At 36.8% G+C, this 72,089-nt stretch overlaps 4 protein-coding genes and 1 non-coding gene across 6 annotated transcripts; 3 read left to right on the forward strand and 2 right to left on the reverse strand.

Annotated features, from left to right (window-relative positions):
* The first annotated feature begins 6,427 nt into the window (after window positions 1-6,427).
* LOC113288773 (UPF0183 protein At3g51130-like) lies at window positions 6,428-11,852 on the forward strand. Of its 2 annotated transcripts, XM_026537892.1 has the most exons (15): window positions 6,428-6,735; window positions 7,018-7,100; window positions 7,185-7,259; window positions 7,903-7,970; window positions 8,051-8,156; window positions 8,248-8,308; window positions 8,414-8,580; window positions 8,800-8,862; window positions 9,153-9,200; window positions 10,071-10,184; window positions 10,279-10,378; window positions 10,476-10,555; window positions 11,288-11,392; window positions 11,487-11,548; window positions 11,671-11,852. In XM_026537892.1, the coding sequence occupies exons 1-14, from the start codon at window positions 6,639-6,641 to the stop codon at window positions 11,532-11,534; spliced, it is 1,215 nt and encodes a 404-aa protein (XP_026393677.1). In that variant the 5' UTR covers window positions 6,428-6,638; the 3' UTR covers window positions 11,535-11,548; window positions 11,671-11,852. The 2 variants fall into 2 exon arrangements, with proteins under 2 accessions (XP_026393677.1, XP_026393676.1); XM_026537891.1 differs by having other exon boundaries at window positions 6,431-6,735; window positions 11,487-11,852.
* Window positions 11,853-13,670: 1,818 nt separating this feature from the next.
* On the forward strand, window positions 13,671-16,491 carry LOC113288775 (endoglucanase 24-like). The gene is made up of 5 exons (XM_026537893.1): window positions 13,671-14,236; window positions 14,825-15,124; window positions 15,231-15,392; window positions 15,478-15,753; window positions 15,861-16,491. The coding sequence occupies exons 1-5, from the start codon at window positions 13,754-13,756 to the stop codon at window positions 16,185-16,187; spliced, it is 1,548 nt and encodes a 515-aa protein (XP_026393678.1). The 5' UTR covers window positions 13,671-13,753; the 3' UTR covers window positions 16,188-16,491.
* Window positions 16,492-24,966: 8,475 nt separating this feature from the next.
* On the forward strand, window positions 24,967-33,670 carry LOC113288776 (protein LTV1 homolog). Its single transcript, XM_026537894.1, has 4 exons — window positions 24,967-25,474; window positions 26,247-26,678; window positions 32,505-33,140; window positions 33,357-33,670. The coding sequence occupies exons 1-4, from the start codon at window positions 25,094-25,096 to the stop codon at window positions 33,486-33,488; spliced, it is 1,581 nt and encodes a 526-aa protein (XP_026393679.1). The 5' UTR covers window positions 24,967-25,093; the 3' UTR covers window positions 33,489-33,670.
* A 1,280-nt stretch (window positions 33,671-34,950) lies between these two features.
* On the reverse strand, window positions 34,951-35,023 carry TRNAE-CUC. The gene has a single exon. It is a non-coding gene; the product is annotated as a tRNA-Glu (tRNA).
* A 943-nt stretch (window positions 35,024-35,966) lies between these two features.
* Window positions 35,967-38,914, reverse strand: LOC113288777 (uncharacterized TPR repeat-containing protein At1g05150-like). Its single transcript, XM_026537895.1, has one exon. It carries the CDS (start codon window positions 38,618-38,620, stop codon window positions 36,194-36,196), a length of 2,427 nt encoding a protein of 808 aa, XP_026393680.1. The 5' UTR covers window positions 38,621-38,914; the 3' UTR covers window positions 35,967-36,193.
* Window positions 38,915-72,089: the final 33,175 nt, after the last annotated feature.

Below are 72,089 nucleotides of genomic sequence, written 5' to 3' on the forward strand. Positions count from 1 at the left end.
AGTTGTACTCCCTTGACCCAACCAAGAACACACAATATTTAGTTTCTGATGATGCTTAGAGAGAAAATAAATCATAGATTTTATTATGTTTTCCATACTTGAATGGAAATAAATCATCACTACTTATAGGGGACTCATGCCTATTGGAGATGCCTCTTCATTTTCAAAAGACACCAAAAGTGTCTATTGGGAATGGATGTGTCTCTTGTGAACCATCACACCCTTTGGAGATGTCTTTTCATCTCCAACAAAATTTCATTGCATCTATTAGGCGCAGGATGCTCCCCATCGTAGTGGCAAACCAAAAATGAAAACCATTTTATTTTCTATATTATTGAAAATATCCAACAATCTCCCATATTTTCAATAACCAAAAAACATGAAAATAAAACAAAGTAAAACTTACAAAAATGGAGTGGCTGCATCACTCAAGTGACTACCTACGTACCCGAGTGGGATCAAGCCAACGTAGTTCAAGCTCAATTGAAAATAAGCATCATCCTTGAAATCAATACATAAATGATAGGTATCTTTTGGATTTGAACCTTCACTTAGTGTGAGAAACTCAAAGCCTTATCGGGGTTCAGTGGTGAAGCCAGTCTTGAACCAAGTACCCCATGTGATAAAACCGGAATCTCCACACAAACTGATTTCATAGATTGTGTGTTCTGTAGCTCAACACATTAATGGCCCCGTCCTTATCCTGGATTCATGAGTCTTCTTTAGAGAACGGTCTTATTCTCTTAGAAAACGACCTGATTTCCATACTCATATAGGTAAGTCTCGAAGGTGTTTCTGCGATACACCTTGTGATAAAAGTTAGACTTATTAAGGATTTTCATCCATCCTGTTTTCTTGCAGAATCACTACACTAAACAGAAATGAGAAGTTTTTACTTAGTGCACCATAATCACATCCATAATTTGTTGGTACCACATTGAACCTTGTTTATCTTTTTCAAAACATAGTTGGGTTTCTGATATGGGTGATCGAACTTTCATTCACATACCTTAGTCCCATTTCTGTATACTTCGTTGAAAACATTTCCTTCGGAGACTCTTCATAAATAGTCTTCCAAATTTTTCTCGTTTCAATGGTTAACTGCAATTAATAGACTTACCGTTCAATTTATAAGACTTACATGCCTTGACTTTTCATTATAAGTCTCGTAAGAGACGTTATAGATCATAGCCTGATTCACAATTAATCAAGAATGCTTGAGATGACTTCTTCCAGAAATGGGATCTCTACACGTTATGTTCTAAGCCATTCTTCCTCATTAACAGCATCTACTCATGCAATCAATTCTGAAAACATTATTAAAAATGTTTCTATTTGATTTTACAAAATAATTGTAACTTCTCTAGTGATCCTAATTAACATTTACGTTAATTCACAAGAAGTCATTACAGACTTGCATACACTAGAGGCATAGAAAATTTGTAGGAAACTTACTTGCTATTTTGACAATTATTATCACGATGAGTAACTCCTCTACTCATGCACAACCATCTACAAATTCTTACTAAAATACATAGAAACATAGACAATGTCTATTTAACATTTGACACCATGCAATTTAAGAGTCAAAATTTATGCGTCGGTAATATCGTAACACCTCAACGTTGGATATTTGGTCGGGCGCCCAATCTTCCAATACGTTACATATTAATCGGGATTCCACTTTTCTCTTGTTGTCATTTAAGACATGCCAATTTCCAAATTTTGAAAATATTATAACCTTATCGCAAGGATTATGCTCATAACTTGCAATTGTTATATCGACAATTATGACGATCTTGGTTGTAATAACCAGAAAATTTTATGATATTGTCATATAATTTATCCCACCGTTCGCGACAATTCTTAAATGCTGAAAAGAACTAACTGTCGTGAAACACAATTGCTAGTGGATTTGCATACATGTTTCATTTGTATCAAACATGTGCCCCCACTATTGATTTGTGTCAAGCACATGGCTCACATAGTTTCCGAGTAGAAATCCTCAAACCCATACCAGTACGAATACTATCTTTATGGATTTGGATTTCCTTTCCAAACATTCCAATCGATGCCTGCACATAATTCCTAATGAAGGAAAACTTCAAACCCTATGTCATTTCTATTACTACTCTCTGGGTCTGGCTCTCTTTTGACAACTTTTCTATCAATGCCAGCATGCATCTAATATTACGTTTGTTTTTCAATGCCTGGAACATCACAATTTACGGTCCTAGAATATCATTCTCTTCCGTAATTCCCACTAGGAATGACCATACAGATATCTCGTCAAAATTTAGTTTTAAACTAAAACTTTGAAGACCGTTTTGATCAATTTTATATCCATCTCGCATGGATAAAAAATAAACCAACTTGCATACAATCCCATAGGAAACCATCATCGCATGAACCTCACTGTTCAAACTCAATTCATGTAAGAAGGAAATCTTCAAATCGAACTATATAGTAATACAAGTTATTAACTCTTCGGATTTGGCTCAATGGTGGAGAACTTGGAGTTCCACCATACTCAACCAAAATCATATACTTGAATCAAAATATATGAACCATAAGGACTACTAATATACCGCCCCACAACCCTATATAGTATATCCTTAATAGACTCAGTTAGATCACCAAATATGGCATAGACACATGAATCTCACTGTAGTATCCATGCCCTCACATAGTTCTTAAAATCAAGAAAAACATCAAATCCCATAAAGTCATACAGACACAGTTACGATTTTTCGGATTTGGCACTCAGCCTCTAATGGTGTAAATAGATTTTGTATTCAGTTATGATGCATAATCATGGCGATAAATGATCGTTTATCACATGATTCAGAACTATATGTCAAGTTCAAGACTATAACATTTTCTAGGAATAACTTCCACAGATCAGTAGAAAACGATATAAAAAAATTAAAAGCTATCAACAGATAAAACCTTATTGATACTGAACTTTCTTCGCAGTTACAGTTCAATTTAATGATTCTGATCCACATAAGAATAATTCTTGTAATCGTTTGCGGCAGAGAGGAGTCAGAACGGTTTTCTTCTCCTCTTGTTAGGGTCATAGATGAAGATCGCAACCATGTCAAGGTTTCCATTACAAGCAGTGCACATTGTTCTTTCCTGGTGTTCAAACTTTTGATGTCTCTTTCCAAACGGTATATCCGGATTTGCGAAGTCATACCATATATTTGGATTAACATCGATACTCAATGAAAACCCCAGTACATAATTCCTAAATTGATGAATCCAACCAATCATAACCTTTCAAGGTTTATTTGCTTCCAAAATGTTCGCTCTTGTAGGATCGAGCAAGAGAGAGGAGAGCACAAGCAGAAGCAAATAAACGACTACATTGATAATCAAATTTGGTGTACAATTCTTATGGATCAATAGCCTACTTATAGTCTTACAAACTTGACGATCACTCAAAGTACTTTCCTAACAAAAACAAAACTCTAAGCAAAGACACTTTCCTAACATAAACCAAACTCTAAATATAACTCTTCTAGAACTCTCTAGACTCAAACATCTTTCTTCTCAAGTAAGCTCGTCTTCCAAATATAACACGCTGTGTCAACTGTTCCTGTTGACCCAACTTGACTGCGTCAACTGCAGTAGTCGATCCATGTTCTTCTTCATACTGTGTCAACAATACTTGTTGATCCACTCAGACTGTGTCAACTCTCATAGTTGATTCACAAACCAAATCACCATATCTTGGTTTAACTTCCAACATCTTCCCTTAAACCAAGATATCATTTAACGAGAATTCCGTAACCCTCTTCTACTCCTCAGCTTCTTTCACCATGTTTGAGCTTAACATGATACCATGATACCATCCTCCCTTAAGCTTAACATGATACCATGATACTACTCTTCAATCACCATGTTTGAGCTTAACATGATACCATCCTCCCTTAAGCTCAAACATAACTACCCAACATTCCTTGTCATTCTAAGTTTCTGAATTCGATCACCTTAATCAAACCGTACCAGTCCTTCTTGACTGCAGTACCCAACTTTGATCTTCTGTTGTGTTTATTTCTAATCCATAACTTAACCCTTTGAATAATCCTCTCACCCGAAGCTTCTTCACCTTCTAAAGTCAAATCTGTTATCTGCAACGCCTCTGCCAGAAAACTGTCACACTTCTCCACTGTTATAACACTTTTGTTAGGGTTATCACCTGTGACACTTTATTCTGTTACGCTTCGATAAATTTTATCCTACAACAGTGACATTAACCTTTGTAACACCCATACAGTTACTATCTCCCACAAACTTCATCTTCTGTTCATCCAACAGGTTCCTTCTTGTCGTTCTGTCAAGAAACAACAACTAGCATCGTCTCTTCGCAACTTGTTGAACCTTAAACAGATTGGAAATCAGATTCTTACAAACCCAAGTCTCCCAAGCTTCATCAATCAACCACTGCTAGTATCGCAGACTCCAGGTTTTCTTACTCTTAACCTAGCTTTGACCTAGTTTCATTGTTTTCTAGCGCCGAACCAAAAACTCTACGAAATGAAACTTTGGCACAAAACAAATTCGAAACTGAAACTTGTGACAATCTAGGATGCGGGTTCTTCTCACTAGTCTATGTTGTACCTTGTGAGCCTTGGCTTCAAAAATCGAACACACACACGAAACCTAGGGCAGCAACGTCAGCATCCATATCTCTACGTACATAGCCCCAGATAGGGTATCATCACCAAAAATTTGCGCAACCTTCTTTCTTTTTAATTCTCGAGCCTTGCTTCAAGTCTTTATTTTCCTTCAACACCTTCACGAACACTGCTCAACATCCAACAAGCACATTCCTTCCTCTGAAAACAACAACAACTCTTCTTCTTTCTCTTTTTTTTTTTATAACTCTCAAAACCTAATGAAAAAACGCACACCAACACAACTTTTCAGACCTTCAAAAAATTATCTAGCTCTTTCTGATTCTCCTCTCCCTTCCTCTCACCTTGCTCTGATACCAAGGTAGGATCGAGCAAGAGAGAGGATAGCACACGTGCGGAAGCAAATAAACGACTACATTGATAATCAAATTTGGTGTATAATTCTTATGGCTCAGTAGCCTACTTATGGTCTCACAAACTTGACGATCACTCAAAGTACTTTCCTAACAAAGACAAAACTCTAAGCAAAGAAACTTTCCTAACATAAACCAAACTCTAAATAGAACTCTTCTAGAACTCTCTAGACTCAAACATCTTTCTTCTCAAGTAAGCTCGTCTTCCAAATATAACACGCTGTGTCAACTATTCATGTTGATCCAACTTGACTGCGTCAACTGCAGCAGTTGATCCATACTCTTCTTCATACTATGTCAACAACACTTGTTGATCCACTAAGACTGTGTCAACTCTCGTAGTTGATCCACAAACCAAATCACAATATCTTGGTTTAACTTCCAACATCTCTTGTCTTATTCACGTCCATACATGTATCCAATCTTGACGTCTCTACAAGATTTTGGAGTTGTTTCCTTTCCATTAAAAGACTAATGGTCCACCAACGCATCAAACAGAATAATACAGAAGCGAATATGATTTCGTCTAAATCGCCAACATGTTGTCGTTGTACTTCAAACGTACTCTAGAAGATTACAATGGTGTCGAGATTCTTTTGTTCCAAAATAATTAAACATTCTTTAAATTCGCCACATTTCCACCCTCCATTGTCGGAAACTAATTGCTGAAAACTGTTGGAAAATTAGGCTAAAATAGAGGATGAAAAATCTAAGAACGAAAAGAATGTTGTATCACTTGAGCTTCAAGGCCTTGCGATTCTTTTCAGCAATACCATTCCCAAATAATTGGCGAGTACAATCGGTCAGCGAAATATTGCTTTCAGGATACAATGAAGCCTTAACAACGTTGTTGGGTTCAAGAGTTGTACTCCCTTGACCCAACCAAGAACACACAATATTTAGTTTCTGATGATGCTTAGAGAAAAAATAAATCATAGATTTTATTATGTTTTCCATACTTGAATGGAAATAAATCATCACTACTTATAGGGGACTCATGCCTATTGGAGATGCCTCTTCATTTTCAAAAGACACCAATAGTGTCTATTGGGAATGGATGTTCTCTTGTGAACCATCACACCCTTTGAAGATGTCTTTTCATCTCCAATAAAATTCCATTACATCTATTAGGCGCAGGATGCTCCCCATCGTAGTGGCAAACCAAAAATGAAAACCATTTTTTTTCTTCTATATTATTGAAAATATCCAACATTCAAAACTCTCCGAAAGTCATTGAAAATCTCATTTGAATAACCCATGTAAAGCTTTACAAGAGGCATATATCACCGAGAATTTAACTTCAAATTCGGCCGTAAATGTAAGCTAATGGGAAAATAATGACTCCATTATGTCAGGGAATGCGTACAATTTTAGTTCTTATCTGATATTCCGAATCCGAACACAAGAGCTTTCGTACATAAGAGTGTCACTCGGAAAAAATACAGTACACGCTACGATTCACAAAATCCCGCATAAAACCACCACATAATCCTGCACCGTTGACGCGCGTATCATCAGAGGAAACGAAAACATCAAATAACACGAAATCCAAAATCAAGAGTCCATTCGAGAGAAAAGAGAGATGATCCAGAGATCCGTGAGAAGGTGTGAAGGTACGGCGATGGGAGCCATCGTGATTGATCTTCGTCCAGGCGCTGGAATTGGTCCTTTTAATCTAGGTAAATATTGCATACTTTACTAATTTCAGTTTTCATTTTCTTTTAACTATTTTTAGTTTCTTTTTTAATGATTTTTTCAAACAAAATTGATCATTTTTAGAAATGAATTGAGTTATCCATGATGCAAATTCATTTTTTTTTTAGTTTTGTTTTTTTACCTAATTTGAATTTTGGGGACTTTATAGGTAAATAGAATCGTACCTAAATAATTGATAGGGAATTGATTTTGGGCAAGAATCATGTGTTCTTGATCTGTTTTGCTAAAAGCTCTTTCTATTACAGGGATGCCAATTTCAGAAGCATTTGCACAGATTGAGCAGCGGCCGAATATATATGATGTAGTTCATGTGAAGTATCTTGAGGAGGTTTGTGGCACTAATTTGTTTATTAGTTAGTTTACTTTTAGGGATCAGTGAAATGCTTGTTGATCATTTCTTATCGTATTGCAGGAACCGCTGAAGTTGGATATTGTTATTAGCTTTCCTGATCACGGTTTTCATCTACGATTTGATCCATGGTCACAGGTATGTCCTAAGGACTGTTTTTGACCCGTTCTCTCTCTTTTGTTAGTTGAAAAACTTAGTATTAGTGTAAACTGTAAAGAACAGAACTGGTATAGTATATTCATGGTTAGGGGAGGAGTTTGAATTTGCCTTGCTATTATGGTGAGTGATGTGAAAGATAGACAACTAAAAACACTAGCAGGGAATTTACCAATTACTAGTTCTCCCATATCTGTTTCCTGGAGTTGTAAAGAATGTTAAAACATGGTTTAGATTCCACTTCTGACCGTCAGGAATTTTCTTATGTTTTTCGGACGTAAACTCTACTTTTACATGTCTTAATAACCCTATGTGGTCAATTCACTCCCTAACGTGTTTGCCACACTATCGCTCTTATTTCTTTAGCTTTACGTATTGAAAGTCTTTGCCATAGCTATGTCCTGCAGCCCAATCTGTGCATATTTAACTCGTTTGTGAAATCAGGGTGTTTCATTTACTATTTTCAGGATTTGTTAGTACTAGTAAGATCTGCTGCAAGTATTACTGCCTCTTGTTCATCGAGATATCGAGAATATGAACACCTGATCGCTTGATGCTTTAATTGCATTGTAATGATTCATAATGTCTACAATTCCCCCATTTTCTAACCTTGGTTCTTCTCCAGAGGCTGCGGCTGATTGAAGTTTTTGATGTCAAAAGGCTTCAAATGCGATATGCTAAATCTCTTATTGGGTAGGTTAATTGAAATTACTTTAAATTTTCATCTTCCTATCCCCTTCCTGTGTTTTTATGCTAGTTATTTTTACTTCCAGTGGACCTTCCACTTTGGCTACTTTCGTAGCTGTATATGCACTGTTTGGGCCAACATTTCCTGGAACTTATGACAAAGATAGAGGAGTTTACTCTCTATTCTATCCGGTATGTGACATGAATCCTTTACCAGCGTTAAAACTTTCACTTTACTTCTATTATTTTGTTGCCATATATTAATTGGTATCTGCAATTTTAGGGACTATCCTTTGCCTTTCCTATACCGTTGCAGTATACAGATTGTTGCCATGATGGAGAAGGTAGGTACTGTTTTTTTGTATTATCTTCTTTGCTTCTGCTTTCTCTCTCTTCCTCATCTTCCTTTTTTATTTACTGTTTAAATCTCCCCTTCCCTATTTTGACAGCGGAGTTGCCTCTTGAGTTTCCTGATGGGACTACTCCAGTTACATCGCGTGTCTCCATATATGACAAATCTTCAGAGAGTAAAGTCGGGGTCGGAGCCCTTATGACGAAAGCTTTAGCTCCACCACTGCCTGCTGGCAGTCTCTACATGGAAGAAGTCCATGCTAAGGTACCAATTTCTTATTCCCTTAGATGTCCTTAAGAAGAATGACCTATCGCTAGTCTAAGTGGGTCATATTGGCTCCCTATTACCAGTTTGTGTCATCATTGTATCTTCGGTCTTGTTCGCATAGATTTCTCCACTCCATTGCTTAGCATTGTATTATAAGTAGAACTTTCATCTTGATGCTAAAAAAATACCTCACTTTTTGGATGATTTTCAATGTAGCTCGGAGAAGAGTTATGGTTCACCGTGGGTGGTCAACATATTCCTTTTGGTGCATCACCTCAGGTCAGTAGAGTTTCTCATTCACAGTTCTTCATCAGTTTAGGTTCATTTGTGTTCACCGGTCCTTAAAAGTTAAAATTGTTCTAGATAAGGCATGAGTATTTTACCAGGACTATATTTTCTTAGAATTTGCTTAATAAGGTGGTTGTTTCTTACTCGGGAAACAGTATGATTCTGATTATGTATATACATTAATATATGTCTTGGTTTTCATTTGGGCAGCTACATATGCTTCTATTCCATGTTATACGTTGTCAATGTTGGGGTTAAACTTTTTACTTGTTCCTCTGCAGGACGTGTGGACTGAATTAGGTCGTCCTTGTGGAATACACCAAAAGCAGGTATGCTACAAATTAATTTCAATATGTTAATCTTGTGAGTTGTATAAGGAATTAAGACGCAGTTGAGAAACATCCATCAGAACTTTTGAAAATAAGAACTCCCGTAACTCATGATCTATGCTTTCAGTTTTAGAAACCTGTGAAATGAACTTGAAATTCAGTAGTGTTGTATAATAATGAGCCTGTTGTGCATGTTCTTCTTTGGTCATTTTTGGAAGTTCCATAGTGCATTTTGTAGGAGCGCATATTTGATTGAAATTAAGCAAAAAGGTTTATTCCTGTATAACAATATGGGGATCGGTGTCGTGTGTCGTACTGTGACACGACAACTTAAAATCTAGGAAACAGGGACACGGAGTACTCAGTAAATATAAGTAGTTTAAAATGGATATATAAGATAGCAAAGTTAGCAAAACGCATACATATATGGATGATTGTCCAGAAAGCCGTCGAAATAGTTATCTGTATCTTCCACTGCTCCAGCTTTGCGTTTCCTACGCATTTTGCTTCTTTGTTGGTTTGGAGAGAAAAATGGAAAACTTGAATTAGAAAATTCTAATAGAGATCACTATTGTTGGTACAAATATCTTATACTTACTGACGGTAAATCAAAAGATATCTTAGTTCACTAGTATAAATTTACAGATATGAGATATCTTGACTGTTGAATACTCTTAGTGAAACTCCTCTATTTTAGGTGCTTTAAATTTATAAAATATTTAATATATTTTTGGATAACTATGTTGTGTCTGGACGCGTGTCCAGTATCTGACCGACACGGCCCCCAAGCCATTGGAACAATAGGTTACTCAACAGGGTCCTGAAATTTCGGTCACTAAGATTCACCACCTATCATTTCTGGTTACACAGGTTGATCAGATGGTAATTCATTCAGCTTCAGACCCACGCCCTCGCACAACTCTTTGTGGTGATTACTTTTACAATTATTTCACTCGTGGCGTGGACATATTATTCGATGGACAGGTGCTGTTTTCGCCTACCTTGATGTTAAACTCCATTTCATAATATCCCTCAATCATAGTGCTGAAACTTTCTCTATACCTTGTTTGATGTGCAGACTCATAAAATCAAGAAGTTCGTTTTGCATACGAACTACCCAGGACATGCAGATTTCAACTCTTATATGAAATGCAACTTTGTTATCTATGATTCAGATGGCAAGCTCTCCCTTAATGTCCTTGAGCTATGTTCTAGATACAATTAGTTGCTAAAAACATTCAAGGGAAACACTAAATAAAATACCTTCCTCTGCAGTTGGAGGACCATTTCAAGACTCCAATACCATTAGTACGAAGCATTGCATCACCCCAAGCACAAAATGGGAGCAAGTAAAGGTAATTATTTTATCAAGATATGTTTTTCACCACCAAAAGCATATTAGCATTATTTCTCTTCCTTTTCTGTCTATTGTTCTTTCTCATGAAGAGGTAGGGGGATCAGATCCAACTAGCTTGAGTCTCCTTTTCTCCCACCTCCTCTATGGATAGGGCAGAGGTTGTGATTTGTTGGGTTTGTTGCTGGGATGGCAAGTTGGAATCTGTTGGATCGGCAGTAGGGCCGGTCCAGCTGGTGGGGTCTCATCAGCTGTCAGTGGCAAAAAAACAAACAAACTATATTAGGGCACTATCACCATCCATATTTTGTCTATAGGCACACACTCTTCTGATGGGTAGAATGTTAAGCGGAAAAGGAAAAAAAAGGTCCCAGACTCCCAAGTCTTTGGACCTTCCGCAGATATCTTCTCCTACTTCCATTTTTCTTGAGTAACAAAATCATGAGTTCTGCCATGCCTAACGGTTCTCTGGCTTCAGCGTAAACTACAAGATGGTTGACCAAAAAAATAAGTTGATGCTTATTTTGTGTTACTGAATGGTGACTAGTGTTATTTTTCAATTCCTTTGCCAAAGCTAGCTGATCAGAGTTTCTCATAATGATTTCTCTGTGATTCCAAAACAAATAGCTGGGAGTTTAAGTTGTTGGTTTCTTGTATATTTCATTTACAGTTTATTACCGTATGAATGGTTGGATCTTATTTATTGGTAATAACAAGAGACCATTTATTGTAGGATGTCCTCGGGGATTCGGGGCGAGCTGCAATCCAAACCCAAGGATCCACGAGCAATCCCTTTGGATCGACTTTTGTATATGGTTACCAAAATGTTGCTTTTGAGGTGAGAATATTTGACTGTCTTTTCTTTCTTCTATTTATTTATGGATGCATGAGAGGGTTAGCTAATAAGAGCTGTTTTTGTATGATTCTATCAGGTGATGAAAAATGGCTATATTGCCACTGTGACTCTCTTTAAGCTGTAGATATATTCAATTAGGTACGCGCTTTTGCTTGCCTCTAACACTCAATCTCTTGGGAATTTGGAAATCAACCTCCTGTGCTCTTGAGTTTATCTTAGTAGTCACATGTTGGGAGCTTACACTGCTTAGCGTTTCACAGGGGTGATTCCTTTTGTACAGACAATTTATGTTTTACCATTTTATGCTTCTGCTAATCGTCGAGGTTAGTTGTTTAAACACCAATGGGCTTGTATAGTGTTATATTCGAAATACTATGTACAGTTGTTGGATACTATGTTATTTGTTTAGAATGAAAATGTTATTTTTCTGTTGCTCTCAGCATTTTTATTGGTCTTTCATCGGGCGTTTTTCTTTTGAAATAGTTACGACTACCTTTGAGTTCTGACATCAAGGCTAGTAACATCCCACATCATGGGCCCATCCGATAGGAATGGCAATTGAGTTTAGTACACATCGAGTCTAGTACAGTCCCTTGGTGAGGACTTAGGTAAGAGGGTTTTCCATTCTGTACTATTTGAGGGGGAAACAGAAAGCCCTTTATCGGAATTGAACGAAAATGGAAATTACAACAGTATGCGGAGCTGTAGTTACATGACCGAATAGGATTTGAGCCAAACTGATCAATAACCCTGTTTCGTAGAAGCAGTACTTTTTGTTTGTAACATTTCTGTGGGACCCCACATCTTTACAAGGCCTTGATATGCTAACTTATATGACAAGTAAAGCTGAAATACTAATCTGACACTTTACTCAGTAAATTAAGTTAAGATTTAGACAGGAAAGAAGTTGGTAAAAGCTTGAAGACAAGAAAAAACTAACTTCCTTGTTACTAACCTTGTTTTTTAGTTAACAGTTGCATATATTTGGCTTCTGTTTTCTTTCTTTTTCTCCCTTTAGGATCTTAAAAGAAAGCTTTATGTTCACTACTTCACGTCTTTCTTCCTCAACCGCAACTGTAAGCCAATAGGTTAGTTGTCTAGCTGTTTAAGGTGTTGTTGCCCTATTTTGTGGGGGCATTACTTAAATGCTCACAAAACAGAAAGAAGAATCCTATCTTTACACTTTGAATAATATAACTTCCTCTTTTTACCCTTTAGAAGAGAAGATTTTGCAGTTGGTTGAGTAAGAGAAAGTAGTAGAAACAGAGTGAAGAAAGAAGCCTGGCAGTTTATGCTTATATGAGAAGGATATTGAGAGAAACAACAGAAAGTAGATTGATAGTACGTCAGAAATCCTAAAAGAATTCTATCTTACTACCATGTATGTCCTGTGTAAAACACACACCTTCACGTTACCTCTAAATCCATGGAATATTTTCAAGAATGACTTCATTATGAAACTTCCTATGGTTGTTCAAGGACAAGCAGTTGTTAGTAAATTGACAAATTGCCATTACAAAATGCAAGGAAAGTACCTAGAACTGCTTTTCATATACAAGAATGGCAATGAAGAGTCTCAAGAGTGAAGAACCCTTGCTTGATATTCATTTTTCCATTAATTATGAGTGTTATTAATACGAGCTTTTAATTTTGCTGGGACTTTAGAACCTTGGTCCTTGACAGTGAGGATCTAAGAAAAGCATAAAAGCAGTTTTTTACTGCTCTTATTAGTGTAGTTCCGAGGACCCACTTAATCCTTTTTTTTTGTACATCGTTCACATGTGACTGACACTTAATATTCCACTATACTGTCGGCGTATTGGCACAGCCCTTTGGATTCCTATACCTTATTTCTCGTGACCAATCCCCTCTACCATCTAACGCCTGTACTGCGTTATGTCACAGTGCCGAAATTTCATTTGTAAACGGAGCAGGCCACCTCGACGGGATAAACTGAACTCTACATGATTGATGGATGATTTTACTCATCAATGCCTTCAGCGAAATTTGGTAACAGTTTTATGGTACACGTAGTAGTCTAAGTAATAGTGGCAGCAGCATAACTACTGCATTTGTTGCAGTAATAATGATGATCCTTGACTAACCATTTTACGGTTAATTATGACTGCGGTTTCACAAAGTGGTAGGGCCCACAACTCCACTCTTGTTCATCTTCTCCCTTTCCTATCTTGTGAGTCTCTTACCTCTCTTCCACACTTTGTTTGTGGTGCTTCTATAAATACTTACTGAAACCAATTACTCCACCTACATCACTAAATTCTAGTTACAACCATCCAACTACATCACTCTAACAGAGAAACTGTAACTCTCAAAAAGCCTGACATGAGGCTCTTCAGTTTCTCTTCTTCTTCTTCTTCTTCTTCTTCTTCTTCATTTACTGTTACTTCTTCTTATAGTAATTTCATCTCCCTTCTCTTTGTTCTTGTTTTTCTCGTTACTAACTTCCATTCTGTCAAGTCCGATTACCATGACTACAAAGATGCATTATCAAAATGCATACTATTTTTCGAAGGCCAAAGGTCCGGGTTTCTCCCAAACGATCAACGTCTAAACTGGCGGATGAATTCCGGTTTAGGAGACGGTTGGCAGCACAACGTAGATTTAACCGGTGGATATTATGATGCAGGAGACAACATTAAGTTTGGGTTTCCAATGGCATTCAGTACCACATTATTATCATGGAGTGTTATTGAGTTTGGTGAACTTATGCCTCCAAATGAGTTCAGAAATGCTTTGGTTGCTATAAGATGGGGGACTGATTATCTTCTCAAAACAATTTCACATCCTAACAAGATTTTTGTTCAGGTAAATTCTGTCTTTTCACAATGTGATGATGAAGATTACTATTTTTGTTTTCTTTACTTTTGTACGATATTTCAAGGCACACCCGTGAACCAAATTTACTGAATTTAAGTTTTTATTTTAGACTTTGAGGAATTTGGTTTTACTAACCACTGACAAATGTCAAACACTAGTCTGATGATCATTTACTAACTATAAACCTAACCCAGTGGAAATCCTATTTCACTAGGACAAAATTCAGCAGGGCTCCATGTATAATTTCTTTCTAAAACCCCCGTGAGCAAAATATGAAGAAGTAGGTCCATAATGCTTTTTCTGATAAAGGCACTCACTTAGACCCACCACCTCACATAATAAACAATGAAGAAAGTGGATGGGGATGGCTGCTAAGTGTTCACTAGCAAGAAGAAAAGAATCAAGACAAGAAATTCCCATGTCTATTGGAACTTACCAAAACAGTGCATCATTTTGACATCATCACTAGAAAGAAAAATGACCCATGAAATTAATTAAATCTTTTTTTTTTACTTGTTAGATAAAACAATTTTTAATCTCATTTTGGTTTTGGTTTTGATTTTTTTGGAATGTCAGGTTGGGGATCCAATTGCAGACCATAACTGTTGGGAAAGGCCGGAAGATATGGACACGGCTCGGACAGTTTATAGCGTAGAAGCACCGCAAACTGCTTCGGATGTAGCTGGTGAAACAGCAGCAGCACTTGCGGCCGCATCCATGGCGTTTCGATCGTCTGATCCTGGTTACTCCGAGACGCTGTTAAGGAATTCAGTCAAAGCATTTGAATTCGCAGATAACTATAAAGGTGCTTATAGTGATAATGACGGTGTTAGATCCGGTGCTTGCCCTTTCTATTGTGATTTTAATGGATATCAGGTAAGACACCTGATATAATGTGCATTTCATTTTTCAGTATATGCAGAATGTTGGACAGTGTTTATTCTTTTCCTGACAGAATAAACACAAAATGATTTGTTTCCAGGATGAATTATTATGGGGTGCTGCATGGTTAAGAAGGGCCTCACAAAATGATTCATTTCTTGAATACATACAGTACAATGGTAAAACCTTAGGGGCCGAAGACAGTATTAACGAATTCGGCTGGGATAATAAACATGCCGGCATTAATGTGCTCATTTCCAAGGTAATGTTTTCACCTGACGTGACATGTCTGACATAAAATGACTACACGCTCAAGTACTGATACATGATCCATAATACTGATGCAGGAATTCCTTGAAGGAAATGTGTATTCGCTCGAATCGTATAAATTATCTGCAGATAGTTTCATGTGTACATTGATAAACGAATCATCATCTTCACACATTGAGTACACTCCTGGTGGCCTCATATACAAACCTGGTGGTAGCAACATGCAACACGTTACCTCTATCTCTTTCCTCCTCCTAGTTTACGCGAATTACCTTTCGCGGACATCACAAACCGTTAACTGTGGGAGCATCTCTGTTGGCCCCGCTTCTCTCCATCGACAAGCTAAGCAACAGGTACTTATCTCATTGGCATTTATGTGTTTCTATTTCTATAGGCATATACTTTTGCGAGTTAGCATTGCACACACATACTCATTACGCTAGGCTGTATAATTTTGCAGATTGATTACATATTAGGAGACAACCCAATGAATATGTCATACATGGTAGGATACGGAAACAAGTACCCGCAGAGAATTCACCACCGCGGCTCATCGTTACCATCAGTAAAAGACCATCCTCAAGCAATTACATGTAAGGAAGGCTCTGTATACTACAATTCAGCAAACCCCAACTCTAATACCTTAATTGGAGCAGTGGTAGGCGGTCCAGGAGAAGATGATGTGTACGACGACGACCGGGTTGATTTTCGAAAATCAGAACCTACTACATACATCAATGCTCCATTAGTTGGTGCATTGGCTTACTTTGTTTCTAACCCAAATTAACACATTAAAGAAAACCCTTGTTGAAGTGCACATAGGACCATAGGTACATAAATATACAACATATACACCACCAAATATGGTTATTAGTAACTTAAACTAATCTGATTAAGGTGGTAATAAATAGAAAAACTTAATTAGTGCCTCTCATCTTGTGGGAAGACAAGGATAGTAGAGGCTTCTTTTAAATCACAGAATTTTTGTTTCTGTAAGTCTGTTTCGATTTTCAGAGTGAGTTTGTATTTTTGGTTTTCTTTTGGTTGCTGTAGCTGTACTAGTTTTTCAAGCAATATTATCAAGAGTAATAATATGTCATGAAGATGTTTTATGTGTACTCTCTCTTTCTGGTAATTTGGTATGTGAAACTTTAAGTGAATTCCATACAAGGTTTTCTCCGTCCGACTGGCCGTTATATTTTTGAAAGAGATCAACAAACATTCCTAACAGTACAAATTGAACTTAACTGGAGAAATACTGCCAATTTTACTACTGGTTTGCAATGGTACATGGCAGACACAGTGATGCATGACTCAGAGAGAGTATTCAACAAAAAAATACATGACTAAGTGAGTTCAATGTCCGGGAGATATTATTTATTTGATTAGATTCCAGTGATCAAAGTACAACGTTTATGCAATCCAAAGAATGAAATCCGAAACCTAATTTCTTCTATTGAGCTGAATGCTAATCCGATGCTGATACCACCATGGAATATATCAGACTGACTCTATGTTTCAGTGGGGTTGGTGAATAGTGTTTTTTAAGTCATTGTGATTGTCGACAAAGAGAGAATGCTGCAACTAGCCTTAGACATTTTTTGTTTTATTTTTTTCCTTTTGGCTGATCTTTTTGTGTCCACAGAAATGAATCAAACCGATGACATTAGCCATTTGGTATAACTCCCACAATCTTAAGCAATAGCACTAGCAGCACCCTGTCAGGCTTTTTACCAGATGGTGTTGCACAGGGGATCTGCCTTATTCAGGTGCAGTCACTGCAGTGGATATGAATCGCATGAATTTGAATTCCGAGAGTCACTGTCAGTGACTGGCCTCACCCTTTACTCAAGGCTTCTGTGGAGGAGTTTCCACGAGAGAAATGCAGGGTCATTCCTTAGTACTTGGTTGAATAAGAAACCCGAGTCATACTCAAATGTTTTGAGGCATACAAAATCATTTTCCTATCTATGGTGGGTTTATAAGGGGTGTCCTAGCAGTGGGTAGCTTACTAAGTTACCCTTAATTATTTTATTATTTACTTACATATTCTTCATCTAAAATTAAAACATAAACCTAAACTGACTAAAATCCAAAATCATTTTCGTTCCTAACCTAATTTAATCAATAATCAAACCGTTTGGATTTTGTTTTCGTCGGTGATTAATTGTTGATTCATAAATCTTTAATCATTGGTTAAAAGCATAAATATAAATGAGTCGCGTGAAGCGTTGCGCAAAGAGATTTAGCTTCAGATCCGCATATTGGAACCCATATCTTTGTTCTTCCCTTTTTTTTTTTATGTTTCACAAGAACAACTCGGCTGATAAATAAACATGAAAATGATAGCCGAACTTCATTTTGTCAAAAAACACACTTAGTTCGGCTATTAAGTTTTTCATTCGCATCAGCCGAACCTAAATTCGTCAGTTACAGAGTAAAGTTCGACTGATAACTTGTCAGCCGAACCTATGTTTTTTTGAACATTTGCCTAGGGTCGGCTGATAACTCAGAGGTTCGGCTGATAACTTTTCAGCCTAACTTAGACATATTTTCGGAAAAAATAGGTTCGACTGACAAGTTATCAGTCGAATCGTTCATCTGATCAGTAGATCTAGGATGTAAAAATTCAATTTTTTGACAAATTCAATTTATAAAAAGGACATTAAAGGCGAGTTTGGTATTGCTATGAGTTTTATAAAAGCGTTTTTTTGTTGTATTGTGATGTACGTTGTTATGTTGTGCTGTAAAATTAAAATAGTTAGACGTTTGGTAAACTATAATATATAAAGTGTTGTGGAACTAATAAACTGTAAATTATGTTGGGTAAATTATCATGTTCAAATGCTTATGATGTGGCTAATAACGAAAATAGACATGGTTTAAAAATTATTTTTAAATGACATCTAATAATAATAAAAGAGTATTTTTTATTCTTAATATTATTTAAATAAATGGAAAAATAATAATCCTTATTCGTATTTTAATCATTTAGTCATTTAATCATTTAATTTTTAATTTTACCTTTAAATATTATTATTATTATTTTATAAAAAAAAATATTGATTAGTGAATAATTATATATAAACAAATATTTAAGGGTAAGTTTTGTCATTTTAACATAATAACAAGGTTAAAATAGAAAATCAATTAATTAAAGAATTAAAATTGAGTGGATCCACAACTTCTGCTTTTACTGCTTTTAAAAACTACTTATGTGTAGCTTTTAAAACCTGGCTTGATTGGGGTATACCCAAATTATTAGGGTATACCTAATGAGACAAAATCCAGGACATTTAGAAGTAAAATAGGCCACCCCTTAACCATATATTTTCTAAATGGTTAATATACCGTTGTTTAATTAACACTAAAAAAATCTGATTAGGTTAATTAATTGAGTTTAGATTAAAACTTTGAAATTATGAGATAAAACTTTTTATCTGTCTTATGAGTTCGATTTCGATCAAAAAAATTTGGATTTGAAAATGTGAAAGGTCGGCAAGGTCTACGTTTGAATAAGGTGTCGACTAAGTTCCGTCGGCATCGTCGACGTTTGAATAAGGTGTCGACTAAGTATAGCCGACAAGGTCCGCGGATGAAGAAGACGCCAACCATTTGTAGGCCGGAAGGCTCTTTGAATGAAGAATATGCCGATTATATTGGGCCAGCAATCTTATGGTCGGCATGTAAATATTTCCTACAATACCGGCTATCTTATAGTCGGCATGCAAATAATTTCTAACATTGCCGATTGACTTATAGTCGGCATGCAAATAATTTCTAACATTGCCGGCTGTTGAAAAGTCCGCAATGTAACCTTGCCGACTTTTAGTTATACCCAACAGAAAACAGAATATGGGAAGATGTAATCCACTTTATTCATGCAATTTTGGTTACTACATTGATTGAAACATAAAATATAACTCCTTGTCGACGGAAAAACGAATGTACTTAGCATGTGCATCAAGCCTTGAACCCCTAGGCGACCCTAGTATAGTCTCGTGAGGGTTTACATAGAGATCTACCCACAAAACCTACACTAAAACCATCAATCTTCGTTGGAGGAATCCCAGTCATCTCCGGCCTGCGTGAAGTCCAGGGCATACTACGGGATTCTGGAGATCATAAATTCATAGCTTGCATCGAATGCGAATGCTTCCCCCTTTTCCTCAAAGTAGCGCGCTTTGACGACTTCATGCTACAAAAGCAAAACATAAACTTACTTTGTTAGTGGTGTTTAGTAGGAAGACCAAATAATATGGAGCACGTAAAATAAACCACAAACATACTTACAAATCGTTCAATAGACAAGTTGAAGTTGGTAGCGTTGAAAATCCGGGGTTGGAGAGCTAAAAAAGAAAGTATCGCATTTTCGATGACTAGGTGCCTATCATGGACTTGTTGAACACTTCTTCCATTGGGATTTCCAAACTCTTGCCTAAATTTGTTGTGTACCCTATCCCAAAAGGTTACAACATCCACCCTTACGGAGGACTGATGTCTAACTCGAGTTTCCGCGTACCACGCTTTGGTGATTGCCAAATCTTCATTTGAGTCAAATGATGTCATTGTTGTATGTAGAGGTATCAGGAGAGTTAGATAGAGTGTATGATGATATGAGCTTTGGAGAGTATATGGAAATAGGTGTGTGCTTTTTTGTACATAGAACTAGTGTATTTATAGGATAGTGCCCAAATTTGGCCGTTATAGTGCCTAAGTACAAGTCAGTCAATGCAATTGTACTTGCAAAAAATTTGAATTTTGAATTCGCCGACGTGGTTTTTGTTTCCCCAATATGCCGACTAAGTTTGGCCGGCAGGGTCTTAATTTTCTTACCATGCCGACCTTATTATGATTTTAGGCATCAGGAGTTCATTTTCTTATGTTTAACCGTCGAAATGGTATTTGGTCATTAGCGTGCCGAATTGATTACAGTCGGCAAGGTCGTAATTTTATAACCCTACCGACCTTATTCTTTTAAGGCATCAGGAGAAGGTATTTTTTGCAACAGATAGTCGGCAGGGTCGATAATCTAATACCTTGCCGGCAGTCAAACAGTGGGCAAGGTGGTAATTTACTTACCTTGCCGACCCTGGTAACTACACCATTTCTGCTGTCAGGGCTGGCAGTCTGACAGTTCACAATCTTGCCGGCCCTGGTTTAGTCGGCAATGTAACTTAACAAAAGCATGCCGGTGGAACTATTAAAACTTTACATAGGTAAACAAACCATTCATTCAACAACTAGAAATCCAACATTTTTTGTCCAAAATATGAAAACATGTCCCATAAACCTTAAAAAAACATTTGTCCAACCATTAACCTTAACATTTGTATACCACAAGATTAAAAAAATAAACTAGGAATGTATTCATTCACCACCACGACCACGACCACGACCCCGTTTAGGAGCACCACCACTACTACTACATTCACCACCACGGAAACGACCCCTCTTTTTGTCAGCATTCATCTTGGCTTGTGATTCCCTCCTGGATTTTTCTTCCCTCTTTACTTCAGCATCAGCTTGCTTGAACAATTCATAAGCATTCTCATTGTCAACATTGCTAGCATAGTCAATGTGTTTGGTTTTCTTTTCAAACGACAAAGGCTCTCCTCTTTCTCTCGCGCAACACATCACCCTCACAAGGCTCTTCAAATGTTCCTTCTATTTTCAATTAAACAACAAACAATTAATAGAATGATTCGACAATGTAATTTTAAAAACAGTAAGAGCAACTCTAAAGTACTTATAAAGAACTTAAGACTTGTTGTTGGGTCTTTCGTTGCCATCTTCTTCTTACGATCCAATTGTTCAGCAGTCATTTCCCTAATCATAGTAGGACGAGCCCAACCCAAGTACCACGGCATGTATCTCTCATGAGCTTCATGACCTTCGGTCACGTCGTCCAAAAGACTCGTATCTACTTTACGGTCAGGTCTTCCGTTCCAATGATCGTTAACTGGCGTTGGAGCGTAACGGACGTCAATACCTTTTTGGGACGTACTACACTCCTCCCTTAACACATTAAAGAACGGATGAGCATCGAAATGTGGTTCTTCTTGGACGTAACCCAATTGTCGCATTACTCGATGTGGATCGTACACTGAAAATCCATGGGTGCACATCAAGGGACCGTAGTATAATGCAACATCATCTCTCCTTTAGATTAAACCTTGATTTCTAGCAGCTCGATACGGATTAAATATTACCTCTTTCGCAGTCAATTTTTCCAAGGCGATTCGCACATTGATAAGAAGCTGCGACATATCATTATCCTGATCATCCTTAAAATTGTATCTTTGTCCTCTTGGCTTACTAGTCGCAAGATTCTCATTCACTTTGACGTAGGGGTTGGCTTTCATTAAAGTATGGAAGTACTCATATATTCAAACCTATGCAAACACAAAGTTTAGTAAAAATCTTACATTACGAGCATTTTGCAAATATAAATGACTTAGACAATAAAATTACCTGGAAGAGACATAGATTTGCGTTGACTTCCGCAGTGAGTGCCCTTGAAGCCTTTGTCAACTCATTGTTCAAGTAGGCGACCACCGCAGTACCCCAAGAAAACTCATGCATCTTATCTAAGGGATCCAATAGTTGCATATACCTGACGTCGACCAAGCTTCCAGAACTGTCGGGAAAGATACATTTGCCCATGACGTATAACAAATAAGCTGACGTGGTAGCATTGATTCGCACCAAGTCCACCCTTCCTTCCTCATCATATATTTTCTTGGTCCCAGATAATGTGTCCCTCAACTTCTTCAGATTAAACTTCTTGCTTAGATGACCATCCTTCATCACAAGCATAGATTCCGTCTCAATATGATCCCAACCGAACAAAGTTTTGGTCAATTTGAAGATATCCTCCCAAGAAATGCTATTATCGAAGCCCTCACTGATTGCTTTTCCCTCAACCTCGAGGCCTAAAATTTGATGAGCATCATCGGGAGTTATCGCCATCTCACCGAATGGGAATAACATTGTATCAGTCTCTCCATAGAACCTCTCACAGAATGCAGATACGGTAACTCTCTCATGCTCAATATTCGAACTCTCCACCGCAGGCCACAACCCGGAGTTCTTGACAATCACTTGCACCTCGTCACATTCCTTGTCAAGATCCCAGTTCTTACTCACTGAACACGAATCTTGGCGCCTCATGAGACGGATGGCATGCTTGTGATCCTAAATACCAAAAAAATAAAATAAAAAAAATACAAACACTTGACGCAAATTTAAGATAGATACACTTAAATAAAAAACAAAGTCAGATTGAGATTACTTACGACAGTATTTTGGATTTGACATGCCCATGAGTCTTCGTATCCAAAAAGAATATCTCCACCATCTTATGGGGTCCCTTTTGGAGGCTCACCTGGTTTTAGTTTAACCTTCAAGTGAGGGAGAGGCATGTGGGAATCAACTGGTTTAGTGATAACCCTCTTCTTCTTTCCAGTTTCAGTTGAAGTTGAAGCTTGGGTTTGTTGAACATTAGCTTGAGTTTGTTCTCCATCTTCTTCTTCTTCATCTTCTTCTTCTTCTTCTTCCTCGATATCCTTATCTTTATCTCCATTACCATCATCATCATCATCATCATCATCATTACCTCCTCCATCAAGTGGCATGTCTTTATCACCATCATCATCATCATTGTTACCTCCTCCATCAGCCGAAGTTATTTCAACAACATCACCATCATCACCTCTTCTACCAGATAGAATTGATTGGTCTCCATCTGGAGTTTCATCTGAATCATCTGGTTCCGGTGGTGGTTGAGAATCATTCCGTACACGGATCTTGAGCGTCCCCGGCTCAACAAATTCCCCTCGATGTGTTGCAGTCAAGAGTTTTTCACCAACACGAAGAGGTCTTGAAGGAGGAGTTGCAGTTTTTTTCTTTCCCTTTTGCGACCTAAACAAGGACAATGTAAAAAAAAATAATCAAAATTTGGCAGGGTCGACAAATATAACCTTGTCGGCGACACAAAAGTCGGAAGGGTCGATATCTAAACTACATGACGGCTAAAGCATAGTCGGCAGGGTCTTATTCCAATAACATGCTGGCTTATAACAACTTGAACACAAGATTTTCAACATCAATAGTCGGCAGGCTCTATAATCAAAACAATACCGGCTAACATAAAGCCGACAGGGTGGTATTCAAATACCATTCCTACTTTCAAAATTTAAGGCATCAGGAGATACTAAAAAATTGAAATACAACCGGCAGGGTAAAAATTTATAACCCACCGGCTAAAAAAAACAACTAACGCCGGTAGGCAGGCTCCTAGGTTGAATACCTTGCCGACCCTGTAAGTAGCATTTACAGATATTAACAACCGGCAAGATCTTCAACCTAAGAGCTTGCCGACTAAACCTAGCTATGAAATGTCGGAAAGGTCGTGGAACGAACACCTTGACGGCTAAATAACTACAAATTCAGAATTTTGATTTTTCTGACCTAATTTGACATGCAAACATGAAATTGAAGTACTAGAGTGAGTTTAAGTAGACCCTTACTTTCTCAATCGCGTCATTTCTCCTTTTTCAACGTCTTTGATTTCTTCTTCTTCAACCGCTTTTTTCTTCTCTTTCTTTTGAACTAACAAAGAAATTCTAGGGTTGTATTCGTTGGGTTTTCTATTTGTGTTTTTCGTCCGACTAGGTTTCGGCCATGGTGGCTCCATATTTGAAGATTAATCGGAATTTTCGAATCGACGATTACGACGAATTAATCGACGAGTTTTGATGGTGGTGCGATGGAGAGCCGGTATGGTTGTGGAGGAGAAGAAGAAGAGAAGAAGGAAGATGAAATGAAAAGAATAAATCTGATTTAGGGTAATTAAAATTATAAAGGGTAAGGGTAGTATTGTAACTTCACCCATATTTGGCATCCCCTTAGTAAGGGCACTATGTCCATATAAATCTGGGTATACCCCAATCTCGCCAAGTTTTAAAAGTTGGCCTTAAACAGAAATGTTTTTGGAGAAAAGCACTTTGAAAAAAGTTTACCAAACACTATTTTACTAAAAAGTTTGTTACAAAGTGCTTTTGCTGGGAAAAAAGCAATCCCAAACGAGATTTAAACCCTGTTTAGAAGTTTACCTTTGTATTAGAAAACCTTAATTATCCATTAGTTCAACAAATCTCAAAAGCCTAATTTCTTACTCTTCTTCTTTAACAAACCATAACCTCAAAGAAAAAAAAATCTTTTAAATTAAGACCATATAATCATTGACATTAAGCACTAATCATTCTTAACTACTAATCATTAATATTAGATTCTAATTATTATTATTAATACTAATGAAATAGGAGCATTATTATCGTGATAAAAATATGATGGATAAAGAGTTATTGATTTTACCACATAATGACTCTATTTTGTCATTACTTTGTATGCCTCAAAAAATCTTAGTAGGGCTCAAAACAGTTCTCTAGAATAAACTGGATTCAAACGAATCCGGGTACAAGCCCATAGTCATTTTTTTCATTACTAGCGAGCCCATAAACAAGGAGTCACTTAACTAGGGTTTTATTTTCTAGTTTAGGGTTTTTGCTGTCAGTTATCTCCACACTCTTCAGACGATTTTATCGTTACACAGCCTTCCTTGTTCCTTCTCTCCCTCTTCGAATTCTCTCCAAAAATTTGAACTCAGAGTAAGCAATCAAGTCAGAATCAATGGGGAAGAAGAAATTCATAGACAAGAAAAAATCTGCAGTATTTCAATTACACGCAAGGGATACATCAGATCCTAATTATGGAGATGGACCAGGTGGTGATCGAGTTTTCGTTAGAGTTGATAATAATCCCTATGAAAATCCAATTTTCGAGGATGCAAACGAAGATGGTGATGAGAATCTTGTTCCGAATCCAATCAATACTAGTGTTTCTACTTCTAATTTACCTGTTAGTGTAAGGAAAGAAATTTTGGAATTAGGTCTTCCTGATGATGGTTATAATTATCTTGCTCATTTACGTGAAATTAAGAACACTGGTGCTGGTACTGCATATTATCAGAATAGTAAAGCTAAGCTCGATGAAGTTCCTCATGATGTTAAGGTGCGGATAAGTTTTTATCGTGTTTGAAATCCTGCTCATTACACATTCTTTGATGTTAATTTATTTGTGTTTTAATCTGTTTGTAACATGAGAAATACAAAATATTAGAAATTAGGTTAGGTTAATGATTTTGGACTAGAATAAAAATGGGTTTAGGCAGGATTTTTTATTTTGCTGGACCATTTGTGTTCACCTGGTGCATTGAGGCTGCTTAAATTGTTCATCTGGTGCATTGAGGTTGTTTAAACTCTGTGGTATGTTTGCGGATACAAAATTAGGTTGAATTTGTTTAATCAGAACTAACATCCCTTGGTAAGAGTGTTAATTGACCTTGGTTGGAAAGGATGCTTAGATTCTAGATAAGCTTATGTTAACTAACATCCTCTGGTAAGAGTTGGCTCTTCAAATTGATTATTTCATTGCTTATTAGATAAAATTGTTGGGGAGAAGAAAATGAACTCAAGGATTTATAGTTTGTGGGTGTGATTTCTTAATTTCGTGAGATGACCACCAGGGAATGAACAACTAAACTATATTAAGACTTCGGTTTCTGTAATGAAGGGGGTTATCTGATGTTTCAATGGATGCTATGTATTCATGTTTTGGTCAGCTGACATGAAATCAAAGCTTCCAGAATAAGAAAAATTGATCTTTGAGTTACATCTTTGCACACTGTGCTAGTCTTATTTACACTGATTTTGCATTCAGAATAAGAAATATAGGTTTTCGGTTTTGTTAAGTTTTGATTAGTTTTTGTGGTTTCCTTTTACAGGCTTATGATGCGTCAAGAGTTAGGGTTTTAGAAGTTGGAGAGACTGAACCAAGTGATGATTCAATTTATAAAGTTGCAGCTAAGACTGTTGGTGTGAAAGTTCAGAGAGCTGTTGATGAGGAAGTTGCTGCTTTACTTGCTGACAATGATTTATCTAGGTTCGAATCAGATGACGAAGACTTGGAGTTGGAAGAGGATTTTGTTTTAAAGGCTAATCTTCCAGGAGAAGGAGAAGAAGAAGATGAAGAAATTGTCTTTGATAAGAAGATTAATGAACAGCCTGAAGTTATTAAGAGACAATATGTTGACTCCAGCGAGTTACTTCATTCCGCTGGTGTGTTTGACGATGCTGATGATGATGAGTTTGACATGGAACCTCAAACAGATGAGAAACCAAGAGCTCCTCGTTTTTTGGATGAGCAGTTTGATTTGGTAAGTTTGCTTGCTTTTCGTCGCCAATTTATTTATATATGTTGTTTCCTATCTAATTCCAGTTTGTGTTTGATTTGTGAATTTGGGGTTTTGTTCATTCTGTTTGTTTATGACGTATAGTTAGTGTTGGGTTTTATCTGATAAAGATGAGAGTAGGAGTGAAACAGAGTAAGCCAAAAGCACTGCATTCTAATAGAACTTTGATAGATTACAACAAGAATTAATGTGCTTTTATATGAGCACTACATTACTTAAGGCTCTTGATATGGCAACTAACCCACTATGATACACCCTATAGGTTACAACCAATACTAGTTTGAGGGAGGAACTATTGATAGAAGTTGACTTATTGTTGTGTCCTTAAACATGCTTAAGATCTGAATAAGTCATAAGTATCCAGGTGGTTAGTTGTCTCAGTTTTGAGTGAAGATTTTTCTAGTAGACAAGGGGAAATTAGGCTCAGGCCCCACCCATGGATAACCCATAATATGAGGCCCTTAATTAAAAGAAGTTTAAATCTAGGCCCCGAATTATTAAAAGACTTTGATACCCTTATGCATATTGTCAAGCCCATAACTAAATAAAATTTAAATCTAGACCCAAAATTATTAAATCTAGGCCCGAAATTATTACAATACAGTGCGAATGTGTAAACAGAAGTTACACATGCATATGGCATGTGTAACAAGAAGTTACACATCCTTATGACATGTGTAATGCAAAGTTACACTTGTATATACAATTATTACTTTAATATTCATTTACAATAATTTTTTAGCATGTGTAACTAGAGTTACACACACATCTGTTTAGTGTAACTGAGAGTTACATATTTGTCTATCTAGTGTAACTGACATGCATCTAACTTGTGTATTCAGCGTCAACTCCAGTTCCAGCGAGACTGTTACCACGTTTAAGCAATTAGCTTTTATGAAGTTATCTGAAACCTGAAATATAACAACAAGCAATCAGTATTTACACGATTAAAATGAACAGTACATACAACAATGTATATTCAGTTTCACAAGCATCTGACTAGTGTAGCTAGCAGTTACACATGCATCTGAATTGTGTAATTGATAGTTACACATGCATACAACATGTGTAACTAGGAGATACACTTGAATCTGGATTACACATGCATCTGAATTGTGTAACTGATAGTTACACATGCATACAACATGTGTAACTAGGAGATACACTTGAATCTGGCTTGTGTAATCTGAGCATAATTAACTCAAACCATTCTGATTCTTCAATCAGTGCATACCTGAGCTATATCACAGCAATAACAACATCAGTTCATTCCAAACCAACGCCAAATTTGCATCTGTACCACTTCGCACTCCTACAACTCTCTGTGAACTTTAATACTCTAAAATCAACACCTCCATAACCTGTAATTAGCAAAAACATCTTGTTCTTAACCATTCTTATCTCCTATGCGATACAAATCCTCATATTCAACCAAAAAACTGAAATTTTTTGCACAAACAAACAGTTTTTGAGCAGCACAAACCTCATATGAATGTTGTTTCCTAGCAACCGAAAATTATTATACTAGTACTATCTTGAATCTTCAAATTCGTATTCTCCGTGAGAGTGAAAGACTCCAAAAATCTTCAATCGCGATCAAATTTACCTTCAAATACATCCAAAATAAAACCAAATGCATTAATACAGTGAAGAAAATAGATTCGAAGAAGTATGTGTAAATAAAGGTTACACATCTAATTAGCATGTGTAACTAAAAATTACACATCTATTTAGCTTGTGTAACTAAAAATTACGCATCCATACCAAAACACATCTATCCATTACCACTGTCTTAACTGCAGCTGCACCAGTACCTGTAATGTTAACTCCTAACATACATCTATCTGAGCATCATCAACTCAAACTATTCTGATTCTTCAACCAGTGCATACTTGAGCTATATCACAGCAATAACAACACCAGTTCATTCCAAACCAACGCCAAATCTGCATCTGTACCACTTCACACTCCAACAGCTCTTTGTGAACTTTCATACTCTGAAATCAACTCCCCCATAACCTGTAATTAGCAACAACAGCTTGTTCATAACCATTACTATCTCATATGCGATACAAATCCTCATATTCAACCAAAAAAATGAAAAAATTTAGTTTTGGTATGGATATATAACTAATATATACACATCAATTTAGCTTGTGTAACTAGAAGTTGCACATCTAATTTGCATGTGTAACTAATATATACACATCAATTTAGCTTGTGTAACTACTAGTTACACATCCATAGTCTGCGAATGCTAGTTAAACGTGCAAACTTTCATGCATATAGCTTGTGTAATGCGCATTTAAACAGATGTAAAAGGAAAAATGAGTTAAGTGAAACCATTCGATACCTATATCCAACCTAAAGTGTCTAACACAGCTCCAACATCCATACCAAACCTCTCAGCTTCATAGCAAAACACCACCACTAACTCCAAATACAAATTATCCATACTAAACCTCTTAGCTTCATATCAAAACACCACCATTAACTAGCGGTTACACGAAGATAAGACCTTAGGTGTTTTGGAAGTAATGTCTCAACAATAGGGGTAGGAAAGTGCATGCAATTGATTTTGTTTGTTTAGCCACAACAGTCATAGTATAAAAGATCAAAGAAAGGCAGTTGATAACTTAACTTAGCATGCGTAATTATGAGTTATACATGCACCTGACTAGTGTAATTGAGAATTACACATCCATATATGACATGTGTATCCAGCAGTCAATGAAAACACATATGTAACTATAACTTAAACATTCAATTAACATGTGTAACTCCTAATTACACATGTGTATACGAAAGTTACACATGCAATTTGGATGTGTAGACGCAAGTTACACATGTTGTGCATCAAAATTCTAAGACTCATACACTTGTACAATAATTTCTAAGTATCAAGATATCCATACACATTAATGAAACAACACATAACATGTCATATTGCTATAAATTTGTACACAAAGTACATCTATTCATAAAAATGTTGAAAATAAAGCAAGTTATCTAAAATTAGAAAGAAGGAATCATCTTACTTACCACTGACTTTAGATCCTCCTCCAAAACTTCTCAAATACCACCACCTCTACCACTACAACCTCCTCATCTTCCACCAGAACCTGCATATCCACCACCAACACTATTGATGAACATTAGTACCCTCTACAGTTACGATGACGACAAGTAATCACCATCAACAACAAAAACAACAATATTCTAAACGCATGCATAGATTTAAAACTTGTTGATTCAATTAAAAACGAGAGAAATCTTATTGATTTTCAGATCTTTTCCCATACAGCGATTTCATTTCTGCTGCTGTTGAAGATCTTCTTGATTCAATTGTTGAATTTGCACAAAAAGTAAGTAATTAGGGTTAAAACGACATTGAAGAAATTCGATTGATTCAAAAAAAAATCAGGTTCTTCTTCTTCTCAGATCTGAACAGAATCAATTAAAATAAAAATCAAAAATCTAATCAAACATTGAACTAATAACAGTAAGAATGATTAACCTAATCAAAAACCTAATCCGAAATGATTTCTGCTGCTTCGAATCAACTGAAACTTAGATTCGATTCAAAATCTTCAAAAAACCCAATCGAACAAAAGAAAACCTAATCTGATGCATCTTGAAACCAACAAAAACCTATATTCAAATGAAATCCATTCAAAGATTGATTCGTATTGGTGATTAACTGATGATTACCTGCAAAATCGTCTCGTCTTCTTCTTCACAGATCTAAAATCGCAGGAGCGGAGAGAGAAAAATAATGCAGAAGAGAGAGAAAAAGAAAAGAGAAATGAAAATATCTTCTGGGATTCCTCCTGTATAAATACTAAAGGGTAGTTTTGTCATTATTAAAATTCGTAATAATTAATTATGGGCCAGATCTGAAGAAATATTGATATTCTGGGCCTAGTAGTATCATTTCATGAAAGTATGGAGTTGACAGTGGATGATCCATTTGGTGGGGCTTCTATATGTTTGAACCCATATAGTAGGGGGTTATAGTATTTTTCACAGTAGACAATATGTAGGTGTTAAACTGAAACCTGAACACATTGGGTGAACGGTGTAGTTAACTATCTGTCGTCCTTGAACTTTTGTTCCCATTTCCAATGCAAGTAAAAAACACTTGATCCGTTTCTTGTTTCTCTTCTTTTTTGGGTCTGATGGGAAATTTGAAGTTTGAGCGCAATCTAGTTCTATGTTTTGCCGTCAAGAGTGTCTAGACTCTTTGAGTCTATATAAACATGTAATGCTTGACAAATTCGTTGAATTCACAACTATAATCAGCTTGATCTGTTGTACTGGGCTCTAAATTAGTGTATCATAAATCGACCAGATAAATTAGCAATGTGTTTACATCAGTGAAGGAAATTTAAATTATCTGAATAATCTGAGAAATTGGAGATCCAATGTCTTTTGACGTGTTTAACTTTGGGAATATAAAACTTATACGTAGTTCTTCAATGAATTATCCAAATTTCTGACTAGTTTCTTACTTATACGTAGTTCTTCAATGAATTGCTGAAATTGCATTATAGGATTGTTGTTGTTTTTGTCGTTGGTAATAGTTGTGAGTTTTTGATCATGTACGTGTAAGAGTTCAGCTGTCATATCACGGCAACCAATTATCTACACCCTATTTTTTTTTCCAAATTGCACAACCTTGCATTTGTGTGCATTGAATCATATGATATCTGTAATAGTTTAGTGAATTTATTAGTTCTCATTTTTTATCTGATGATGAATCTTTATTAGGTCGCTGTTAGTTTATCGATCGCCTATGGCCTTTTAGGCAAATATTTACCACCTCAGTCTGAAATTACAGTGTATTTTGTTTATTAAGATATATTAATTACGAAAGAGTATTGTCTTTGTTAACTGTTTGTGATGGTAGTTCTGGCCTTAGTCTTCATTATCTCCAATAACATGACATGTTAGACTAGAAAAACCAAGAGGTTGATTCTGTACCACAAATTAACAATTTGATAGAACAACTTTTGTCTGTCTCCCTTATTTCTAGTTTGACTACTGAGTAGCACGTCTAATTGTTTCCGAAGTGTCTCATGAGAAGCATAACCTTTTAATTCTGGATGTGGTTAAAATAAAGGCTAATATTATGAATTAACCTCAGCTAAGAAACATAATCTTAATTTTAGGTCTGTTTTTGGAAGTCAACCTCATTAAGGCTCAAGGGCCCTGTTAACTGTACGATGGTGATGCAAACTAGGAAAACTTGTTACATAGTTTAAACTTACTTCGGAAAATGAACTTTCACTTACATAATTTCTGTAGTAACTGCTTAGCTCTAAAAGCAAGCACCTGTTTATGCTGCCAGCATATCTAGCCACCAACAGAAGACGAGCAGTCGAGCACCTCCTGAATGACACGTCTAGTAGCAATAGTTTGGTATTATCACCAATAACCATCCATTACCCCCCTCACTACTTCGGCCATGATTGCCGCAACTCTATCTGCTACTTTTGATTTATGTTCTTTCGTAAGTTCTGAAATGCTGACTGACTAAATTTGACTAGAATTTCAACTACTGCATGTGCACCCAACTTGTATGCTATGATCTTGACCAAACATTATTATGCTTATGTAGTATGGATCCTTGATCATTTATTATGCTATCATCCGCCTTTCCGAGTGGTTCACTTAATTTGTATGTTTGCATCTATGTTGCAGTTGTTAGTTTTTCAACCCTTTCTAAATCTCACATGGTTTTAGATAGTGCAGCCAGCTTATTAGCATTTTTCCTTGTTCACTTTGCAGCTTACACTCAAGGAGTATGCCACGGACAGTGATAATAATAAAGATGACGTGTATGAAGGTTCTGGATATGGAGACTCCGAATCTGAAGAAGTTCCATTAGCAGCTAAGCTTAATAACCCATTTCTAGACCAAGAGATTGAAAAATTAGATTTTGACTTGGCGTACAAAGTTCCTGCCGATTATGTTCATGGGAATGAGGGATCAAACTGTGAGAAGCTTAAGGACTCAGCTGCTGATTTGATTCGGCGTTGCGCAGAGTATGGGCAGAAGTTTGATGATGAAAGCTATGATAAGGAGGATGTGGTAATTTGGGAGGAAAGTAGTGAAGAATCAGAGGAGTTTGATTGTGAGTCGGTTATATCAACATATACAAATCTTGAAAATCACCCTGGAAAAATAGAAGCTCCAGTAAGCACAAGAAGGAAGAAGAGATTAGCAGATGCCCCAGCTGCAATTCCTAGTAACGGCGCTCATGGGATTATCCTCAAAGGAAGGGAGAAGCTTCCTGTAGACTATTTGCCTCATAGCAAAAAGGTTGTTGCTGAGAAGGTCACCAAGGTTCCAGGCCTGAAAAGTGAGCTTTACAAGAGGAAACCTCATGGTGAGGAGTCAAAGGAGGAAAAGAAAGAAAGGAAGGTAAATATTGTCCGATGCCTAAGATCACATGTTTCAGAAATGTTATTAATTGTTTCGAATTCTTTGTTTTCTTCACAAACCTGTTGTTTTGCTGAAAGAGTTTCAGAAAGAGTTCCCCAATGGATGTCTCATTGTCTCGAGTTTGACAATCTACAATATTCATTATTTTATCATCATTCTTTAGACGCTGACTGCTAACTTCTTGTCTTATCGCAGTCTGCTGTAAAAGAGGAGCGGCGGGAGGCGCGAAAAGCAAAGAAAGAATTGAGGGTAGTCTATAAATCTGAAACCCAGAAAGCTCAAAGGGTTGCTGCTGTCTGTGGGCCATCTTCTATCCACCTTATGTAGAGTCCAAGTTTGTTGACACTAGAGGAGTGTGTGTGTGCGCGCTCAAAACAAAACTAATAGAATTGATTCCCTAAAATCGTCATTTTTCCAGCAAATTATTTTAATTCTAAAATTGGTGAGGAGTATTTATCATATCCAACATAACCTTCAATAGATAGTTCTAGATTAACTTGCCTGCATAATGGTTATAGTAAGTTTTGAATTTCCAAATGCTTCACATCCCTATTGCTAGCAGCTCATTTCTACCATGTAGGCTGCAGAGTTATATTTGACAGATCAAGACAAGAATTCATGTGCTTTTATATCAGCACTGCGTAACTTAAAGATGATGCAAGGTTACAACAGAGCTCAGTAAAATGAATTCTAGTTGTTGCTTGTAAGTTAACAATTCTGCGAACCTGCAAATGCTTTTGATAGTGTTCTTTTTTAAAAAAAAAGGGCTTTAAGAAAATAACCGCGATCAATCTTCAAAAAATAAAAGAAGAAAGAAAGGAAAGAAAGAAAAGAGGAGAAGCATTATATTTAGTATAACCTTTGTAACATGGGATGAACTAACTAGTTTTGATGAAGATCAGGTTACTGAACCAAGATATATATAAGTCCCAAGTTATGACTGTAACCATTCAACAGGTAGCAGTAGTTATAGATATGACTTAATTATGCGTATGCGGAACTGGAGCTGGATGACTGCTAGGAGAGGCTGGTGTTGGGTCGATGAGCAAGTAATCATCTTCCTCCTGTTGATCCCCCAACATCACTTCAATAGCTTCATCTTCTTGGGACCAGGGGACGTTTTTAAATGTGTATCCTTCTGAGAGACCCGAATCGCAGATGTAACGTTACTGTTACTACTGTGAAGAACTAAGAGGATGGTAATTGTCACACACATGTAACTGTGCATCTTCTTTTTCCCTGTCATACTAGGATCTTACTTGGTCTCTAACCCCTTCCTGTGTAACAAAGCTTAAAGACAGGCTTTGATAGAAACTGCGCATCACACTGGAAACATGACTTGGTCATGGAAGATGCATTTTCCGGTTTCAATTGATTGAATCAACTACCTTGAATATAAAATTTAAATCATGGGTTTACGTGGCTATCGAGCCTTGAATTTTGATCGTGTAAACACTAGCAACTTGCTTGAAGTGAAAGTGTAACCAAAAAAAAACAAAAGAAATTCCATTGCAGGGGATCTTGATCGTGTAAACACTAGCAACTTGCTTGAAGTGAAAATGTAGAAGAGAAGAAAAAGAGGTAAAAAAAAACGGCCTGTAGATCAGCTGGTTTCATGCGCTCCAGGAGGTCCCAGATGGCGCAATATTACAGAGTTTGACATGGACGGTAGAGTTAGCTTGACCCACTTGCGACGACATTAGCCACACTATCCGCTTCGGCTCCCTCGGCAACCTGTTCAACTTATGTAGTAGTAAGCTGCTTGGAGCTTAAAAAAAAAAAAAGGAAATTCCGTTGCCGGGACTTGAACCCGGGTCTCTCGGGTGAGAGCCGAGTATCCTGACCACCTAGACTACAACGGAGATGTTGGTCTGTTTGTATCATATATATATCAGAGATTTGATTAGGACTTAATACCTATACATTAACCGGATAGAGTAACGGGGGTTGATTCCTATGTAATTTTGATAGTTTACAGAGGGGAAAAAAAATCAGTTAGTGCCTGTTTTCCAGTCAAAACTTTATTGGCAAGAGAAATTTCAATAAATAGTAAGTGGCATATAACAACATTTTACTACTACAGTCGAAATGTTGAATTCTTGGGGAAGGGGACCAGTGGATCATGTAGCCTACTTAGTAGCGTCAATCAAGCAAGAGTACAAAACAACAACACATGGTCTTGTCCATCTCTTTTCTACTCGGACTAATTTCTACTGCTGCTGATTCTTGATATAACCTGACAGCTCTTTGGTTGGTTCAGGATCAAGAGCAGTGTTCCAAAGATCCTAAATCAACTGTTGCAAGGAAAGTGATTGTTACCTGAATTTCAGCAATATTTAGCTTGTGTTTTAAGATTTCAGATTTCTCTAAGAACAAAAATCAACTAAAGAGAGGATGGATTGTACCATGGTCGATTCATTTCAGATTTTAACTGATGTAAAGAAGGGTTTTAAGTTGCCAACAAAATTATGAAGAATCTTTCTTTACTTCTCTGTTATATGAAGAGAAACAAGTATTCTTTCACATCATCAGAGAACATGTAGTACTGGACCAATGCATGATACTGAAATAAAGAGAAGTCTCTGGCTAAGAAAGGTGGTTCAGTATTGAACTGTCATAATCGCAGCATGACGAGAAGCAACAATTAGAAGGCATCAACCAAAGCTGCAAAAATCACTTCATAATATGCATGGGTTCATTACAAGCTCTTATGGAATGATGGAAACTCAAGAGGGGAAAATTGCAAGAAAAGAAGGAAAATAAAATTGCTATGTAGATCATACAAAAATCACTGATGGCACCAAATAAGCACAATAAAATTTCTCCTATTTTGTGAAATGAACAAAGAATATCTATCTGCGCAAGTTGTTGCTAAGCAGAAAATTTCGAGGACATTCTCAATGATGATTATTATACAAGAACAGGGCATGCTTATCAAACACATGTGATCCATATTTCACACAGAAATTAGAATAGTTTATAGGAATTTTACAGGGTATTTAAACAATTCACACAAGGAGGACAAGGACTAACTACAGTTCATCTTCGGAGGAATTCTTCGAATGTAAATTAAAGAACATGCACTTATCTTTCATAGCTTCTCTCTCGGTTCCATACTCTCTGAATCGGTATTCTTCCTGCTTGAAGGAAGATGGCACCTTTCCTTCACTATAGCATTGGTTGCACAAGCTAAAATGAGCTTTCACCTCCTTGAAGCGCGATCCAATAACAGGATAGCGACAAACTGAGCAAGCATGGTTTCCATGACGAGTTCTATCTTTGTTCTCAAGCTTCCCAAGAGTGGACATGATCCCAAAACCCCAATCTGGATCATCAAACATCACCACAAACTCAGGAAAGGAGATTACCGAGGTATCATCGTCTCCATGAACCTCCAACATCTCACTGACACCCTGTGAAGGAATATAAACTGCTCTTAACAGTTTCATGTATGCCAGGGCATCAACTCTTCTAATCTGACCAACACCTTCATTCACAGGCCGCCACATGAGCGCATCAAACACAATCCTTTTACGTTTATCAGGGGAGCTACCACAGATGGGGGCAAGAACAGCAAAGAACATGCCCAAATCGACTCTACCGACACCTGAACCATCCATTACAGACAAGATTCTCTCATTGATTACTTTAACAGCTCCTTGGAATGTCTCGGGCTTCAGAAAATGAAGCAACCTGCGCAGAATTACCTCCAATGCAGCCTTTCTGATTGATTTTTCAGGGATACCACTGCCAGAGTAAGAGACTGGAACCTCAGTTTCATTCATTTCCTTCTTCAAAAGCTCAACCTCACAGCGACTCAATCTGGTGAGCCTCTGAAAAGACCTAATTTCCAAAGCATTAGCTAAATCCTGCCTTGGTGTAGTCCTAGTATTCACCCTCTTGAACTTTGATGGTTCCACGATAAGAAAAGGCGCCTCAGCATCAGCACCAGCATTTGCTTTGAGTTTAGGTCTCTTCTTCTGCAACTGCTTCAAATGAGCAATGGCATCATGTAATTCAACCCTATTGGTCATTTTAAAAGCCTCCTTCAAAGCTTTTTTGGCATCATCAGATTCCCCAGCCCCAAACAAGGCAACAGCTTTATTCAACTGAGCTCTCCAATTGTTCGGGCACACAGACAAAACTCGAGTATACATCTCTGAAGCTCTCTGATACCTAGCCATATCCATATAAAGCCCACCTAGATTATACAATGCATCAACATGTCCTGTTTTCAAATCAATAGCCTTCTGAAATTCCTGAATTGCTCTTTCATCTTCTCCCATGGCATGCAAAGCAGACCCAAGATCACAATGTGCATCAGCATAATCAGATTTCAAAAAAATTGCCTCTTCTAAAGCTTTCTCAGCTGCTCTATACTCTCCTACACCGAAAAGAGCACTACCCAAAAGTTTCAAAGCCCTAAAATGTGTGGGACAAAGAATTGCAGCCTCTCTATAATTCTCACAAGCACTCAAAACCATACCTTCACCTTCAAGAGAAATCCCCAGATTGACATGAATTTGAGGAAGCAGATAAGCCCATTGATTCCCACCTATCTCCGCAGCATCAAGAGCCAATAAAAACTCCTCCTTCGCTTCCTTATGCTTCCCAAGAACATAATTACAATTCCCAGCTCTAAAATGTGGTCTAATATCAGTTGGTTGAAGCTCACAGGCTCTTTTAAAGCTCACCAATGCCTCCCTAAACAATTGATGCTCATACAAAACCCGCCCAATCGCCATTTGCCCGTCAAACGCTTCTTCTCTTGACCTAGATGCATCAGCTCTAGTTCTCAAAACTCCCAATTCTTTCACAAATTGAGCATAATCATTCCCTGATTCATCCCAAATGATTCTCTTCTCAGACATTTCTGTAGAAGGACCTAATTCTCTTGACCAACCAGCATCAGAATAAACATCGACATTATCCCCTTTCAATTTCCCTTCTTTCGCTTGTTTTACTTTCAACCTCTTAATCAAAATCTCCAAATCGTCAACAATTTTCCATGTATCATCGAATACAATCCCATGGTTGGGAGACGCAGCCCAAGCAGCAACAGTTTTCTTCTTATTCTGATCAATAATTCCTCTTTCATCCACAATTGAAGACGAAGAAGCTTCATCAGAAACCATAGAAATTTGCACAGACGAAGAATCTGGATTGAGTTCCAAGCCCAAAGCGTCAAAATCACGATCAACATCACCTGCACCGTCATCATAAGTACGTAAAAGACCTTCATGAGTTAACCCTTTATCACCATCAATAAATTCACCATACGTTTTGAAAACTTCATCAAGAATTGCACTAATTTGTTCCTCGCTGAATTTAACCCTAGGGTTTACAGCAACAACGAGAGATGCCATTTCTTCTCTGTTCAAACCACCATCTTTATTTGAATCAAATTGTTGAAATATCCTCTTCACTTTCTCTGCTCTGCTACCCCTTGAAGATGCCATTTTTTTTTTTGGTTTCTACCTCTTCCTCTCTGTTGTTAACAGGAAGAGGAGAAATGAGAAAATGGAAATGAAAATGAAGATGAAAAAACTAGGGTTTGATTCTGGGGGTTTAACACAATTAAATGCTAATAGAATTAGGGTTTTTCAGTTGTCTTCAGATCTGTGAAGAGGAAGAAGAAGAGAGGAGAGAAGAAGATGAAGTGGTGGATAACAGAGAGTTTTTCTTTTTTTCTATTCTGCAGACATTTTTTCTTTTGTGTTTTTGAAAGACGTGAAAGAGGAAAAAGTAAAAATCTGAAAGGAGATAGGATTAAAATAGGGTAAATGAGAGTTGATGTGGGGGACATTGGTTTGTTATTTTGTGGTCCGCCAGTCTGTGAAGGGTGTTTGGTTTGGTCTTAGTAGTGGACTTGTTATTCTTGATTTCATTTTTGTGACATCACTTATCACGGAAGAAAACTGTGAGAGCTTTACGGAATTTTGGTTTTTGTGTGGTTTATTTCATTGTCCGTTAAGAACCACCGATAGTCAAACAAAAATTCTAAACAGACAATGAAATAAACCGAGCAAAAAAAAAACCGCCATAAATCTCTCACAGACATCCGACCTCCCTGCTGTTCTCCGCGGGGCTCACAGGATCCACGGAAGAAAACTGTGAGAGCTTTACGGAATTTTGGTTTTTGTGTGGTTTATTTCATTGTCCGTTAAGAACCACCGATAGTCAAACAAAAATTCTAAACAGACAATGAAATAAACCGAGCAAAAAAAAAACCGCCATAAATCTCTCACAGACATCCGACCTCCCTGCTGTTCTCCGCGGGGCTCACAGGATCCACGGAAGAAAACTGTGAGAGCTTTACGGAATTTTGGTTTTTGTGTGGTTTATTTCATTGTCCGTTAAGAACCACCGATAGTCAAATGCCATACTTACTTGTTTGGTGCATTAGGTTACCATTGTCCATGTGTCAAGTTGTAATGTAACAACTGTCTTGTTTCGATTGCAAAGCCGGTTCCTACCGGGGTGGCTAACCCACACAATTAGTTCTCGAGTCGAAATTCTTGTCTATGCAAGCTAGTATAATTAGTTATGCGACAATCGTTTCAAGACAGGAAGGTGAATATAACTTGAGAAATAGATGGTTCAGTCTTCACTTATCTTTTGTTGATGAAGTTCTCCAAAAGTTTCGGTTGATCTTTGTCTTCAAACGGTAGAACGCAAATGATGACTGGCTCGTTTCTCAACTACCTCTATCCTAGACCGAGACTTAACTAATTGTAGACTAGAAATCAAGATATAGTTTTGACAACTAAATTTGACAACAAGATTGATATAGCAACACTTGTGAGTTCGACCGAGCAATGCTCTAACAATCTCCCCCTTGTCAAGTTTAGTGACAAAACTATTTAATACATATGGATAACAAAATAAAGTTTGAAAAACTACCTGATCCATCATGCCTTGATTTCTTAGGTTTTTCCAACTCTCCTTGAACTCTTTGTTGTTCCAAGTCGCAATGATTCTGAACGTGTTTAACTTGGCATTGTTGTTGTTGAAGAACCGATTCCATAGCAATAACGACTTTGAAAATAATATTCTCAATTGTTGTTATACAGAAACATAGTATTATTATCTTCTTTCCAAAGTTCAATTGTATCTCAACTCTGAAGTAATACTACGGTGATATGTTTCTCTCCCTTAATCAATACTTACATCTTTTGTTTAATAGGTAAACCTATTGCTTAAATGATTCACTCCCCCTTACATAATGATCCGTAAACCATATGTATGTAGTACGAAACTACTAAATAATTCTCCCCTCTTTTGTTAATAAAATTAACAAAGGTACGAAAATCGCAGGATAATAATGAATACAACCAAAAGATATCTCAAGTTTAAGGAAGATGGAGATACTACATAATAACATAGTTAAAATGGAACTCCTCATATCAACTTATTTGGATGATATCACATAATAATAAATACTTAGCGCACATCCTAGGAGATTAAAAAGATACAAGCATCCCCTTTATAATTCCACAACCACACTCCCCACACATATATAACAATTAAACACAAGTTTATTTAAGAACTCCCCCCCCCCCTCCAATAAATGTCATTTCGAAGAGAATAACATGAGTGACCTTACTTTTGTATTTGGTGGACATTAAAAAATCACAACGGTTTGTATCCATAGTATCGACATAAATTAATCTCAAGGCCAGTTATGAACAACGAGACAAATTGTACTCGGTTTTACTCAACATAAGAGAATCTTACGGAGTGTGTCAAGCAGCAAAAACACAGAAGTGTTATCACAAAAAGATCAATACTGCGAGAAAAATCTCAAAGAGTTTTTTTTATTTTTCATTTATAAAAACATAATAGATTTAACTTCTGAGCATATATGAAACATTAGCTCGATTCAAGAAAACGTAAAGGCACAATTTCATAAGAATTTTGCAATAATTAAACCAATAATGATTACATATTGCAAGTTCATCTTCCAAGAACTCTAGAATTGAAATAAATAAATCTAAAAACATGCAAGATCAAAAACATTGGAAATAGTTATGTGTAATCACAATCTTTGCTATACCAAACCCTAGTCATCCTTCTCAAGAATAAAATCCTCAAAAGAAGTTTCCTAGATAACCAAATAGAAATAATATTATATGTAGTCTGCGACTTGTATTTTGAGAGAGCCGGGGTCTTCAGAGGCTTTTCCCAGTTCTGAATTGAGAAGTTTGAGACCCCTTTTGGTAACATACAATTCTTCGAACACAACTTTGATGTCACTCATAATGTTTCCAACCGACATCTGAACCGGTCATGATCTTTAGTGTTCTTGAGAAAGTAACATGATATGTTGACATGATTCTCGTAGAACCCAACAATACCTGAACACCTATCATCCTCTTTTTTCTTGTTATCTTCCTTTATGTTGTTTGAAAACTTAGAAGCATCCATGGTTCGCGAACGTTCGTGAGTTATCCAAGCACCTTTGAATATAATACAAGGTAAGAGAACCTTCTACAAATATTCTTGTTTCTAGGTTTTGAACCCTAGAGGAAAAGAGATTGGTTTAGAATCTTCTTGTACAGGCTTTGACTCAACAGATGGACCGGTATCAGAACTTAACGCATATGAGTCCGCGAGCATAAGAAATGCGTCCAGACACATTTAACCAGACATTTATAATCAACTTTGTTCTTAGCTCAAAAGATAAAAATCTTGAACACAAGAGACAGTTGAAAATAAAGATGAAAAATTACTTAGTGAAGTTTAAAACAGAAAACACGGTACATAATACAAAACCGCCATGTTTAAAGAAGAATACCATTTTTGAACGTATTGTGCTCCTACCTTTCCATGATTCAGGAGCAGGCACGAATTACCATAATCAAATTATGTTATGGTAGTAAAATGACTATCACTAACAACAAGATTCCTTGGTAAACACCCGTGATTGTACCCGTTTTAATAAATAAATAATTTTTATCTTTAATGGAAGAGGATGTAACATTCTTACCTGAATTCAACTTTTTCTTAGTCTTCCTGAAGTTTTTGATTTTGCTAATCTATTTTCGGAGCCCAGAAAGACAGAAATTGTATGTTCAACCTTAGTGCGAAGGTTCAAAACAATATTATTACGAGTTTCTGAGACAGATTCCTTCAGTATTCTCTTCTTCCCGTTAATTTTTTCAATACTTCTCAGGGAAGTATTTTGATGACAATTCATGTTAGACTTTATCCAAATGAGAGCATCAGATCTTGCCTTTGTTTCTACAAGGTTGACCTTTTGAAAATCATTACAATTATGAAAAGGCTCTGCAGAATATTTACAGGCAAAAATCAGTTTTTAACAGCACTGGTTCACTTGCCTAAAGGTTGAGGGATGGCAACCATTAGTGTCAAGATTATTAGTCTTAACATATGATTTAGGTTTGATCACTTCTTGATATGCCCAAACAAGTACATTATGAAAATTTTCATACCTTATGCGAAAACGACATTCCTTTTGTAGGTGACTATTTTTACCGCAATAGTAGCACTTATAAAAAGTGTTATTATCTGGAACCTCGTGTGTTGTTTTCGGAGGTTGATATTTGTTCTTTTGACCTTCATCTGTTGACTTGGGTATTTAATATTTAGTGAAAACTTTTGGTTGAAAGGAAGTACTAGTTTTGACAAATTTTATCTCTACGCTAATACTTGGAACATCTATTCCCTTATAGCCCAAACCTCGTGTGTTACGAAGATTTTTACTTTCTCCTAGCACAGTGGATGATTTGTTTGACCTAACAATAAAAATTTTCAAGTTTTCTTCCAACAACATGATATTATCATTAGCAGCAGTTAAATCGGCCTCGAGCTGTTTTTCTCGAGCGAGAAAAACACTTTCTCCGTCTTTAGAACAAATATGTTGAGAGTTAAACATTGCTTCCTTCCTTGCAAGTTTTTATTCTAACATAATGAGATTACTACGTAGTCTTTCACATTCAAAGTTCTTTGAACGTACTTATTCTTCGCAATCTTTAAGAAGGGACTGTTTAGGTGATAATCATAATCATAACCTTTAAAGATCTTTCTCAATCTTTTGTTTTCTTGGCAGAGAGGAGTCGGATATAGGGTCATACAAGATGTCAGTCTTCTTAAGAGATGGTCAAACAACTTAATGTATTGTGAGACTTCCTTATTGGTGTAATTGTAGAAGTGATAAATAAAGTATCATTCGCTCGGACTCGTTGAAGGTTGATTTAAGACTTGAAAATAGAATACACTAAAAAAATAATAAAACATATACAAAAGTTGTCGAGATGAAGAATTGACCGAGACTCGGGATTTCACGGTTTTCCATATTCAAGTGGTTCAGAAATTAATCCTAGGTAATTATAGCTCAAAATAAAACAAATATTAACTCTATTCTTTGCCAAAGTATATTCCATAAAATATCACTTACAGATTATAAGCATGGCGCATCAAGAATCCCTAGGACTAAGCATGCTCCAACAAACAAAGTCACAAGTAATTAATCGAAATCCTAATTCAATTGAAATCGATGCAAAAATTAAATAAAGAATTAACTAAACTACCTCATGGATGAAATACAGCTTCCTCCGTCGTCCCAGTGTTGGGGTTTAGCTCATTAGGCTCAAAACACTCTCAAAGATTGATACATGGATTAAAAGTTCTTGAGAAGAAGAAAAGAATTCAAAATAAATAAATCAGTGAATCTGCAACGTTTATAAGCGTTACAGGCCACTGTTACATCTGATGCGCCTGTTACTAAACGACTGTTTTATTGTGCAGCAGACTTCGCGATTGTTTATTGCAGCATTATGTTCTTGATGTTCTTCCGCTGCTGCAACTTTTCCTGCAGCGATTCTTTCTTCTCTATTCTAACCCCTAACTCTGTACCATCCTCCAACTCTATTTATATCAAACAGGGCCAAAATACTCGAGAAAATCTTCCATTTCTTTGCCAAAGTATATTCCATAAAATATCACTTACAGATTATAAGCATGGCGCATCAAGAATCCCTAGGACTAAGCATGCTCCAACAAACAAAGTCACAAGTAATTAATCGAAATCCTAATTCAATTGAAATCGATGCAAAAATTAAATAAAGAATTAACTAAACTACCACATGGATGAAATACAGCTTCCTCCGTCGTCCCAGTGTTGGGGTTTAGCTCATTAGGCTCAAAACACTCTCAAAGATTGATACATGGATTAAAAGTTCTTGAGAAGAAGAAAAGAATTCAAAATAAATAAATCAGTGAATCTGCAACGTTTATAAGCGTTACAGGCCACTGTTACATCTGATGCGCCTGTTACTAAACGACTGTTTTATTGTGCAACAGACTTCGCGACTGTTTATTGCAGCATTATGTTCTTGATGTTCTTCCGCTGCTGCAACTTTTCCTGCAGCGATTCTTTCTTCTCTATTCTAACCCCTAACTCTGTACCATCCTCCAACTCTATTTATATCAAACAGGGCCAAAATACTCGAGAAAATCTTCCATTTCTTTGCCAAAGTATATTCCATAAAATATCACTTACAGATTATAAGCATGGCGCATCAAGAATCCCTAGGACTAAGCATGCTCCAACAAACAAAGTCACAAGTAATTAATCGAAATCCTAATTCAATTGAAATCGATGCAAAAATTAAATAAAGAATTAACTAAACTACCACATGGATGAAATACAGCTTCCTCCGTCGTCCCAGTGTTGGGGTTTAGCTCATTAGGCTCAAAACACTCTCAAAGATTGATACATGGATTAAAAGTTCTTGAGAAGAAGAAAAGAATTCAAAATAAATAAATCAGTGAACCTGCAACGTTTATAAGCGTTACAGGCCACTGTTACATCTGATGCGCCTGTTACTAAACGACTGTTTTATTGTGCAGCAGACTTCGCGACTGTTTATTGCAGCATTATGTTCTTGATGTTCTTCCGCTGCTGCAACTTTTCCTGCAGCGATTCTTTCTTCTCTATTCTAACCCCTAACTCTGTACCATCCTCCAACTCTATTTATATCAAACAGGGCCAAAATACTCGAGAAAATCTTCCATTTCTTTCCTCCCAAGTCTCGGAATAATTCTTCTCCTTTTTTCTTCACACGACTGTCTATTATTACCCAAAACTTTCCTAAACTCAGTATAACTGCATGTTAGGAGAATATCTTCTCCCTATACATAACTTCCCTTTTAAAACCAAACAGATCCCGAGTTCCTTTTCTCCCCTGTTTTACCGTGAATAGATTATACCTCCATTTTTATCGAGACTAACTTCATTATCTTGCCCGGTTCGGTTAAACAATTCCATATCAACCCAAAGCCACGTCAATCTCCGCGTAAATATGTTCACGTAATCTCCAAATCACACAAAAAAGATCGAGATACTCCACCCTTCTATGTTTTATCTAAAACTCATGTAAATTTCCTTTTTTTACGAAACCGAAATCATTACCAATCCTGTTTCGGTAGGACAGGCCCAAACCAATGAAAATCCATGAAAGAACCCGTGTAAATCTCGTCCAATCTGCTCTAGATAATATCGCAGGTGAAACTGTTTTTGCACCTGAATTTTCCCGCCAAAACCTGGTTTTTGAATTTGGAAAGAGGACCTCCCACTATCCAGTTCCGGTTAGTTGATAGTACTTGCTCTGAGTGGCCCTTATAATTTAGGTACCCCTTATCCAAAATGGGGTCCCTTTAGCAGTTTTCATTTGGGTGCCTTTATCAACTTTTCTTGGATGCCTTCTAATGCGTCCTCTGGGATGTTTTTAGTGATTCTTTTGGAGGTCCAAATACCACTTTTCGATCCAAGTTTGCCGCGAAAGCTTATTTCTCCAAAACACCTACAAAAAACATAAAATAATCAAATAAGTACAAAAATGGGTACTAAAAATATAGAAAATCGAGAACAAAATAGTCACATAAATGCGTCTATCAAATACCCCCAAACTTATTATTTGCTAGTCCCGAGCAAATCAAATTTACGAAATAAAATCCTAACTCACTGTCGCAGGCATCACGATTGCACTTAGCGTGTGCAACAAGCCTTTAAACCCCCTAGGTGTCCCTAGTGGCCGAGTTATAGTCTCAGCAGGGTTTACAAGAGATATACCCACAAAACCTATACTCTAGACCCTAGTTATCTATGCAGAACCTTGGAATAGCACTAAAGAACCTCCTTGGTTGGCATACTCTCATTGACTACAAGAGGAAGTACCTTAATGCGAAATTCCAATTGTTGTACACGAGTTTGCACTCAAGCATACTAAAATTCATATATAAGTGACAAAGCTCTACTCAGATAGTCACACTATGAACATCAATATCCGGAGTCAACAAATCACATGGATAGATTAAGAAGATGGATATAGAAAAAAACATATATGGTTTTGATGTTGACTAAGGTGAACGGTGTTTCCCATATCTGTCTGAAGGCCACTTCCAGGATGAACCTATCCTAATGGACTGAGATACTGGTCTGGACTAATATCAACACATCTGGCATATATAAGGGAACCAGTGGTCGATAATCTTAATTCTATATCAACTCAGTTGGCATATACAAGGGAACCAGTGGTCGGTTTATTGAACATTAACAACTTTTATTTTTTATTTTTTTTAACAACATGATTAGATCTTGTGGATCCAAGCGCATGCTTCTTGTCAGCAGATTACATGGTAATTCCCGTGGATCCTGCGTTCCACGCTTTTTTAAGCAACGAAGACAGAGAGAACACACACATATTATTATCCAAGTGTTAATTTATTTTTATTTTTGAGAATTATCCGTTAGGTATGATTGGTCTGGTCTTTTTTTTTTAGTAACTCAATCACTATATTTCATCCTAGCAGTGGTTACAACTCGATGTGTGGGCCCCACCAAATCACTTAGAAACATATTTTAAAAAGAAAATAAAACAAAAACAGAAGGTGAAAGGACTCAACGAGATATGGCGAAACTACCATGTTATTTATAACATCTGAGCTCTGTGCTTTTATGAATAAACTCTATTTAGATGTTTCCATCTACTCAGATTGGTTCCTTAACTCCTACAACCAAGATGCTTCCATCCACTTAGATTGGTTAGTGTCATCCTTAATAAACATGAATTTCTAGGCTTCGGAGTTTAATTAATGCAACTAAAAAATTTCTCCCATACCCTCAAACTTAAATCTAACATTGTCCTCAATGTTCTAAAGATGAAATTAAAAGCATGAACAAGGAGAAACTCTTACCATTTGAAGCAAAAGAATTAAGGAAAGGTATTACCATGTTGCACGAGTATTGGGTTACCTCCCAAGAAGTGCTAAATTTAAAGTCTTCAGCCAGACTAAGAAAGGATTAGTCACCTCATAGAATCATAAAGTAATAGCCGAAATATTTGTGGGTCATAAAAACCAAATAGAGCCATCACAAGTAAAAGGAATCTGCAACATGCCAAGAAAATAACCCAAATAAAGCATACCCTTGTCTAGTTTCCTGTTTAAGACAACTACATCTAGTTCAGGTTCAGGTTCTATAACTGGTTCCAAATAAAATATTTTCATGGGTTGCATTTCTTCGTAGCTAAGATCCGATTCAGGTATTAGAGTCTGGAAAAACTCAAGTAAATACTTAGAAGCACGTAATAGTAACCTAAATAACCGTGGATACTTAAAGTCAGCCAGGTTTGACTCACACAATTGACCATGATAAAAGTGGTGGTCAATTTTAGCAAATGTGTCAATTCTAATCTCCTAAAGTATTTAGGTTTAGTCTCAGAACTTAATAACAGACACATTTGAAACTCATACGTTCCCACATTTGGAAAAAAAATATTTGGTGGGAAAACAAAATCAACCTGGGTATCATAGCCTGGGTAAACCACATCAACCAGAGATGGGTCTCTAACAACTGAACTTCTTCTTGGACATCATTAGGTTCGGGAAAACGTGTCTGAAGATGATCTTTCAAAATGGTAGAGGTACATATGTCAAGTCCCGAGTGAGGGATCTCTGTAAGAGCTAAAGATAAGGCACATGGAGAATGATAATCACCCCCCAAACTTAGAGTTTTGGGTGTCTCTAGACAGACTAGCTACAATTTCCCTAATTTCTAGATCGTCGGAATCCTGAAAATAGTTAATTGCTTCTTCTAGGTTATACTCAGGTGATGCATCCTCAGGCAAACTTAAAAGCTCAAGGGTTCATCTTCTTTATCTAAGACTATTGTTTCTAAATCGCCATACTCTAAAATAGTATTCTCATGATAAACTCGTTCCTCTAAACCATAATTGGCTTTGTAATCAAAAGAAATACTACATCGTCTAAAACGAGGGTATGTCTAGTCAAATTCTCGTCCTTTTGAATAGTCGAATAATCATTTAAATTATTTGGATTTGAACTAGAAATAAGATGATCATTATAAAGCTCAGTTGGAGTAAAAAATTCTTGATCACTATGCCTACATATTTCAAATTCTTCATCAACGCTATCCTCATCATAATCATCATAATAACATGAAAATGGTTGAACCTCATCTAAACATGTAGTGTTACCAATTCTAACCTCGTCATCTTGATTAGGCAAATAACTATCCTCATTTTTAAGGGTATTATTGGAAACACTATATTGGAAATTAAGACTGCTATCTTGAGCCAGTTTTTCCACAATCGTATTTGTATTCTCAGTAAATCGCTTGAGAGACTCTTCTAGAGACATCTTTGACTGATCTAGGGACTCGTCAGGAATATTAAAGGTTTCCTTCATAAATAAGGAATAACTCTTGAGAGCCTCTTCTAGAGAAATAGAAGGATTGTTTTGCTCATATGACTGGTGGGTGTGTGAATAGTAATTGGGCTCACCCTGTAATGAACCATAACCTTGTAAAGGATGGCAATTCCCAACAACTATTTACACTATAGTCATAATAAGGATAATGTCCATGTGGCTCAGTCGAATAATCATTGTATTGACTATTATAATACTAGTTCGACATAATCTGTACACATGCAAATGCAAATGCTGGGGTTGACTATTTCGGTTAGGCTTGGGTTAATTTAGCAAATATATACCTACAGTCAGAGACTGGTCAAAGGTACGAGACTACGGCTTGTGGTGTTTCAGATGATAACTCCTAGAGGATTCACCTTACTAAACCACGTGTTTTCCTACTAATCGGTGCCATATGATGCAATATGAAGTGCACGTGTGCTTTCGTGTTTGTGTGTGTGTTTTTTTTATAAATAAAATATATACAAACAAGCAAACAAAATATAAAAGTTCTAAAAATAAAAACTAACAAAAATAAATAAAATCAAAATTTTTGGGATTTTCTGCTCTTTTAGGCAAGTCCAACTTTCCACCTTTAGCTTCCGGCAAAACCTGTACACCAAAAAAAAAATACCCAGAGTAAAATCTAACAAAAGAAACAAAATAAAATAAACCTAAAAAATAAAATCTAAAACTTAACCTAAAAACAAGTCCGCGTCGGCAGCGTCAAAAGTTAGTATAATTGTAGAAGTGGTAAATAAAGTATCATTCGCTCGGACTCATTGAGGGTTTGATTTAAGATTTAAAAATAAAATATACTAAAAAACAATAAAATATATACAAAAGTTATCGAAATGAAGAATTGACCGAGACTCGGGATTTCACTGTTTTCCATATTCAAGTAGTTCAGAAATTAATCCTAGGCAATTATAGCTCAAAACAAAACAAATATTAACTCTATTCTTTGCCAAAGTAGATTCCATAAAATATCACTTGTAGATTATAGGCGTGGCGCATCAAGAATCCCTAGGACTAAGCATGCTCTATCAAACAAAGTCATAAGTAATTAATCAAAATCTTAATTCAATTGAAATCGATGCGAAAAGTAAATAAAGAATTAACTAAATTACCACATGGATGAAATAAAACTTCCTCCGTCGTCCCAGTGTTGGGGTTTAGCGCATTAGGCTCAAAACACTCTCAAAAGATTGATACATGGATTAAAAGTGCTTGAGAAGAAGAAAAGAATTCAAAATAAATAAGTCAATGAATCTGCAACGTTTATAAGCGTTACATGCCACTGTTATAACTGATGCAACTTTTACTAAACGACTGTTTTATTATGCAGCAAACTTCGCGACTGTTTATGCAACATTATGTTCTTGATGTTCTTCCGCTGCTGCAACTTTTCCTGCAACGATTCTTTCTTCTCTATTCTAACCCCTAACTCTCTACCATCTTCCAACTCTATTTATATCAAAAAAGAACCAAAATACTCGAGAAAATCTTCCATTTCTTTCCTCCCAAGTCTCGGAATAATTCTTCTCCTTTTTTCTTCACACAACTTTCTGTTATTACCCAAAACTTTCCTAAACTCAGTATAACTGCATGTTAGGAGAATATCTTCTCCCTATACATAACTTCCCTTTTTAAACCAAACAGATCCCGAGTTCCTTTTCTCTCTTGTTTTACCGTGAATAGATTATACCTCCATTTTTATCGAGACTAACTTCATTATCTTGCCTGATTCGGTTAAACAATTCCATATCAACCCAAATCCACGTCAATCTCTGCGTAAATATGTTCACGTAATCTCCAAACCACACAAGAAAAACCGAGAGACTCCACCCTTCTCTGTTTTATCCAAAACCCATGTAAATCTCTTTTTTTTTTTTACGAAACCAAAATCATTACCAATCCTGTTTCGGTAGGACAGGCCCAAACCAATGAAAATCCATGAAAGAACCCGTGTAAATCTCGTCCAATCTGCTCCAGATAATATTTCTGGTGAAACTGTTTTTGCACCTGAATTTTCCCGTCAAAACCTGGTTTTTGAATTTGGGAAGATGACATCCCCCTATCCAGTTCCGGTTAGTTGCTAGTACTTGCCCTGAGTGGCCCTTATAATTTAGGTACCCCTTATCCAAAATAGGGTCCCTTTAGCAGTTCTCCATCGGGTGCCTTTATCAACTTTTCTTGGGTGCCTTCTAATGCGTCCTCTGGGATGCTTTTAGTGATTCTTTTGGAGGTCCAAATACCACTTTTCGAGTAAATTTTGCCGCGAAAGCTTATTTCTCCAAAAACACCTACAAAAACATAAAATAATCAAATAAGTACAAAAATGGGTACTAAAAATATAGAAAATCGAGAATAAAATAGACATATAAATACGTCTATCACTTATCAACATTTTCATCAATATCAAAATCACTTTCATGAGAAAGTGCATCCAGCTGTTCTTCTAGGTGTGTTTCCTAGTTATCCACAGTTTTAGATGATGCAATAGATGTGACAGTTTTTCATGTGAACCTATCTCTTGAATCATGTCTGAACGATTCCGAACTGGTGTTACATTTTTAGAGATTTTGTCTCTGTCCATATAGTCAAACTGCTTCAAACAAAAACTTATTAGGTCTTAGCGTGTTTGCCTGCTCTGATACCAATTGAAAACACATGGGTAACAAAATACACCACCAACTTTTTCGTAGGCAATCTGTATGGACAAACTCAACACAACTCCGAGAGTAAAAACTCAATCAAGGAAAATGTCTAGAGTTATATCTCTTTCTCTCTTGTTGATAGAACGTTTTCAAAACCGAATCCGTGAACCATTTACAAAAAGAGTTCTTGGACGGCACCAAAGACCAATATCCAAGGATCAATCAAGTCTTATACAACAAATAAGGTTGGACCTGGCTATCAAAACCTGTGATATTTCAATTAAAAAGATAAACAATATAATGCGGAAAAAGAAATAACACAGACACCAGAAATTTTGTTAATGAGGAAACCGCAAATGCAGAAAAACCCCGGGACCTAGTCCACACCAAACTGTATTAAGCCGCTACAGACACTAGCCTACTACCAATTAACTTCGGTTTGGAACGTAGTTGAGCCTGAACTCAGTCTTCCACTAATTCAGGTACAATCGCACTCCTTACGCCTCTTGAATCTCGGCATGACTCCGCGCAATTGATTCCCTTAGACGGTCTCAGACCAACTAAGAGTTGTTTCAACTCAATTGAATAATTTAAACCAAATATGCCTTCCATAAATTAAGCTTATGATTGATTTCCTGATTTACGATCTAAACAAATGATCAGATCAAACGAAAGATCCAGGTGATGGAAATCGATATCAACTTGACAAAAGTCTGAGGATCCTCAAAATCCGGACTTATACAACCCGAAGTGCAGCCTAGATTATTATTCACCTCACAACTATAAAACTTGTGGAATCAACAAAGTATGAGACGAAGAGACTTTTTTGATTACTATATATCTTGAACATTAGAGCAATCTCTACAAACAATCAAGATCAGGATACTCGAGTTATCAAGATAAAAGATAACCGGACTTGGCATCACGAATCCCAATGAAGTATTTGTAGTCGCAAAACCCTAAAAGGGTTTCTAGAGAGGAAGAATCTAGATACAACTAAGACACACCAAAAAGTAGTGTCAGGATTCAAAGATCCCAGTTGCCAAGAGTTCCCCTTATATAGACTTCAAAGCCTAGGTTGCTTTAGGTTTAAGCTAAGATAACTTTGGAACCAAGCAATCAATATTCACCGTTAGATGAAAGCATATTGAATATTAATTACATATACATGATATACACTATGGTTAGGTAGAACCGTAACCGAACCGTATATAAATACTATGTCCAACATGGTTAGCCGAAACTAGATGATTTGAACTTTAAAAGCTTAACACTCATTTTCATGTTCACTAAGACATTAATGTTGAGTCACAATTATGTGATCAAATGAGTCTACGCTAATTAGAGAATTGATCAAATGCAAATCACTTCATAAAAATAATTTAATTACACTTGAATCATATTCGACATCATTTTTAAATATACAAAGTACAATTACTTAAATCGTTCGTGAATTGGCTGAGTCAGAGTACGCGGACCTATTTGCAAACTTATATGCAATAACGAGTTCCGAAGTTGACAGAACGTTTTCAGTTCACGTACCGGTTTGGGTACTAAACTGGTTCCAGAACATAGAACTGTTTTGGCTCGCATACCGATTTGATTATTTTAACCCGGTTCCCTTACCACAGTTCCAAAATGGTTTGCATAGGAATATGCACTCCTATCCGGATCACGAAACAAACAGATTTTCCCATGATGTACATAAGAATATGCATATCACACAAATCTGAAAGTCGATATATAGCTACTCCGCTATGTGTACGAATACATGTAATGCGGCTTCATACATATAACAGTTTTCTCAATTTGTAAGACTGATAGCACTGTCTTGTATTCCGAATATAGTAGTTCTATATTTATCTAAATTAATTCGAAACATTCCTGAATAATAATACCAATGACACATATCAGTGTTCCAGGCTATTTTCGAATGATGACCTTGAATCATGATTCGGTTTCGAACAATAAATTATTCTCCACCGAAATTTGATCAAGTATGAACAAGTGTTCATTGAGCTTAGTCATTGTATTTCGAGAAATTCGTTAAATAAATAATTAGTTCTCAACTCGAAATTCTTGTCTAGGCAAGCTAGTCTAATTAGTTATGCGACAATCATCTCAAGATAGGAAGGTGAATATAACTTGAGAAATAAGTGGTTCAGTCTTCACTTATCTTTTGTTGATGAAGTTCTCCAAAAGCTTGGGTTGATCTTCGCCTTCAAACTGTAGAACGCAAATGATGATTGGCTTGTTTCTCAACTACCTCTATCTTAGACCGATACTTAACTAATTGTATACTAGAATCAAGATATAGTTTTGACAACTAAATTTGACAACAAGCTTGATATAGCAACACTTATGAGTTCGACCGAGCAATGCTCTGACACATTATCCGAAGTTTTTCCGAACCCAAACTGCCACCATTAAGATCCAAGACATAACACGTGACACAAAATTATACTTTGTAACAAAAAATCTAACATTAGGTCCCGATGGTGGTTTTGCGTCCTGTAATACCCCGATTCAGCAGGTAGGGTTCGCCGAACGAACATAGGTAGTAGTTTATCCTTTCCTAATACCGAGGCCTTTTCAGCACAAATGGATCCATAATTAGCAATATGCTCTGCAGTTAAGCGTGCTCGGGTGGTGGGTGGGGTGGGGTAATCCTGGGATAGGTGACCTCCTTGGAAGTTGATGTTGGACGACCGAAGTAGTTCCCATTGAAAATCCCATACTGCCGGATTACCGCAATGGTCAATGGGGGACAATATCGGTGGAGGGTAGGGTCATTACAAATGGTATTAAAGCCGACGACGGGTCACCTATCGAGGGTGAGAGAGTACGCTGGAAGGGTTAGATCAGGTACTGGTTCATGAGTGACAGGGAACGTCGGAGACCTGGATTTGAATATATTTCGGAGTCGGGGACGACTCCAATTTAAGGTGGTGGTATTACAATACCTCGATTCGGCAGATAGGGTTTGCTGAATGTAATGTAGGTAATAGTTTTTCCTTTCCTAACACTGAGGTATTTTCAGCACAAATGGCTCTTTACTCGATTTTAATATACAAAAAAAAAACGATTTTATTCCGCTCATTTCAAATAGATCAACAAGTAATGCAATAAAAATATCTCCAAATAATAATATTACCCAAAAATTTGTAAATATGTGTAACACAACATTTCGCAATGTGAGTCCAATTTCCTGCCTGCCAAAAAATAATTAGTCATACCCAATATATGAAAGTTTTTATTGTTATATACAATTGGTTGGGATATATGTTTAAAAACATGGTTTTATATTATAAATGTCAAAAACAAGCTGGTGTGATAGTAATATTTTGGGATCCATCGCTTTGATAAGGGTTCAAATCCATTCCAAAGTATATATATGTATATACCCTATTTGGAGGGCCAAAGTAATACCACCACACAAACTTTATGTTAGACATAATAACACAAAACTATGGTTTTAAACATATACCCCAACAACGCTCACTTTTATTCGAATTATTGAGCAAGTATCCTATAGCGGTGCGTAAGAAATAGTGTCTTTAAACTTTCTAAGTATCAGGTGTCTTGAGAGATTTATATCTTGAAGTCTAACTAATACTAGATTATTCAACACACAACTATATCTAGAGTAAAGTTTTAAAGTTTACACATTAAGGCCACGTGCTTATCCCTTTTTTAATGAACGATTTAGAGAAATTCCCAGATTCTCATAGAAGGCGGCCACACCTTCACATTCGTATAGGTGAATCTACCAAACACATTGATGTATCTAAGCATCCCACTCTTAGTTAAGAGCTTATCGACATCATTAAAAGTTATATACTCAACATGTTTCCGCTTTAGGATACATGCTTTGAGAATGTATGAATTTGTCTTGTAGTATCGTCTAGTCCCTTTGAACCTACTTCTAGGTTGGTTATCCATCACAAATGACTCAACTCCTAGTACGCAAAAGTCCCATGTTTTTATAGGTATTCCCATCTGTTCTCTTGCTCGTCCTTTCGTCAATGGATTAGAAAATCTTTCTTCAGACTTTACATGATCTACTCTCACAGCACCAGTTACGAGAAACTCTCTTAATGTGTTGTGTTTTCCATGAATATGTCAATTCTTGCTGTTATTTTAACAATTTTGCAATTCTAACAATTTTGCACTAATGTGATATATATCCCGACACTATCGCAGTGGACCAAAGTGGCTGGTATCATTTTTTCTCATAAATTAATGTCTAAAAACAAGCTTTTCAGCCATCCTACCTCTTCAGTAGATTATGCTAGTATTAACAATTTAGCCTTCATAGTAGATTAAGCTAAAAATTGTCTGCTTCTTTGATCTCCAAGATACAGCGCCCCCAAAAATAGTGAAAACATATCCACTGGTGGCCTTGGAATCATATGAAAGGTATTTTAATCAGCACATCAAAATTCTTGAAGGACCGTGGGATACCTCTGATAGTCTAATCTTAGGTTGGTGATTCTTTTCAGATAGCGCATAACCCTCTCAATAGAACCTCAATGTTCCAAACTAGAATTACTGGTAAACCTACAAAACCTCCCACAGCATGCAATGTCTGGTCTAGAACTATCAGTTGCAAAAAGCAAACTTCCAATTATACTTTCACCGGTATTCTTAAACAATTTCACACTAGAATGTACAAACAGGTTTACAATCAAAATAATTATACTTCTTCAGAATTTTTCAGTGTAGTAAGATTGATCTAAAAAAATATTATTAGTTCTACTAATTTTGATTCCCAATATTAAATTTTCCACCCTCATTTATTCTTAAACTATCTGAAATCATCAAGTTATCGAATTTTCCCATCTCATTGCTTAGGAGCTTGTTTCAGACCATAAAGAGATTTTTTATCTTACATACTTTATATACTTGTCCATGAATTACAAAACCTTTAGGTTGGTCCATGTAAATTTCCTATTCTATTTCACTATTCAAAAAACAGCTTTAACACCTATGTGGTGAATAACAAGATTATGAGCATTAGCAACGGCAATAAAAACACGTATAAAAGTTAATCCAGTAACATGAGAGTAAGTATCAAAAAAATACTCCCTCCGTTCCACTTTAGATGAGTGTTTAGGGTTATTTTTTTGTTCCATATTACTTGAGAGTTTTCATACTTTTCCCACAAAACTACCAACAATACCCTCACAATTTTTCTTGAAACCATAAGTTTATTTTTAAATACACTAATAGTAATTAATATTTGAAGACTTTTCTCAAGGGCATAAATATAATTTTTTTGTATCTCTCTCCATTTCTTAATCTGCTTGAAAACTCCAAAAACATCATCTAAATTGGAACGGAGGGAGTATATGTTCTCTTGTTACATAAATCCTTTACCAACCAATCTAGCCTTGTGCTTATCTATTGTTTTGTCAGGTTTGAGTTTCCTTTTAAAAACTCACTTACAACCATGAGGTAAATCTATTACACGCTAAGTATATGTATATATATATATATATATATGAGAATCCCATTTCAAGAACTAAGTGCCTCTTGTAAAGTACAAGGTTCTTCCTCTAATGCATAAAACTAAAAATAAGCATCATCTTTCTCAGTCCTAGTGATAGACGCATTTATGTGTCTAATTTGTCCTCAATGTTTCGTATTGTTGGTACTCGTTTTCGTCCTTATTATGGTGTTTTGTGTACTTTTAGGTATTTTTGGAAAATAAATATTGTTGGAAAAATCGGCTCGAAAAATCACTCGGAACACCCCCGGAGGACACTTGCTATACGGAGCCCAAATTTGGTTAAGGGACACCTCAATTACTAAGGGGCACCCCCAAAAAGGCAGCTGATATTCGCACCCCACAGCTGGTTAGGGGGAACCATCTTCTTCATTTGAAACTTAGAAATTGGCGGGAAAAATGTGGCAACTCTCTGAGAATGTTTCGATCGAAATTTGAAGATGTTCTAGGTGGACTAAAGGGCTGAAACTTCATGGGTAGTTGTGATATGTCATAAAAGAGATGGTATGGGTGTTTGTTTCGATCAAATTTGGCTGGAGAATCCGTGACAAGGAATCAGGGCAGCCCGTGCATGAGAAGAATAGTTCACGGGTTTTGGAATATTTATGCGTGTTCTGCTCGTGTATGATGAATCTAGCAACACTCTGGACCGTGAAGAAGATAAATGAGGAGATTTTGCAGCTGTAGAAACACGTGAGAAGCTAAAACAGGGAAGAAAATATTCCTAGAATATTTTTCTTCACTGCCGAGTTTAATGAAAATTTGTGAGAGTTATGGCGTGATATTTTGTTGTTGTTGAGTATATATAGGGTGAGGGGATCATAGAGAAGGGATACCGAGAGATTGGGAGAGAAAAAGAGCACCACAGAGCGAAAAATCAAATTTGCAGAGCTGTCATTTCTGCTGCTGCAAAACTGAAGAACACGAAGAACGGACCTGCACCAGCAGTCGTTTTTGAACAGTGACAACAACTCATTTCGTGGGTCGCAGTTTACAGCAGACTTAAAAACGCAACAACAACAGTAGGGCTCTTTGTAACGGTTTTTGCAACAGTTATAAGCGTTGCAAACCCGATTTTTATTACAATTCTCCCTTATTCATCATTTGTAACCCTTTGAGCATAAATGAAATCAACTTTTGAGCGTGTTTCCAACATGATGAGCGGCTAATTCTCTCGTAACCAAGGCAACGGATGAAGCTATTCACACATGAACAATGGGTAACTATTTCATTTTCTCTATTATTTAATTATAATTCACTCAATCACTACTTTTGCAGAGTTCTTAAAAGTTCACATAATTTTCTTCATTAGTTGTGATTCAATTAGATAGGTTATGCTTTGGTTAGATAATCTATGCTTAGGAGATACAATTAATTTTTGAGAATATGTTTGATTATTTGTGGATTAAGAAATAAAGGATTAAAAGGATAATTAGAGTTATGAAATATTTGACATCATTCATGTGTAATAGTGGATTCTAGTGTCTTGGTTATTTTCCAATCACTTGAAATCAATTTTGAGTTAAGTTTTCTATATTTTTTAAGTTCTATTAAGTCTAGAATTCATTGCCTTCACAAGCCTCAACGAACTCTTTACTACAACATCATTGAAAATATCATCAATTTTTGGCGCCGCCGACGCGGGCTTGGCTTTAGGATAGAGTTTTTAGATTTATTTTTATTTAGTTTAGTTTTTTTTGTTCTTCTTTACGTTTTTGGGTTTTTGTCTTTTCCTTTCAGATTTTGGGAATTTGGAGCGAAAGAAATTTTTGCAAAAGCTTTTGGCGAATATTTAAAGACTTGAAGTAAAAGGCAAAGCGAAAGGAGCTAAAGAAGAAGAATTTTTTTTATTTTATAGAAAAAGAGAGAAAAAAAAGAGAGTGTTATTTTATTAGATTGTATTAGGAATTCTTTTTATTTTGTATTTTTCTTTTTCTTTATGCACTTTATTTTTTGGACCTTTCTTTTGGACTTTGGACGTTTGGACATTAATTTTTTTAAACCCTACGGAAGGGTAGATTAAATATTAAACTGTTTGCAGAGAAGGACGGTGATTACGATATCACCTCGGCCCCTCGGGTTCGTACACAACATAGGAGTTGTGGCCCGAGTCGACGACAACGGTTCATCCCCGTCTGGAACGGGAGGTAAGTTTGTCGAAACACTCGCGAATCCCCTGTCAGCGAGTTACTGTATTCCTTCGTTTGCATATATGCTGAGGAACTGAAAACGGCTGTTTTAAATTCCTAGTAAAGGGCAAGGACTGGCCATACAAGATAAGGGTTCGGATTTCATCACCGTTCTCTTCTTGCCCGCCTTAGGAAAACGAAACCAAACGCGAACCTAAGCTTTAAAATTTGGAATAGAACGAGACCTATAGGGTAACGAGCTTAGTAGGAAAGTCGTTCGAAAAATATTGGTTACTCTTTTAGCATACTTCGAAGTTCATGATGGTTTCTGTGAGTTGAATGCGTGACTGCGCCGCCTTGTGATAGCGGTGAGGCCTTGGGTATCAAAGCTCCACTGAGCTTCCCTCGCCTCAATTCAACTTACTTTGACTCGGATTGATTCCAGAGGGGTTTGCTTAAATTGTAACGAATTCCCTTTCGAAGGATTAGAAGCTGGTCTAGAAACAATCTAAGTGGAGCCATCATGCTTTTTGTTTGCTAGAATTCAGTAGGTTTGCTGTGGTGGAGTCAGCCTTGTTTGTGTTTGCATAACTTCCCTTCCCTTTTAGGGCTTTTCGTTTTAGTTTTGTTTTTCTAGTGTATGCCCGAGGTCATTAGAGAACGGGCTTGGAAAAGAAACACTCTAGGTCGTCTGATTAGTGATAAACCTAGTAGTTCTTCTTGTGAAGGCGGGGAGCTCGAAGACTCTTCTTTAGAGAGCCCCGTTTTTGGAAACTTCAGTTTTGAGAATCTGCTTCTTTGTGAAGAAAGTACTCCTAGTCCTTTGGTAGTGCCAGAAATGGCAACTTTAAAAGCTTTATTGAACCCAACTAGGACCTCTCGTCCGTCTTGTATCAAGTTAGCTGAAACCGAGGCAAATTATGAACTCAAACCTGGGACTTTACAGATGCTCCCAACCTTTTTAGGAAAAGAGAATGAGAACCCCTATTTTCATGTTAGGGAATTTGAGGAAGTATGTAGTACTCTGAAAATTAAAAACCTTAGTGATGATGCACTGAAACTTAGGTTATTCCCCTTTTCCTTAAAAGATAAAGCCAAATCTTGGCTGTATAGTTTGGATTCTGAGTCAATTGAAACCTATGAACAACTTACATCTGCCTTTATACATAAGTTTTTCCCAAGGCACAAAACATCGTCTATTAGGACACAAATTTGTACTTTTGCTCAACAAGAGGGAGAATCTTTATATAGGTATTTAGAAAGGTTCAATGACTTAATATCTCAATGTCCTCATCATGGTTTAGAGAAGGTTAGGTTAGTTCAGATCCTCTACGAGGGTTTAGATTATTCAACAACAACCATGGTTGAGTCCTTATGCACAGGTGGGTTTGAGAATAAAACTGTTGATGAGGCGATGACATTTTTGAATGAAATCGCCAATAAGACCCAACAATGGGAAAATAATAGGGAACCCCAGAAAACAATTCTTCTAAGTAGAGGAAATGTCAATAGGGTAGAAGGATCCGATGAGAGTAGAGGAAATGTCATAGGGTAGAAGCCATAGCCAAAAGGTTAGAAGCGTTGGAATTAGGTCATTCTAGTGGTACTAGTGGTAGAATAGAGCCTTTTTGGGAAGACCATACTGTTGAAGAGCAAGCCAATGCTCTTTATAACAACACTAGATTCGATAACCGTCAGAAGTTTGACCCTTATTCAGAAACCTATAACCCTGGCTGGAGAAACCATCCCAACCTTTCTTGGTCTAAGGGCCAGAATCAAGGTCAGTCTAGTAACTCTCAAGCTCCCCCAGGTTTTGGCTATCCTAAGAATCCTTCAGCCCCGGCACAGTTTCAGAACCCTTCGGATAAGAAGATTATGAGTTTAGAAGAGTCTCTTGCTTTGTTAACTCGTAACACTATGCAGTTTCAGCAATCTGTTGCTCAAGGTTTAGAAGAAAATAAGAGAATAGGTCAGGCTAACTCTCAGGCTATTTCCGAGTTGAAAACCCAGGTTAGTCATATAAATGAGTCTTTAAGAGAAAGAGGTAAGTTTCCTAGTCAAACTCAACCAAACCCTAGAGGAATTAATGAAATAGGTGAAAGACCATCCGATCATGTAAATGCTATTAAAACCCTTAGGAGCGGTAGAGAGATAGACAACAAGGTTTCCATGCCTAATAGTGAACATGCTGTAGTTCACCCTTCTGAGCCAGAGAATGAGAAGACTGATAGAGTCTCCAAAGAGACCAATGAGGGTCCTGCTGAGCCCTTTGTTCCCAGAGCCCCGTTTCCCCAGCTGCTAGTTCCGACTAAGAGGGAGTCCAACTTTAATGATATATTAGAGGTTTTTAAGCAGGTTACTATCAACCTACCATTGTTGGATGCGATTAAGCAGATTCCGGCTTATGCCAAGTTCCTTAAGGACTTGTGTACACGAAAGCGTAAGCTTAGTGTCCAAAAGAAAGCCTTCCTAGCTAGTCACGTGAGTTCCATTATTCAGAATACCACTACTCCTAAGTATAAACCAGGGTCCCCTACCATTTCTTGCACAATAGGTAAACACCGTGTTGAGAAAGCTTTGCTTGACTTAGGAGCCAGTGTGAATTTACTTCCATACCATGTGTACCTTAAGCTAGGACTTGGTGAGATGAAACCTACCCAGATGACACTCCAGTTAGCTGATAGGTCCGTTAAAATTCCTCGTGGTGTGATCGAGGATGTTCTTATTGAGGTCGACAAGTTTATTTATCCAGTGGATTTTGTTATCCTAGATACCCAACCTGTCCCTGACCCAGAGAACCAGATACCGGTGATTTTAGGTCGCCCATTTTTAGCAACATCCAATGCGATCATTAACTGTCGAACTGGTATTATGAATTTGTCTTTTGGTAATATGACTATTGAGCTGAACATCTTTCACATTAGTAAGCTACCCCAGGAACTGGACGACTCGAGCGTAGAAGAGGTGAACATGATAGGCACCTTAGTAGAGGAGTCATTACCAAACACTTTGATAGAAGATCCATTAGAGAAATGCCTAGCTCACTTTGGGATTGATTTTGATGATGATGATGTGATTAATGAGGTGAATGCTTTGTTAGATTCAACCCCTTTGTTAGACACTAGTAATGGATGGAAACCTAAGTTCGAACCTTTACCCGTTCCCGAGTCTACCCTAGTTCCTTCGTTGGAAAAGCCTCCCAAGTTGGACCTTAAACCATTACCAGATACCCTGAAGTATGTGTTTTTAGGCCCCTCTGAAACTTTACCTGTGATTATAGCATCCGACTTGGATAGTGATCAGGAAAGTAGGCTAGTGACTGTCCTTCAGAATAACAAGGAAGCTTTAGGGTGGACCATAGCAGACATTAAGGGTATAAGTCCTATTGATTGTATGCATCATATCTATTTAGAGAGTGACACCAAACCTTCTAGGGAGATGCAACGTCGACTGAACCCTAATATGAAAGAAGTTGTTCGAACCAAGGTTCTGAAGCTGTTAGATGCAGGCATTATCTACCCCATTTCAGACAGTAAGTGGGTCAGCCCCGTTCAGGTTGTTCCCAAGAAATCCGGTATTACTGTAGTCCAGAATGATAACAATGAGTTAATCTCAACCCGAATGACCACGAGTTGGCGTGTCTGTATTGACTATAGAAAATTGAACAAGGTCACTAGGAAGGACCACTTTCCCCTTCCCTTCATCGACCAAATGCTAGAGAGATTAGCTGGACGTAGCCATTATTGCTTTTTAGATGGATACTGCGGTTATAATCAGGTTCCTATTTCCCCAGAAGACCAAGAGAAAACCACTTTTACCTGTCCCTTTGGTACCTTTGCGTATAGACGCATGCCTTTCGGCCTATGTAATGCCCCTGCGACCTTTCAACGTTGTATAATGAGCATATTTTCTGACATGGTAGAACGGTTCTTAGAGGTCTTTATGGATGATTTTTCAGTGTTTGGTTCGTCTTTCGATGAGTGCTTGCATCATTTGTCATTAGTTTTGACTAGGTGTAAGGAAAAGAATTTAGTGCTTAATTGGGAGAAATGTCACTTCAGGGTTCGTTCAGGAATCGTTCTAGGGCATATCGTATCTTCAAAGGGTATAGAGGTAGATAGAGCCAAAGTTGACCTTATTAAAACTTTACCGGTCCCAAAAACCGTAAAAGGTATTAGGTCATTCTTAGGGCATGCTGGTTTTTATCGTCGATTCATTAAGGATTTTAGCTTGATTTATAGACCTCTTTGCAATTTTCTTGCAAAAGATGTTAAGTTTATCTTTGATGATGTTTGTTTAGAGGCTTTCGAGAAGCTTAAAACTTTACTCACTACCGCCCCCATAGTCCAGGCACCCAACTGGAACCTACCCTTTGAAATCATGTGCGATGCTTCAGATTATGCTATTGGTGTTGTGCTAGGTCAGCGAGAAAACAAGTTACTTCATGTAATTTACTATGCTACCAAAACTCTGAATGATGCCCAGTTGAACTATACCACTATGGAGAAGGAACTGTTAGCCATTGTGTTTGCCTTAGACAAGTTTAGACCCTATCTCTTAGGTTCTAAGATCGTAATATATACTGATCATGCTGCTTTGAAATATCTTTTGTCTAAGAAGGATACGAAACCTAGATTGATTAGGTGGATCATGTTGTTACAAGAGTTTTCTCCCGACATTAGAGACAAAAAGGGTGCAGAAAATGTAGTAGAAGACCACTTGTCTAGACTTGTTGTGGATACCCTTAATGATTCCCTTCCTATAAGGGTTAACTTTCCTGATGAACAATTGTTCTTTGTTACCCAATTACCTTGGTATGCGAATATAGTGAACTATCTTGTTACTGGTCGAATGCCCCAACATTGGGGTAAACAAGAGCGTTCTAGATTTTTAGCTGAGGTTAAGCACTTCTTTTGGGATGATCCTTATTTGTTTAAGTATTGTCCAGATCAGATTATTAGGATATGTATACCTGAGAGTGACCAGTCCAGTATTATTTCCTTTGGTCATGATCATGCGTGTGGGGGTCACTTTAGTGCTAAGAAGACTGCTGCTAAGATATTGCAGTGTGGATTCTATTGGCCTTCGTTGTTTAAAGACTCCCACAGTTACTGTGTTACTTGTGAACGTTGCCAGAAATTAGGAACCATTTCCAATAGGAACATGATGCCCTTGAACCCTATTTTAGTTGTCGAGGTCTTTGATGTGTGGGGTATTGACTTTATGGGTCCATTTCCTAATTATTTTGGTAACCTATACATCCTTGTCGCTGTAGACTATGTCTCTAAGTGGATTTAGGCGGTTGCGTGTAAAACCAATGACCATAAGGTTGTGATTGATTTCTTGAAAAATAATATTCTTACACGTTTTGGTACACCGCGGGCTATAATTAGTGATGGTGGGTCGCACTTTTGTAATGGACCTTTTAGGCTTTTGATGAAGAAATATGGTATTACACATAAGGTATCTACCCCGTATCATCCACAGACTAGTGGTCAGGTTGAGGTTTCCAATAGGGAGATAAAACGTATATTAGAGAAAACAGTTAATCCTAATCGGAAAGACTGGTCGTCTAGGATTACTGATGCCTTATGGGCTTACCGTACTGCGTTTAACACCCCCATTGGAATGTCGCCTTATCGGCTTGTGTATGGAAAGGCATGTCATTTACCTGTCGAGTTAGAACATAGAGCTTATTGGGTTGTTAAGCAGCTAAACTTTTCTCTTGACAAGGCAGGAGCCCATAGGAAACTCCAGCTCAATGAGTTGGACGAGATTCGTATTGATGCTTACGATAGTGCGAAACTTGTGCATGATAGAAATATTTTAAGGAAGTCATTTTCTACAGGTCAAAAAGTTCTTTTGTAAGATACCCGCTTGCATGTTTTCCCTGGGAAGTTACGTTCTCGGTGGACGGGTCTTTTTATTGTTCACACTGTCTTTCCTCATGGAGCTGTTGAGATCGAGACACCGGATGGTAGTAGTTCTTCGAAGGTTAACGGTCAGAGATTGAAACACTTTTTAGAGCCCTTTCCAACAGGTGATGTTGAGGAGGTCCCTCTGGAGGACCCTGTTTACCCTTGATTGACCATCGAGGCGATTGTATGTTGTATATTAGTTTTTGATTTCTCTCTTCACCCAGGTACTATATTTCCGACTTCTCTCTTTACTGATTCCTCATGTTACTTTACTTTTTGGTATTGCTCTTTCATTAGAAACATTGAGGACAATGTTAGATTTAAGTTTGGGGGTGGGGAAGAAACTTTTTGTTAGATTTTAGTTGCAATAAATAAACTCCAGAGCCTAGAAATTTATGTTTATTAAGGTTGGCACTAACCGATCTAAGTGGATGGGAACACTTTGATTGTAGGAATTGAGGAACCAATCTGATTAGATGGAAACATCTAGAAGAGTCTATTCATAAAAGCACAGAGATCAGGTGTTAGAAAAGAAAACATGGTAGTTTCTCCATATCCTCGTGATGGAAACATCGAAAGAATCCTGATCACTTCTTCTTCTTCTTTTTCTTTTCTTCTTTTTACCATTACTAGGGTGAAATAGAGTGACTGAGATGAAAAAAAAATTGAGACCAGACCACCAGACCAACCGGAATAAATACAATAAAGTCGACCACTGGTACCCTTGTATATGCCAGCTGAGTTGACCTAGAGTTAGGATTATCGACCACTGGTTCCCTTGTATTTTCCAGTGTGTTGATATTAGTACAGACCAGTATCTCAATCCATTAGGATAGGTTCACCTTAGTCAACATCATCCACATTTTTCTCTACATCCACCTTCTTAATCTATCCATGTGATTGGTTGACTCCGGTTTATGATGTCCAGAAACTATTTGAGTAGAGCTCTGTCACTTTATATGAATTTTAGTATGCTTTAGTGCAAACTCGTGTACATCAATTGGAATTTCGCATCAGGGTACTTCCTCCTGTAGTCAATAAGTATGCCAACCAAGGAGCTTCTTTAGTGCCTTCCAAGGTTCTGCATAGATAGCTAGGGTCTGGAGTAATGGTTTTGTGGGCACACCACTGGTAAACCCTCCCGAGATTAACTCGGTTTTACTTATTTTTTATTAGTTCTGCTCGAGGACTAGCAAATAATAAGTTTGGGGGTATTTGATAGACGCATTTATGTATCTAATTTGTCCTCAATGTTTCGTATTGTTGGTACTCGTTTTCGTCCTTATTATGGTGTTTTGTGTATTTTTAGGTATTTTCGGAAAATAAATATTGTTGGAAAAATCGGCTCGAAAAATCACTCGGAACACCCCTGGAGGACACTTGCTATACGGAGCCCAGATTTGGTTAAGGGGAACCTCAATTACTAAGGGGAACCTCCAAAAAGGCAGCTGCTATTCGCACCCCATAGCTGGTTAGGGGGACACCATCTTCTTCATTTGAAACTTAAAAATTGGCGGGAAAAATGTGGCAACTCTCTGAGAATGTTTCGATCAAAATTTGAAGATGTTCTAGGTGGACTAAAGGGATGAAACTTCATGGGTAGTTGTGATATGTCATAAAAGAGATGGTATGGGTGTTTGTTTCGATCAAATTTGGCTGGAAAATCCGTGACAAGGAATCAGGGCAGCCCGTGCATGAGAAGAATAGTTCACGGGTTTTGGAAGATTTATGCGTGTTCTGCTCGTGTATGATGACTCTAGCAACACTCTTGACCGTGAAGAAGATAAATGAGGAGATTTTGCAGCTGTAGAAACACGTGAGAAGCTAAAACAGGGAAGAAAATATTCCTAGAATATTTTTCTTCACTGCCGAGTTTAATGAAAATTTGTGAGAGTTATGGCGTGATATTTTGCTGCCGTTGAGTATATATAGGGTGAGGGGATCATAGAGAAGGGAGACGGAGAGATTGGGAGAGAAAAAGAGCACCACAGAGCGAAAAATCAAATTTGCAGAGCTGTCATTTCTGCTGCTGCAAAACTGAAGAACACGAAGAACGGACCTGCACCAGCAGTCGTTTTTGAACAGTGACAACAACTCATTCTGTGGGTCGCAGTTTACAGGCAGACTTAAAAACGCAACAACAACAGTAGGGCTCTTTGTAACGGTTTTTGCAACAGTTATAAGCGTTGCAAACCCGATTTTTATTACAATTCTCCCTTATTCATCATTTGTAACCCTTTGAGCATAAATGAAATCAACTTTGAGCGTGTTTCCAACATGATGAGCGGCTAATTCTCTTGTAACCAAGGCAGTGGATGAATCTATTCACACATGAACAATGGGTAACTATTTCATTTTCTCTAATATTAATTATAATTCACTCAATCACTGCTTTTGCAGAGTTCTTAAAAGTTTACATAATTTTCTTCATTAGTTGTGACATTAGATAAGTTATGCTTTGGTTAGATAATCTATGCTTAGGGGATACAATTAATTTTTGAGAATATGTTTGATTATTTGTGGATTAAGAAATAAAGGATTAAAAGGATAATTAGAGTTATGAAATATTTGACATCATTCACGTGTAATAGTGGACTCTAGTGTCTTGGTTATTTTCCAATCACTTGAAATCAATTTTGAGTTAAGTTTTCTATATTTTTAAGTTCTATTAAGTTTAGAATTCATTGCCTTCACAAGCCTCAACGAACTCTTTATTACAACATCATTGAAAATATCATCACCTAGCTCTTTTAATGCGTATGGGTTGAACTTCAGTGAACCCTAGATTCTTCTAATCTAAGTTCAAAATCAACGCTAGGTAAAGTATTAGGCAAAGATCCCCCACTATTTCTATATTTAAAAGGAAATTTCTCTTCAAATTAATCAGCATATATAGTCAATTGTAACTTCATTATTAATATAAAAAAACTATAAGCTTTACTTTTTTTAGCATAACCAACAAAAATACATTCATAAGCTCTACTCTCTAACTTGTTATTTAGGATCAGCTTTTCGAACGTAATCTGAACAACCCAAAACTATAGAATAAGACACATTAAGTTTTTAATATCTCCAAACTTCATAAGGGGATATCATGGTTTTGTTATTGGAACTGAGATTCAAAACATAACAAACAGTTAATAAACATTCATCCCACTAATGAGAAGCAATACTAGAACAAAGCAAACAAGCAGTAATAAGTCAGCAAAATCATACAGTTCTTTCTTTCAGCTTTCCCATTCATTTGAGGATTATAACGGTTCTTTCATGTATAATCCCACAAGATTCATAAATTTAATTAAAAGGAGCAAAATCATACTCAATGTCTTTATCACTTCGAAATCTCTTAATTTTCATACCAAAGTTATTTTCAATTTCAACAATAAAAATCTTAAAGTTTTCATTAGCTTCATTCTTATAGCTCAACAAATAAACATATGTATAACTAGAATAACCATCAATGAAATTCATGATTTATCTCTTTCCATTATAGTTAGGAATCCTTCACATTCACACAAGAGTGTATCTCTAGAGGTTTCGATTTTCTAACAAAAAATTATCTCTTTCCATTCTAGTTAGGATGCCTTCATTTTCACACAAATCAAAGTGTATTAGGTCTTAAGGTTTCGATTTTCTGACAACAAATTTATGTGAAGTCATAATTATCTTTGCTTGACTACAGAATTCATATTTTTCAAATTCATTCTCAGAAAATCCAGGAAGAACACCTAACTTGCTCATGTTATTCACTAGTTTTTTACCCACATGGAAAACTCTGCCATGTTAGAAATTTAAATTGCAAAGCAGAAGAATCAATTTTATTCATTTCAATATCAATATTAAGCTAAAGCATACCATCAGCAGAATAACCCTTTCGTACGAACATCATACCCAGTTTGATACAACTTGCCTTGTTGAGAAGATAGATGGAAACAAGGTTCTTTCTTATTCCAGGAGTGTGAAGAATATCTTTCATCATCAGTGTTTTTCCGTAAGTAAACTTCAATTATACCGAGCCTGAACCTTGAACATTAGTGGTCTGAGAATCTCCTAGCAACACTCTCTTATCATTGATCTCTGCATAGATCTTGAAAATATACCTATCATAACCACAATGGCGCGAGGCACCACCGTCAATACACCACCCATCAGATCCACCAATCATATAAAACTCTGGGTCAGAGACCATGGCAATTATAACACCTTTATATTAGCTTGTGCATTATTATTGTCGTTGTTATTTTTGAGATTCTGAGCCGTATGGCAAGGTTTACGACATGCATATTAATGAAAATACCATTAGAGTTCTGCTCATTTCTTGATGGAGGGTGGTTCTTGTTTTGACTAGGTTTCTCGTTCTTGTGGTTCTAGTGAGGCTTCATATTCATATTCATATTCCTTTTTTTTTTTTATGTTTTAGACTTGTTGGAGGCTGACTTTTATCATTAGAAATAATAAGAATCCCTTCTTTATTGTCTTGTTTCCTAACTTGTTATTCAACTTTGAGCTTAACAATGAAACTTTCATGAGAAAATTCTTTAGGTTGTGACGTTAAGAATTACGAAAATCTTTCTAGTTAGGTGGTAACTTGTCAATCATTACAACTACTTGAAATTGTTTATTAATTTTCACACATTCGGTGAGAATTTCATGAGCAAATTTCTGAGTTCATGAGCCTGTGCAGCAACATATTTATCATCCACCATTTGGATTTTTATATACTGGCTTAAAACATACTTCTTTGAACCAGATTCCTCAATATCATGCTTTTTTTTTTGTAAAGTATCCTATACATTTAGCAGTTTCAAAGGTAGAAATATATTCGTACATATCATCAGATAAAGTATTAGGGATATAATTTTTGCAACCAAATCATCAAGGATCTTGTTCATAGCTTTTTATTCCTCATCAGGATTTCGGGAAACAGATTTTCTGTCACCACCAGTAGGAGTATCAACAGCCCAGCATCATTAGCAGCAGAAATACTTCCACGGTGAAAAGACGACACAATCAAATGCAACTTCATAAGTTTGGGATAAAAGAAATCTTTTGTTTTCATCTTCTAAAATGCAACACTTCAAACTTGTTTGTTGGTATCATCAACATGCTTCTTTTCATTCACCATATCAGAAAGAACATTTGAAATTTATGGAAATAATTGCACAAAATAAAATCACAATCACACAAAACAATTCTCAAACAACTGATTTGAAGACTAGGTCGCTCTCTTTAAGTTGTTTCGCGACTCCAGCTCTTGATTGTGCTAGCAGAAAACTCTTATCGGAAAGCTTATAAGATAAAACAATTGAAAACTCTCTTGTTGATTTCCAGCACTATGAGAAATCGAACAAACTACTTCTCTTTCTAACACTTGGTCATAATCTCTAAAACTAATGGAAACATTGTATGCTGAGCAACCTCTAAATTGTTGAAATTTACATGAAAACCTGTTTTCAGGGGTTTCGTTTTTTGAAAATAAACATAGTCTCCTAGAATCTTATTCCTTAGTCTTTTTTTTAAGAAAACACGCCATGTATTAACAAAAGAAAGAGTTACATATTACATTCAGGTTTACCTTCCTAATTAGAGAGTTCAGAAAATTTGGAAGGGAGAAACAAAGACCTTTAAGACTACTGATTCTAGCCCGACGTGCAAGCCGGTCTGCTAGAGGATTATTCAACCGTTTTATATGCACAACCTTAAAGGACACATTACTAGAAAGTAAATTCCGACAATGCTCTAAAAGATCCACACTTCTCCAATCCATGCTAGAGTTGCGGCCATTCAAAAATTCCACCAGTTGGAGACAATCAGTAGAAAAAGTAACTTTGGAAAGATTCATCTCTTCTTCCCAAGAGATCCACAAACTTGGAGCAGCAGCTTCAGCTCCTACTGCATCTTGAATTCATCCAAAGTCTGATCTAGACCTTCTTACTGTTCCTGCAACATCACACCAAATAGCAGCAATACCCATTTTAAAATCCTTGTAAGACCCATCCACAAACATAATATGATCTACTTCACTCCTTGGAATTTTAACTTCATAACAGTAAGAATAAGAACGAAATTGCGGAGCAATGTAGGAACAGATCATTCTCTTGATATCCAAAATGATCATGTTCAAATCCACAACAACATTATTGAAAATCACATCACACCTCAATTTCCAGATACACCATAAAACAATAGCTCCAACACTAGGCCAGGAGACTTTATATGGGGATATTCCCAGAATAGTTTCATGCCAATAAAGGAAAATATCATCAATTCAGACAAGATCTGTTTGAACAAGATGCTGGAGGGATAGACCAAACCAAATATGAGAGACCACCGGGCAATTTATAAAAAGATGCATTATAGTTTCCTCATGAGCATGACAAAGAGGACAAGACACATCCACATTTGGGTTATAAAACTGCAATAAAGAGTTGACAGAGGGAGCATATATGCGAAGATTTTCCACATAAAAAACTTGATTTTCGGTAAACAATCAATACCCCAAACTTTTCTCCAGAAAGCAGAGTCTTCAGAAGAAGCAATATCATTCATGTAGATTCTATAAGCAATCTTAATAGTGAAATTACCATTCCTGGTATGATCCCACATAATAGAATCAGACTGGGCTAGATTAATCCTAATAGTTCTAATCGTAGTAACTTCATCAGGCGAGAATAATTGATTCAAAAGATTAATGTTCCAACAGTTGTTAGAATAATCGAAGAGTTTAGAGACAAAAAAGTAATTATTGCATCTAGGATGTAATGGAATAGGAGGGTTATTATTCCCTGGAATCCAGACTGTATTCCAAATTGGAGTGCGAGCCTCATTATTTATTTTAACAACTGAGTTATCCTTAATGAATTGCAGCCCATTAACAATATCTTTCCAGATCCATGAGGAAGAATCGACAGCCTTGTCAATTTCCAACAAATTCTGATTTGGAAAGTACTTGTCTTTAAGAAAAGAAAAAAGCAAAT

This window comes from Papaver somniferum, chromosome 6 (assembly GCF_003573695.1).
Source record: "Papaver somniferum cultivar HN1 chromosome 6, ASM357369v1, whole genome shotgun sequence".
Classification (NCBI taxonomy): domain Eukaryota; kingdom Viridiplantae; phylum Streptophyta; class Magnoliopsida; order Ranunculales; family Papaveraceae; genus Papaver; species Papaver somniferum.

Excerpts from the sequence above, each read along its gene's own strand:
- LOC113288776 (XM_026537894.1), top strand. The coding sequence starts at position 25,094 with ATGGGGAAGAAGAAATTCATAGACAAGAAAAAATCTGCAGTATTTCAA. Across the intron at positions 25,475-26,246 it reads AAGTTCCTCATGATGTTAAG|GCTTATGATGCGTCAAGAGT; the intron begins GTGCGGATAAGT and ends TTCCTTTTACAG. Across the intron at positions 26,679-32,504 it reads TGGATGAGCAGTTTGATTTG|CTTACACTCAAGGAGTATGC; the intron begins GTAAGTTTGCTT and ends TTCACTTTGCAG.
- LOC113288777 (XM_026537895.1), bottom strand. The coding sequence starts at position 38,620 with ATGGCATCTTCAAGGGGTAGCAGAGCAGAGAAAGTGAAGAGGATATTT.
- LOC113288775 (XM_026537893.1), top strand. The coding sequence starts at position 13,754 with ATGAGGCTCTTCAGTTTCTCTTCTTCTTCTTCTTCTTCTTCTTCTTCT. Across the intron at positions 14,237-14,824 it reads CTAACAAGATTTTTGTTCAG|GTTGGGGATCCAATTGCAGA; the intron begins GTAAATTCTGTC and ends TTGGAATGTCAG. Across the intron at positions 15,393-15,477 it reads TTAATGTGCTCATTTCCAAG|GAATTCCTTGAAGGAAATGT; the intron begins GTAATGTTTTCA and ends ATACTGATGCAG.
- LOC113288773 (XM_026537892.1), top strand. The coding sequence starts at position 6,639 with ATGATCCAGAGATCCGTGAGAAGGTGTGAAGGTACGGCGATGGGAGCC. Across the intron at positions 7,971-8,050 it reads TATGCTAAATCTCTTATTGG|TGGACCTTCCACTTTGGCTA; the intron begins GTAGGTTAATTG and ends TTTTACTTCCAG. Across the intron at positions 8,863-9,152 it reads CTTTTGGTGCATCACCTCAG|GACGTGTGGACTGAATTAGG; the intron begins GTCAGTAGAGTT and ends GTTCCTCTGCAG.